The sequence below is a fragment of the Alosa sapidissima genome, chromosome 13, assembly GCF_018492685.1.
Source record: "Alosa sapidissima isolate fAloSap1 chromosome 13, fAloSap1.pri, whole genome shotgun sequence".
NCBI classification, from domain to species: domain Eukaryota; kingdom Metazoa; phylum Chordata; class Actinopteri; order Clupeiformes; family Clupeidae; genus Alosa; species Alosa sapidissima.
In genome coordinates, this window is record NC_055969.1 from 4,414,524 (window position 1) to 4,486,612 (window position 72,089).

The 72,089-nt window shown below is 41.4% G+C and overlaps 3 protein-coding genes and 2 long non-coding RNA genes across 6 annotated transcripts in view; 2 read left to right on the forward strand and 3 right to left on the reverse strand.

Moving 5' to 3' along the window:
• agpat2 (1-acylglycerol-3-phosphate O-acyltransferase 2 (lysophosphatidic acid acyltransferase, beta)) overlaps window positions 1-59 on the reverse strand; it is a 21,886-nt gene extending 21,827 nt beyond the window's left edge. The window contains exon 1 of the mRNA XM_042058337.1: window positions 1-59. This exon is cut by the window's left edge and continues 546 nt beyond it. The gene's annotated coding sequence lies outside the window, so the exon portion shown is untranslated.
• Window positions 60-7,673: 7,614 nt separating this feature from the next.
• On the forward strand, window positions 7,674-27,042 carry dipk1b (divergent protein kinase domain 1B). The gene is made up of 5 exons (XM_042058329.1): window positions 7,674-8,441; window positions 12,208-12,342; window positions 21,269-21,376; window positions 22,268-22,444; window positions 23,787-27,042. The coding sequence occupies exons 1-5, from the start codon at window positions 8,376-8,378 to the stop codon at window positions 24,597-24,599; spliced, it is 1,299 nt and encodes a 432-aa protein (XP_041914263.1). The 5' UTR covers window positions 7,674-8,375; the 3' UTR covers window positions 24,600-27,042.
• A 10,897-nt stretch (window positions 27,043-37,939) lies between these two features.
• Window positions 37,940-40,611, forward strand: LOC121681021. Of its 2 annotated transcripts, none has more exons than XR_006021921.1 (5): window positions 37,940-37,964; window positions 38,350-38,479; window positions 38,885-39,113; window positions 39,251-40,070; window positions 40,171-40,611. It is a non-coding gene; the product is annotated as an uncharacterized LOC121681021 (long non-coding RNA). The 2 variants fall into 2 exon arrangements; XR_006021922.1 differs by lacking the exon at window positions 37,940-37,964 and having other exon boundaries at window positions 38,106-38,479; window positions 39,251-39,524; window positions 39,922-40,070.
• Window positions 40,330-42,047, reverse strand: LOC121681020 (P2X purinoceptor 7-like). Its single transcript, XM_042060632.1, has 4 exons — window positions 41,877-42,047; window positions 40,979-41,048; window positions 40,727-40,881; window positions 40,330-40,492 (listed from the first exon to the last, which is right to left on the reverse strand). The coding sequence occupies exons 1-4, from the start codon at window positions 41,984-41,986 to the stop codon at window positions 40,330-40,332; spliced, it is 498 nt and encodes a 165-aa protein (XP_041916566.1). The 5' UTR covers window positions 41,987-42,047.
• Window positions 42,048-45,160: 3,113 nt separating this feature from the next.
• On the reverse strand, window positions 45,161-47,143 carry LOC121680276. The gene is made up of 2 exons (XR_006021632.1): window positions 46,605-47,143; window positions 45,161-45,212 (listed from the first exon to the last, which is right to left on the reverse strand). It is a non-coding gene; the product is annotated as an uncharacterized LOC121680276 (long non-coding RNA).
• Window positions 47,144-72,089: the final 24,946 nt, after the last annotated feature.

The following is a 72,089-nucleotide window of genomic DNA, read 5'->3' on the forward strand; positions in this document are numbered from 1 at the left end:
CAGATAAGTTTGGATCCTGTGTTTCATGTGGTTTCATTTCTATTCTTCTGAATGTTGCTGCAGTATCCGTGGTAACCAGTGTAACCACAAGAAACACCATTATTATTGTCACAAAGTAACAGCAAGTTGGCCTATGAGTGGCTCTATAGCTACAGTATGGGTGTAAACATTCCGATACACGCGTTCTATCCCTGCAAAGATGCGTTTTTATTAACTTTAAACAAAAAAGAAGCTCTTTCTAAATTGCCTCAAAATCCTCTAGTTAGGCCTAAATGCCATTATGAGTCTATCCACTGGACTCTCTGTTGTCTTTAACCATAGACAATCATCCAAATAAGACATCAGTAGAATTAATTCATAAACAGGATTAGGATGTGCACAGGCAATGTCAATTCACAATACCAGAGTAAATGGTGATCTCATTTGCACAGTATGCAAACATGTGCAAATCAAGATTGATATTTTTTTTGCATAAAACCATTTCCAACATCATGGCAAACTACAGTCCACGCCTGTATAGGGGCATAAGGAATTAGAGGAAGGGGTGTGCTGTCAGTTATAATTTGTGGTTGGGTAGTGACACTTTCGTGACTCATTGACAGGGTGTAAGAGGGGACCACTCAGGAAAATTATAAATGAATTCTAAGGCAGTAGCCTAACCCCACCCCCCCACCCCCCACACACACATTCACATAATATGCATGGACAATGAAAAACAAAAAGGTTTTAACTGATGTAAGGAATTGAAAATTAACACCATAGTCCTCAGATGGCAAGGGAGGCTTGAAGTAGTGTAGATTAGGAAAAGCAGAGGTTAATGAGATTGAGAGAAATAATCCAAGACGTTAATCTGACTGCTTCATCTCATCAAATCTAGCGGTGTAATCCAATTCCTTTCAGTCACTGAAGATCCTCTAGTACTGCTGTTGGTGCTCTGTCTTGTAAAATACCTATTTATAATATCAATATATAAGCAACACAATAATATGCCAATGAGTTAAACATTGCTTTTATTGCACAATGACTAAAGAAGCTTCAAATATATTGCTTCAACACAAACAACTAAGAAGCTGTTTAAACAGCTGTTCTGTAAATTCTTGTAGTCACATGCAGGCTCTCATTGCACCACATGAACTTTGAACCTTAGGAACACATCACTGTCACCCTTTATGCTCAAGAAAGTAATTGACATTTACAGCAATGTTGCCAATGAGGCTGTTATGTCATTCATTATGTCGCATGCGTCAGTATGAATTAAAACTGAAAAAATAGTGTGGGCTTTCAGAAATATTCTAAAATAACAAAACAGCAGGTCTAGCTGGATCTTTTCGTGTACCAAATTCATCTCTGTGGTGCTAAAACATTTAGAAAGGAATTCATGTTTTGGTGTTTCAAGGCAGTGTCCCACACTTCATGGATGGGCTTTTCTTGTTTTTTTTTTCTTTCTTACATATATCTCGCCCTCTGCTGGTGGTATTGTATCACTTCATTCTGGACAAACTTGGAACTGACAGTGCACAGGAAGCCTTTGAACATAAATTAATGAATTAATTGTGATCAATATTGTCTTTGGCTGAAGTAAAAAAAGTTATCTTTTTCATCTGCCTACACTCCCCTTGGTTAAAAACTATTGAAGGACTTTGAAGGAATGCCTTGCCATACACTCAAAAGACTTTGCACCCGACACACACAGGGGTGTTTCATGGGATCATGTCACATACTGTATTTTGTGTGTATTGACTGTGAGAAATATGGCTATAGGGAGGTGAAATGATGCTGATAAAAAGCCCGTTTATCATATTGTATATTCACCCCTCTATGGTTCAACTCAAGGTGTTGATTGGGTTGATTTAGGTAATTGGCTTGCGTTATTAAGGCAGGATCAGTTCAGGCTGGACAGGAGACCAAGGAAGACCACACAGACGAGCCATGCAGGGCGATAGATAGATAGATAGATAGATAGATAGATACTTTATTGATCCCCAAGGGGAAATTCAAGGGTCTCAGTAGCATACAGACATCACACACAACATGCACTTACAGCAGAAATGGTAAACATAAGTATAAACATATAACTAAACTCCACTGTACAATAAAGACAGTAGAAGATAAGAAAGATAAGAAAACTAACAAAACTAAATACTAAATACACTATATAAATTAAATTAAGAAAGTCCAATGTGCTTAAGGGTGATCAAGCATAAGACGCTTGTAGTGACAGGGCCGGGACTGGTAAGGTGCTAAAGGCAGTGAGTACCATGGTGAAGGTGCAAAAAGTAGTCCAACCACATCAGTCACATCAGCATTTCCCTAGTACAACTGGTTATACAGCAGATGTGCTAGGAGAGTAAAGTATAATGTAGACAAGGTAAAAGAAAAAAAACTATTTCAGTGCAAGAACAGGTTGAGGTAATAGGGTTATAGCCATTCATTCATTCAGTATTGTAGCAGAAGCCTGACCGCAGCCATTGATCATGTGTGCTAATATAGCATGAAAAACAGTGTAACAGTAAAACAGTAGTGAAAACATTAGACTGTGTACATTAGTAAAACAGTAGTAAAACAGTAGTAAAGCAGTAGTGGGCAGTCAGTACTCAAACATGGAGAGGGTGGAGAGGCAGACAGACTAAGCAGAGAAGTATATCTCTCCTCTTAGTGAGGCATTGAACAGCTCAATGGCCCTAGGAACAAATGACTTCCTCAGCCTTTCAGTTGTGCATGGCAGTGAGCGAAGTCTCCAGCTGATCAAGCTCTTTTGGTTTTTGATAGTGCTGTAGAGTGGATGACATTCATTGTCCAAGATGTTGATCAGTTTGTTTAGGGTCCAATATTGAAGTGATGCACTCCAGTTCAGCTCTCACTACAGAGCCAGCATTTCTTACCAGCCTGTCAAGTCGCCCAGCATCCTTCTTCTTTGTGCTTCCTCCCCAGCATACCACTGCATAGAAGAGGGCGCTGGCCACAACAGACTGGTAGAACATCCTGAGGAGCTTGCTGCACACATTGAAGGACCGCAGCCTCCTCAGGAAGTACAGCCTGCTCTGTCCTTTCTTGTAGAGTGCATCAGTGTTGGCTGACCAGTCCAGTTTATTGTCCAGGTGGAGACCCAGATACTTGTAGGTGCTTACCACCTCCACATTGACCCCATCAATGGAGACTGGTAGCAGAGTGGGCTTAGACCTGCGGAAATCCACCACCATCTCCTTGGTCTTTGAAGTGTTGAGTTGAAGGTGATTGAGTTTGCACCACTGCACAAAGTCCTCCACCAGGCTCCTGTACTCCTCCTCTTGCTCGTCCCTGATACACCCCACAATTGCAGTAACATCAGAAAACTTCTGCATGTGGCATGACTCGATGTTGTAGCAGAAGTCAGATGTGTACAGGGTGAACAGGACTGGAGAGAGCACAGTTCCCTGTGGCGCTCCGGTGCTGCTGATCACAGTGTCAGAGAGACAGTTCTTCAGTCTGACGAACTGTGGTCGCTCGGTCAGGTAATCTGGAAACCAGGTTACCAGGTGAGCATCCACACCCATCTGCAAGAGCTTGTCTCCCAGTCTGAGGGGTTGGATGGTGTTAAAAGCGCTTGAGAAATCAAAGAACATGATTCTCACAGCACTTTTCCCCTTGTCTAGGTGAGAATGTGTCCTGTGTAAAAGATAAGTGATGGCATCGTCCACGCCCACTTTCTCCTGGTATGCAAACTGTAACGGATCTAGTGCATGGCGTACCTGGGGTCTGAGCATACCTAAGACCAGTCGCTCCATTGTTTTCATCACATGTGATGTTAGAGCGACAGGCCTGAAGTCATTAAGCTCACTGGGGTGTGGTTTCTTGGGGTCGGGGTTGAGACATGATGTCTTCCACAGTATTGGAACTTGTCCGAGACGTAGACTCCAGTTGAAGATGTGCTTCAGTGGCTCCCCCAGTTCAGCAGCACAGGCCTTGAGCAGCCTTGGACACAGTCTGTCAGGCCCGTCTGCCTTACGAGGATGAAGTTTTTTTTAAAAGATAACTTACTTGATCAGCTGTAATGATGGGGGGGATGAGGGGAGTGGAGGGTGAGGAGGAGGAGGGGTGCTTCTGAGAGGGTTGTCGTGTGGCTAGAGACTGATGGCCGTTGGCTGAAGCCATTGTTGCCGCACTACTCGTGGTCACCATGTGGGGGAGAGGTGCGATAGCCTGATCAGCAGTGATGATGAAGGGGGGGAAGGGAGGGGAGGGGGGCAGCATCTGGGGTCTGTGTGTCTGATGGCTGTTGACTGAGGGCCCGTCCACACGGAGACGCTTTTTAGGTTAAACGCAGAGGTTTTGCTTCGTCTTGGCCGAGCGTCCAAACGAATCCTGTAAACGCACTGCCCGAAACCGCACTTTTCTGAAACCTGGTCCCAGAGTGGAGAAATCTGAAACCGTAGCCCGTTTGAATTTGTTTAGACAGCGAAACCGCACATCCTGCTTGCGTATCGATGATGTCACCTCAGCTGCCCTGGACTTGCACTTATAGTATTGCCTAACAATACTAGTTTTCATACATGACATTACCTACGATTACACTCCGTAAGATAAATATCACAACTGGTGCTGCGCAGCGCCGATAGCTTATGACTTGGTGGACTGAACACTGTTTTTCCCGTTTTTTTTTAATGCATTCTAGCTACTGTCAGTGACGCGAGAGAACTTAAGTTATTAGGAAAGTGCGGTGTAAGTTCAGGCTACATTAATTTGTGCGTAGTGCCAGTGTCATTCATTTATTTGACATGTCTTACAACATATATACATGCATTCACAGTCGAGTGAAATCAGATATAAGCATACAAAGACGCTTAGAACTCACGTTAAGCCGATGGTAGAACACTGATTGCAAATGCGCAAGATTTGATTTGATGCAGGCAAACGTATTGTTACTAACGAAGGTTTTATAGCAATATTATAAATGTGGCGACAGAATAGCCTAGAACTTGGGTAAGCCTTGCGTTTAGTGATAGCCAAAACTAATGTGAATCACGGACTACAACCAAAGAAAGTAAAGGTGATTAGTAGGCCTACCTGTGTTAGCCATATAAAGGACGGGACTGCACCATTCACAAACCGTAAAATAAAGTTTATTAGTTTTACAGTTGACTACAGTTGACAGTTCACCATCAGTCCACACAAACAATTCTGGTTTCCTTGCACTAGCCATTTTGTCATAGCTTATTCTGTCTGTTTGTAAAGCACAAACTTTGGTCAATTTCTGTAAAGAAACAGTGCCACCTATAGGCCTGGGGTATGAAGTAACGTGTTGAGTCGTGTTGAGATGGATCCGTTTGGACGCAAATATTCTTGATGCGGTTTCAGGGAAGACGGAGGAAAAAAAGATCGGTTTCGTACGTGTGGACTAGCCCTGAGGTCGTTGTTCGTGGTCGCCATGTGGGGGAGGGGTGCAATATCCAGTGATGGTGGGGGTGAGTGTTGCACTGGTAATGAGGTGGGGTGGGGGCTGGGGGATGGGCAATCGAACCTGTAAAAGTGGTTCAGCTGGTTCGTCCTGTCCAGGTCTCCCTCCACAGAACTGCTGCTCTTCTTAAGGCCAGTGATAGATTTCATACAGTCCCACCACATGTTGTTATCTTGCAGCTTCTGTTCCATCTTCCTTCTGTAGTCCTCCTTAGCCTCTTTCAGCTTATTCTTGAGTTCCCCCTGTACTCGCCTCAGCTCTGCCATGTCCCCCTCCTTAAACGCCATCTTTTTCCTATTGAGAAGGGTCTTGACATTACTGGTTATCCAAGGCTTAGGGAAGATATATAGTGTACGTGTTCTTGACAGCCTTCAACTGCTGGTTTTGCGGATGGAATTATTTTGCAATATGAAGGAGGAAAAATGTTCATTTTTTAATGGTTAATCATGCTTTTTGTGAGGTTAGAGGATATTGTTTGGCCAAAGGTCATGCAGGGTCCCCTTGTTTGTATCTGGTGCCTAGTTCTGTTGTTGACACTGCTTGCCTAGTTAATAGTTATTGTTTACTGAAATTCCTTGGGTTCTGTCCTGATTACATTTTTTGCTTCCTGGATCAATAAATTCATATATTTCTGTACTGGACTGTCGTCTCCTGCCACTTTATTCCATCTGCACCAGATGAGCAAAATCTGGCACATCTCCTAAATGTGGGGTGACTGCCTCGGTCCCTATAGCCGATGAACTTCCAGCTCATTAACCCTTGAATGCATGAAAGAGGGTCCTTCTCTACTTTATATTTTGCATTGCCGTTGTAAATGCTTCTCACGGTTTGAGCCCTGTGTGATAACTCAGCAGGTGGTAATGGCAGGGGCAGCCAATCAAGCCTGTTAAAGAAGTGAGTGTGTGTGTGTGTGTGTGTGTGTGTTTGTGTGTGTGTGTGTGTGTGTGTGTGTGTACAGTATGTATGTGCCTGCATGTGTGTGCATGTATCTTTATGTGTGTGTTTGCGTGTGTTCGTGAGTGCGTGTGTATGTGAATGTGAAGTATACAGTCACTAAATGTACACATATATTCATTTATTGTTTGGTCCCCCATAAACGGAATTGCACAATACTTGGCACGCATTCAGAGGGTCTTATAATGATCCTAAACTTCAAATTGAACCTGTTAGCCAAAGATACCTGTGATTTCAATGCCTTGTTTTTACTTTTACATTTTTAACTGGCGATACACATCAAATGAGTGGATGGGGATGAGTTGACATGGCCCCTGGAGGCCAACGTACAAAAAAATGTGGTCATCCTAGGCCCCACGGTTCACAAAATATTCACAGAAAACTGTGTCCGGCAATCTACAGGCCAGTTGGTGTACAGTCACTAAATACACAACATAATTTATTGTATGACCCCCCCGCCCATGAACGGAATTACACAAAACTTGGCATGCATTCAGAGGGTGTCATAATGATCCTACACCTCCAATGTCATGCAGTTTTAACCTTGTCAGCCAGAGATAGCTGCGATTACAACACCTAATTTTTGCTTTTTCATTTTTAACTAGGTGGCGCTATACATCAAATGAGTGGTTATGCGATGGGTTGACATGGCCCCTTGAGACCAACATACAAAAAATGTGCTCCTCCTAGGCCCTACGGTTCCGTGTCATCCTTGTGGGACTACATGCCCACTAGATTTTGTGCACCCGGTCTTTCAGTGGCCCGGGAAATTACTGAAGAAAAAAAAAAGATCCGTAAGAAGAAATAAATGGGCTAAACCTATATGACCCACCGCTTCGCTGCACGTTGGTCATAAGTCTACTGTCCAGTATGTAGGCCTATGTCTGTCTGTCTGGCTGTCTATTTCATAGGCCTACACACCTTAGATCTACCATTTTAGTTGTTCAAAATTGGTAGGAAGTGATGTGCAAACAAACACCCAATACTGGACCATGTGAAGCCCACTAAAATCAGATATCCAGCTTATTCCAGCTGTTAAACTCCACTTTTCAGACAGGGATAATTTTGGGAGAAAGGACAAGGTGGCATGAGAATATTAGTTGCATGAATGTTTTCTCGCAAATTTACACAGTGTTATTGTTAGAATTCATTCAACACAGTGGACAACGCTATGAAATTGTAGACTAGCAATTTTGACGATAAAAAATGGTATTTCTGTCGGCGCAAGAAAAACCGCTTCAACTGCGACTCCGTTGCTGTACCCCACAACACACTCCCCTTTAAGTCGCCTAGCAGCGCTCCGGCAACGCTGAAGCACACCAGAAGCCTCCACAGAAGGATTGGCCGACAATACGACAACGGCTGACGGGGCTTTTACCCTCTAAAAATCGGTTCTTACAGTAAAACGACCGGTAACATCTGCACTATCCCTCCTGACATCTGTCACGACGAGCCTGATTTAACCTCGCTGAAACCGACGCCATAGCTAGCGGGTGTCTATGACATAGGCTAGCATGAACGCAACGATAGACCGCATTCACTTCCAGCTCGTCTTTCCTGTCTGATTCATGGAATGGGATGCCTTTCTGTCGAGATTTCCTCTCCCTTCTACCAAGGACACTGGATGGAATTGCTAAAACGATGCGAGTGGTGTTAAACTACTAATTATGAAACACATGTTTTCGTCTCGACTCCACACTTGATGCAGGCTTGTTGACACGGCATAGGCTAAAGCCCGGTTCGAATGGTGGACTGATCTGTCATTTTTAAAAAAAAAATTGCTTTATCCATTTTCATGCCATTTCTGCCGCATGCAAGTTTTGGACGATGGATCTGCTTTGTATATTATGTTTGACATCAGCGAACGAGTGGGCGGATGTTCAATGATTTGATACCCTTTCGTGAGAATGTAACCGGGCGGTGAAGTGGGACTATCCGATTTTCGTGTCTCCACCGCGGGCGTCGAGTGTTCGGCGGACCAGCAACGATGCCACGGAGTTTGCGAAGGCTTCTGCACCTGGTGCTATTCTGCCCTTTATCGAAAGGCTTGCAGGTATGGCTACGACACACGCACATAGACGAGAGTCGGAAAGGTTGTGAAGATGTAGGATAATGCTCCTCTTTTTGCAGAAGTATAAAAATAGCTACACCAAGCCACCATCATATCACGTGCGTGTCAGTGAGAAAAGACAAGAGTGGTAGCAATATCGCTGTTGTGGGAGAGGTTCAGCTGAAATGTCTTGTTACTTGGTGACATGCTCTGCTGGTTGGTGGACTGTGCCCTGCTTAGGCCTATGTATTACATATTCTTGTCACATAGACCCCAGCAAAGTAATTCAGCTTTCCATGGTCCTATTTAACTGTGCAGTGGTGGAAGTAGACCTACATTTACTCAAGTAGGCTACTGCACTTCAGTAGTCCAATTTGTAGGTAGGCTACTTGCTTTACTGAAATGCTTTGTTACTTGGTGACCTGCTCTGCTGGTTGGTGGATTGTGCCCTGTGGTAGGTAAGTAGGATTCTTGTCACATAGACCACAATAAAGCAATTCAGCTTTCCATGGTCCTTCATGTTTTCATAATAATAGTTTATGTCCACTCCACTGCACCACAGAGGTACTTCAACAAGGCTACATTTTATTTGATAGCTAGTTACTTGTTAAAATTAATATTTTACAGGGCAGTTCCAGCGTTATGGATGTGACAATTGGACTCATATTGGTAAACAAAATGCCTTAGAGTGGGGGCAAAATTAGTATCAGTGAATTAATTTGCATAACTTTTAATGTAACCTCTGTCCTCTGAATACTGAGAAATCCTCAAATTTCATATAATCAATTTCATCCTAAGAATACAAGGCATTTTATCAGCGTTATGGATGTGACATGAAATGGACACACTTTTGTGAGAGATTACAGGTTTTCTACAAAAACTGTGAATTTTGAAGGAAACTGCCGAAACTATGATGTAGCATGAAGGAGACTTGAATGAACACAAAAAGTGTGTTTTTGAAACTATGCGTCATTTTCGTAATTCATTATGTAGGAAAAACTGGCGTTATGGATGTGACTGTTTCACGTAATGGATGTGACGTGTCTGAACCAGTCCTCGACAAACTACATAAAACACATAATTTTGATATGAAACAATTGAAATAGTAATCATGAATAACTAGCGATGAAATTATTGCTTCCTCAGTGCCCACTAAGATCCACAGGAAGAATCAGGACAACAAGTCATTTAAAATATAAATATATATATATATATATATATATATTTTTTTTTTTTTTTTTTTTTTTTTTTTTTTTTACCGTCATCAATTTTAGTCAGTGATTCCCGGGTTACTGAAACACCAGTGAACATGAAACTTGGTGGCCACTCCCCTAAATAACTAGCCCTACCTGAACCGTTGCACCCAAGATGACAAAATATTTATGGTATGTTAGTCTCAAGAGCCTACATCAACCTAACCCATACCCACTCATTTGTGATTTGCACACATAAAGTACATGCACGCGCACGTGCACACACGCACATGCACACACACGCACACACACACACGCACGCACGCACAGTCGCACACATACAGACAGGCAAGCACACACACACATAAACACATACAGACAGGCAAGCACACACACACACATGCACAAACACCCACCCACATGAATGCAGACACATTGTCTTCACCGTGGGATAGTGAGAAACGTAATTTCGATCTCTTTGTATGTCTGGAACATGTGAAGAAATTGACAATAAAGCTGACTTTGACTTTGACTTTTGACTTTGATAAACACACACATACAGGCACGCATACGCATGTGCGCATGGAAACACACACACGCACACATAAACACACAAACACAGGCATGCATACGCACATGCACACACACAGACACACACACACACACACTCTTATAAACAAAAGCAAACTCACATATGCACACACTCATTTACATGCACATGAGTTGTAGGAGTAGGAGATGGAGACAAATTGACAAGCATGATTTATTTTTGCGAAGAGAATATGCAGGACTGAGAGGCAGTCATATTTTGTACCGCTGTGCGGTACATCTAGTTTATTGCTGCCGTTACTAATGTTACTCTGTGGGTATTGGCTACAGAGGACCTGACACTTCAAATGCTGGCATATCGCGTCACATTTAAAATTAAACTGTGTTAAGCAGACGTGAGCGGCAGGCTGAACAGATCTGCAACAGAAGGAGGTTGCTATGTTAACTCCAGCTGCAAAGTCAGCCATCTTCACCAGCTAACACGATAATCCAGTTACTGTACAACAACAGTATGACGGTTACAGGAAGATAATCGCTCAGATTTTCGTTATTAGGCCACTTGAAAATAGGCTATGGCTAGGCTAATCACTGGAGGTATTTTAATATTAAGTTTGTTTTGCTAATAGTTAGGCAAGGCCTCCTTGTGGTTTTGATCAACCTAATAATCTTTGAAATGTCAAATGTAGGCCTAAACACTAAGGTGAAATGCGTTGAAACTGACATGCCACTAGAACAGACGTTTTCTTGGCTTTGAGGTATAACAAAGTCTCCAGTCTTGTAAATTCACATTATGTAACATCCATAACGTCACATCCATAACGCACCATTAAAGGTTTTAAAAGTAAGAAAGGGGCACAATTTGGTCATCACACTTTACATTGATATAAATCAGCTTTGCACAGACACTATGGACATTGTCGCATCAACACTGTATGTGTAGCATAAACTTTTCCTATAAAACGTTATGGATGTGACATGGCCATGGAACTTGCTGACTTAAAAACAAAAGCCTTACAAATGTAAGGAGTTGTGCTCTTAAAGGCAAGCTGAGCATAGACATTACTCTACCATCATTCCCTTGTCAATCTGGAATTTGTCAAATGACACAATTTGTTTGAACCTTGGGTCCATTTATCCACTTTTTAAATATGTATATTATTACCATGTGAAAAATGTTGTTTCTGTATGGTTGCACACCATATTTATGATGTAAAAAAGAGTGTAATTCTCCATCAAATTCAATCAGATCAGTTACAAACAATAACAATAGACCTAAATGAAGATTTTAACAACAGTTCTATTTGCGTATGCACAACTTTTTTTTTTCCATGGTAAGGATGACCTTTGCATGGAATTGCCCTACACACTGGATGACAAATAGAAATCCAGCACACTCTTAAAGACTAAACCAATGGTTTCCGACCTTGGCTTTGATGTCATACGTTTCGTGTCAGTGCCCAGATGTCCATGATGAGTTGTTAACAGCTCCCCAAATACAAACTTTTTCCCTCTAAACATCTCACATGTTTATATTTCAACAAATGTTCAAATAGCATGTATCACTAAACTCTGTTCCTAGCCCCTCTTCCATTAATCTTCTCATGACCTCAGAGATTTATCTGGTGTCCCTGTATACAAAACAGTTGCCTAGGCTTGTACAACTAGCTCCACCTCCAGCAGCTACCACAGTAACATGATGCTTACAGTAATACTTAAGTATGCTGGCTGTACCTGATATTGATATTTTGTGATATGTCAGCTCCTACACAATGATGGCGTCTGTAGTTGAGAACACTTATGAGGATATATTTGAGAGGTGTGTGTGTGTGTGTGTGCATGCATAATGAGGGGCTGAGTCTTTTTCTACGTTATAGTGTTTGTTTATAGAAGAATGTCAGCAATTAACACCGAGTTCATCCCCTTTGCCCCTTCCTCTTATTTCTCCACCTCTCTCCCTCATTGTGTTTTCCCTGTCCCCTTCACCTCCACCTCTTTGTATCCCCACCCCCTCTGTGACTATGTTATAGTCTCGTATGCCAGCTGTGAAAGTGAAGTATTTGCTGCTGGTGTGGGTGGGTATCCTGCTGGCCAGCTGGGTCCTCTACATGCAGTACTCGTCCTACTCCGAGCTGTGCAGGGGACACGTCTGCCACATGGTCATCGTAAGTAAACTACAAGCACTGGCATACTACACATACATAGTCTGACAATACATGCAAACGTCAGCATGCAAATCTGAAAGTAAAAGCGTAGTTGTCTTTGTGTCATGACAACTAAAAGGAGTTAAAGGGGTTCTTCTATTTTGTCATCATATACTTCTTACACTAGTGCTAGTGGACGTCTGTATTTTATCATTTGTATTCCTTGGACTGGAAAAGGAGTGAGCTTGTAAAATGCCCACTCTACTCATCGCCACACATTAACAAGTAATAGTGCATGTGTCACAGGTTGCCTGTGACCAGGCAAAACATTTCATAATAAACAGGGAATATGGTGGGCAGACGAATGTCTCCAAGACAAGGGATAATAATCTTACTTTAGTTTTATTAAATAAGTTATTTTTTAAATAGCCAGCAGTAATATTAAAATAATGTCATCGGCATTTCATAATTCATCTCAGTTGCAGTCACAGAAGAATTCCAAAACAGTCAATACCGCACCCAGCACAGAGAATCACGAAGCAGCGGGGCGACGGACCCACTTCCAAACCAGCCGGTTAGAAGGTTAATCGCGGTTAGCAGCTACACTGTAGGTAAACTAGCGGCCAAAGCCCAGGCACCCACCGGCAACAAGCGTAGCGGGGCAGTAGCGATCACTGCAACAGAGTCAGGCAGGCAGACGGCAAGCAGAACGGGCAGGGGTGCCGTCCTTCCAGGTGACTCGTCCTCTGTCGGGCAGCCTCAATGACTCCAGCCACGCAGGCACTGTAAGACAGAAAAGAGCTCGGCAGCGGAAGGGTGCAGGCAGCACAGCCAGCGGCTAGCGTGAAGCTGATGCAAATAGAGCCGACAGTCACTTAACTTAAGCCGGGCACAGACCAAGTCTGTGACCCGGAGACGTGGTGAGCGCTCAACCCTCTAGTTCAGCAGCCGGGGACCCTGATCACGGCCTTTCGTCCGTAGCCTCTTTACTAAGTCTCGTGCCCAGACAAATGATCAACGTGTGGACACAGTCACCCGGGGTCCTCGCCACTGCCACTGCCCAGGGTGCCTGATGCTGTGGCATTTCCTGGCGTCCTTGTGCATCTCTGGTCTGGGGATAAAGTAGAAAAACATTCCCCTGCATACACCTGTCCCAAATCTGGTCTAATCAGCCAACTCACCAGGATTGGTGGAAAGTTAATGGGTCCATTATCCCTCATTATCAGACAAACATTGGGAGCACTGGGTGGATCATGACAGCACGCAAAGGAAAAGCACAGCAAGATGAACTAATAAAATAAATAACAATATTCACACATGTGACACATGCATCTGTAACACTAAAATAGCATAAAAGGGCACCATGCAAAAGCTTGACTTTTTGTGAGCGGCACTCTAAACTAGGGTTAGGTATTTACCTGCAAACGTTCTGTTTCGAGTTGTATACTTCCCTTTCCAGGAAGGTTTCCATAATCAACGCCAAAGAAGCTTTTAACGATCATTTCGATGACCATCAGAATCAGTGTTGCTAATACTTTGCCCAAAGGCCTTGTTACCATTCTGCCACCTTATTCCGTTTCCCGTCCAAGAAAAAAAAAAAACACAACACAGGCTTGTATTAGTATGAGGGTGAATAGAAGAACTTTTATGTTCTGAACTGAGAATAGAGTTGATGTGAGTGTCAACAAGGTTTTAGGAAGTGGAGAAGCCATTCTAAGGTCAGATATTTCTTGCTGCAGTTTAGAGACTCTACATCATATGTAGGTCCCTATGAACTAGCCCCCATGTTCAATAAGCTGCCTACCAAAAGGAGGTGAATGACCGGCCTGTAAAGCGCTTTGGGGACTCCACTGAACCGAAAAAGACCTGCATAATGCAGTGCTTAGCATGACCTACACGGACCAGTGCAGAAGTGCTGCATTGTAAACAAATCCAAGAGCTCTGAGGGTCTGTATTCAGAAAAGCCCGTGCTCAGTAAGAGCTGGCTGGGGAATCCGCATTCTGCTGTAATAATCCTGACCTTTTTATAGTGAGTTTCTAAGTAAAATCGACCTTGGTGGTTAATACAAGACCTAAATTAGATGAAAATGTTAGTTCCACTAATGTGGCCAGTGGAGCAGAATAATTGCATGCACTGTTGCTCTACTGTGGAGTAAACTCCTCTCTGTGCTTGGAAGTCGAGGGCGTTTTCTTGCTGAGAAAAAAAGTGACAACCTCTAATATTGTAGGGATCTAGACGTCAGAATGGAGTTATCAAGACGTCATGACAAGCATGGAAAAAGATATTGGTTATGTTGTTTGCAAAAAATAAAGTCTGGTAACTTGACAAGGCTGCATGGCTAAAAGCCTCCGCTTGGTGAGTGCCGTTGCCATGTCAACTAATAGAATAGCAGTGTTGGGAGCAGTGTCATGAGCACGGAACATCCTAGAAAATAACGAAGGGATTGAAAATAAAGCAGAATGAAAGATTTGATGGCCGTCATCATGGCCGTTTTGTCTGTTCAGACTGGTGTTTGTCACAAAACATAAGCCTTGGGCAACAGGAAATCTTTAATTTAATTTGTGTCTTTGGACACATGCCTACACAGACTAAATGACAAGGTCCAATATGTTTCTGTCCAGAGCAGCAAGCCAGAGAGAGAGAGCGAGAGAGAGAATGCATTGGTCTGATCATCCACCTCTTATGCATGGTGTGGTAAAGGATTGAGTTTACAAGTTATGAACTTACAGAGCAGGAGAGAAAGAGAGAAACCGTTAGGTTAGGGTCAAGTGAACATTTGAGTACTACTTTCTGCAGTTTAGATGTCTTTTAATTGGTCAGCTCACTGTGGTGCCATGGCAAAGATGACACTAGTGTTGTAGGACTTTGGGGTCCCACTCTCCTACCAAGACAAAGCAGAGGTCCACTGTCTTGCAGGACGTACAACACACACACACACACACACACACACACACAAAGAGCTAGAAACAGTCCTGGCCAAGTCTCTTTGTCTCTTGTCATGAGCACGCCAAACCACAGTGGCAGTCTAACGATAAGCTCAAGCTCACATTAACCAATCAGAACCCTGAAAAGTCGCACGTGAGAACATGTAAATGTAAACATTGGTCGCACATTTGGTGTACTTCTGTCGCATACTGTGACGTTGGCTGCCCAAAACTCCGTTTACCACAGTTCACAACCAAACGCATAAACAAAGGATAACCGTTTTACGGGGCGAATTCTCCGTTTGCGTCTAAATGAAAGGCTCAAACGTAGGGAAATGTCTTCGTTTATAAAAATACACATGCTCGTGTAAACGGGGTCTGGGTGTGTGAGATGATGAGTTAGACATTCAGTGAGTAAATTCCTGTTTGCACATGAGAGAATTGGGAGAGGTAGAATGTGTATGTGTGTCAATCCAAGTGGTTGCGAGCTGGTGTGAAATATTTGGGCATGTGATCGTGTGCAAGAGTGTGAAAGTGCACTAGACCTCACCAGAAAGAGAGAGAGAGTCATTGCAAGTGAGGAGGGTTAAAAAAATTCCAGGAATTTTCAAAGTTTGCAACTTTCCATGGGAATTAACGGGAATATATGGGAATAAATAGATTCCAGAGATTGGAGATTCCAGACCCTGGTAATCTAGAAAGATTAAGGGTCTGGCCACGAATAATGTAATGGCCCAACTTGAGGGGCGGCACTAAGCGTGCATTTGAAAATCTCACTGCACGCAATTCACCCTTTGCTAAGCCACACCCGAAAACCGCCACAGGCCAATCGTGGCTTAGCAACCCGTCACTAGGCACGGGAGGTCTGACAAGCTTTTCGAGTTTTGCCATGTTAACCTGTGGAGACTGAAGTCCTGTGGGTCATGAAGGGCACTTGGATGTGTGGTGCCCTAACCCACGTAGACACAGTGAAATAACATGTTACACTATAGAAACATGATATAATTGGGAACACATATTGTTCTAACTATAAAAAAATGGCATAATGCATGATATTTCCATAACCGCGAGATACACGCTTCACAATAACGGCAAGAAGTTGTTAACAGACATTCACCAAGATGTATAGCCCATCAGCAATCTATTTAAAATAACACCTATTTGAAGTACCATTCATGATATGTTGTCAAATATTGAAGTTGTGGGAAGTACTAGCTTGGTATGTTTCTTTCGTCCCCCATGCCTGTTCCATTCATTCTGGCCAGGAGAGTCGAATGAAACAAAATGCACATTCAACTTCTGCTTAAATAACTCATGAACGGTTTTGTTCAGAGATGAAATTCCAACAGAGGGCAGATGTAGGTTGCTAGTGACAAAATATTAGCTTTCAGTGTGGTACGATGTCTTTGTAAATTACATTTCATTGAAAAGTCCCGGTTCTCCCCCTATGTAATAGACGTGCAGGGTGCTAAAGCTTGTCAGGCATAGCAACAGTAACTAAGGAGGGCGGGACTTAGCGAAGGGTGAATTGGATACACTATACGACCAACGTTTTCCGGTCTTCGATGCAATTGGAAAACACTACGACTGTCATCTGTTTAGCTCGCCTCTGGCCCGCCTATATCAGATACACTGATGTGACTTGCTCCCCACGCTACAAGTGGCAAAAGTAATGTACATCATTAAAAATATTCTTGTTTGCAGTAACAGCCAAAAAAATAAAAAAATGGGTCAGTAGGTAGGTCAATATTTTTTTTTTTTGAAGATTCAAAGTAAAAAAAAAAGTTACATTTTGGTCATGGTGATTACGTAGGTATGAATTTAAACAAATGTGCATATTGTGACGTGACTGACTGGGTCCTCAACCCGTGCCTTCAGGCGCATCATTGCAAACCTCAATCTGATGCAGGTTATGTAGACCAGCCTTTCTCAAACTTCTTTGACCTGAGGCCCAGTCATGGCAGACTTTGGGGTCATAGGGCTCATCTACACATACCCAACCCCACTCCCCCCCAATCAAATTGTCATTATCATTATCACAATCATTATTATGCCTATATTGTTATACATGCACTTTCACTTAAATGTTTTGTGACATGCACATCAGAGGACTGCTTTACTAATGTAAGATATAATTTCATTGCTTTTGCGTGGTTGCATGATGCTTGCATAAGAAAAGAAATACTTCTCAAAACAGCAACAATTATATGGGTGCTATTGTTTTGGGATGTTTCCCTCCTGCAAGCATCATACATTGGTAGGAAATGGAGAAAAAAAATACATGTTTTTTAATGAAGTTTAATTTGAATGCCTGAATGTAAGGATTCAGGAAACACAATACCAGCGAGCAGATAGGCGTAAAACACTAATCTGTTGATCTTTAACAGATAGAAAGAAGGCTACAATAGGGCAGTTCCAGCGTTATGGATGTGACAATTGGACTCATATTGGTAAACAAAATGCCTTAGAGTGGGGGCAAAATTAGTATCAGTGAATTAATTTGCATAACTTTTAATGTAACCTCTGTCCTCTGAATACTGAGAAATCCTCAAATTTCATATAATCAATTTCATCCTAAGAATACAAGGCATTTTATCAGCGTTATGGATGTGACATGAAATGGACACACTTTTGTGAGAGATTACAGGTTTTCTACAAACTTGAAGGAAACTGCCGAAACTATGATATATGTAGCATGAAGGAGACTTGAATGAAAACAAAAAGTGTGTTTTTGAAACTATGCGTCATTTTCGTAATGCATTATGTAGGAAAAACTGGCGTTATGGATGTGACGGTTTCACGTTATTGATGTGACGTGTCTGAACCAGTCCTCGACAAACTACATAAAACACATAATTAAGTAGTGAATTTTGATATGAAACAATTGAAATAGTAATCATAAAAAAAACTAGCGATGAAATTGTTGCTTCCTCAGTGCCCACTAAGAGACACAGGAAGAATCAGGACAACAAGTCATTTAAAATATAAAAAATACATTTTTTTTTACCGTCATCAATTTTGGTCAGTGATTCCCCGGTTACTGAAACACCAGGGAACATGAAACTTGGTGGCCACTCCCTTAAATAACTAGCCCTACCTGAACCGTTGCACCCAAGATGACAAAATATTTATAGTATGTTAGTCTAAAGAGCCCGCATCAACCTAACCCATACCCACTCATTTGTGATTTGCACACATAAAGTACATGTGCACACACGCACATGCACACACACACACACACACACGCACGCACGCACGCACGCACGCACGCACGCACGCACAGTCGCACACAGACAGGCAAGCACACACACATAAACACATACAGACAGGCAAGCACACACACACACACACGTACACACACGCACGCACGCACGCACAGTCGCACACAGACAGGCAAGCACACACACATAAACACATACAGACAGGCACGCACACACACGCACACACACACACACACACACACACACACATAAACACACAAACACAGGCACGCATACGCACATGCGCACACACACACACACACACTTATAAACAAAAGCAAACTCACATATGCACACACTCATTTACATGTACATGAGTTGCAGGGGTAGCAAATGGAGACAAATTGACAAGCGGGATTTATTAGTCCATAAAAAAGTTTGTTTTGCTAATGGTTAGGCAAGGCCTCCCTGTGGTTTTGATCAACCTAATAATCTTTGAAATGTCAATTGTAAACACTAAGGTGAAATGCGTTGAAACTGACATGCCACCAGAACAGATGTTTTTTAGGCTTTGAGGTATAATAAAGTCTCCAGTCTTGTAAATTCACATTATGTAACATCCATAATGTCACATCCATAACGCACCATTAAAGGTTTTAAAAGCAAGAAAGTGGCACAATTTGGTCATCACACTTTACATTGATATAAATCAGCTTTGCACAGACACTATGGACATTGTTGCATCAACACTGTATGTGTAGCATAAACTTTTCCTATAAAACGTTATGGATGTGACATGGCCATGGAACTTGCTGACTTAAAAACAAAAGCCTTACAAATGTAAGGAGTTGTGCACTTAAAGGCAAGATGAGCATAGACATTGCTCTACCATTCCCTTGTCAATCTGGAATTTGTCAAATGGCACAATTTGTTTGAACCTTGGGTCCATTTATCTACTTTTTAAATATGTATAATATTACCATGTGAAAAATGTTGTTTCTGTATGGTTGCACACCATATTTATGATGTAAAGTTAAGAGTGTAATTCTTCATCAAATTCAATCAGATCAGTTACAAACAATAAAATATAGACCTAAATGAAGATTTTAACAACAGTTCTATTTGCGTATGCACAACTTTTTTTCCCATGGTAAGGATGACCTTTGCATGGAATTGCCCAATAGCTTTTGGCCACGTTATATTCAAATTTGACTATACAATACTCAGTGCTATATTATACAGTCTCTCCTCTGTTTCTATAGAAGTTCCAAAAATCAACGTTGTTCTATTAAGTGTCGTTAAACAATTAAATAGCATTCAACAGGTTGAAGCGGAGCTTTGATACCAACGTTATCGATTAGTTTCCGTTTCTCTCGCGCAGACGCCTGCATTGAATGAACGCTCATACCACCACTTTATTGTATGGCTCCATGTTTAATGACATCGATAGCAGAAACGTTTGTTTTCTTTTTTTTGTCGGTCCGCGGTATCTTGATCAACTGCGCAGCAAATTATCAGACGAAGCACCGGGCCTAATTTCACTCCACGACTTCGCGGACCAGCAGTCTCCACGTTGTGGACCCATATTTTGAGAAATGCTGAATAGACCACAACCAATTTCAATTCTTTAACACAGTCACCGTTAGACTAGAGGGGAGAAAGGATGGGAAAAGATCTGGGCACAGTTCTTCCAGAAGTTCGTGCCAAGTAAAAGAGTTGTCGTTGTGTGAATGAAACGTGTATAGGCCATAGTGTGACATGCGTAAACCAGTGGTGTAGAGATGACGCCACAGGGTTTTATTTAAGAGAGCGTTTGTATGTAGGCAATTTATATTCACAATACTTAGGCCTACTAAAATTAATAGTATTTTATTTGTATTGGTTGTTTAGAGTATAAAAAAAAATCGGTCGGTCTTAACGCAAGTTTACAACCGGCAAGTCGGTCGGACTAAAAGGGGAAAAAAATAAATATTTGGGTCGGTTCTAAATTGACAGGGTCGGTCAGGTTACGCCAAAGAAAATATTTTTAAGGATGGCCTTACTCATTGCCAGAGTGTCTCGCAGAGACAATTCAAATTGTGCTCTTGCGAGAACTCTGGAGTTTCCAGGGTAGGGAATAAAGTAGAAATTTGTAATATTGAAAGTTAGTCTATAACATGGAACTTAAATGTAGTTAAAGAAGCCCTATGCAGGTCTGGTTATTCCTTTGCTGTTTCTGGGTTTTCACCTGATTTGGGCTCGCATTTTTCACGACATAGCTCCCCCTGCAACTTTGGTGTGACTGCTACGCTAAACCCCCACTAGCTAGCGAAACACAAAAAGTGTTGTAGAACCATCAGAACGACTCTCAACCTGCATAATTAAGGTCATTTTTGCTAAAATTGTTGCATAGGGCTTCTTTAAAAAAAAATAAAAAAAACATCTCGCAGCATAATATTAATTAAAACAACCTGATTTAATGCAAATTTAGTTGAATTTCTACCCTGCACATAGGTCAATCACATGCACACAGCAATCAGCCGTGATCATAAGCCGCTAGTAAAAACAAAACAGACTGGAAACAATAGAAAGTGCTGATGGTTAGCTTAGCACGCTAGTAAACTTCCCATGGAAAGTGTCCGGAAATTTTCCGCCACTTTACAACCCTATAAGTGAGTAAGCATCTAAGTAGGCAAAGACATGTCATGTCAATGGTGAGATTGAGATTAAACAGCCAATGAAGTTGTGTTTTCTCTCTCTCTCTCTCTCTCACACACACACACACACACACACACACACACACACACACACACAACCCTCTGACCTGTCTCTCTTGTCTCTAGTGTGACCACTACCGTAGAGGAATTATTGCTGGCTCAGCATGTAAGGCTCTGTGTGAGGAGAGAACCCTCAACCTGCAGAGATGTCTGTCCACGTCATCAACACATCAGGTACAGAAAAACACACACACACACACACACACACACACACTCTCTCTTTGCTTTGCTCTCTGTCATTGAATTATTAAACATTTAACTGATGTACAGTAGATGTCATAGTTGGGGTTGCCATGAAGCATTTGGGAACCACTGGTTTGCAGCAATGCATATCTACTACACACTACCAGAAAAACTCATACAAAAGGCCTTCACCCTTCACCCCATAGCTTCACCCTCATCCTGCAGTGATACTCAGATGTGTCCCTTTAATCGCCCGTACTCCACTTGCAGCACAGCAGGTGCTTGTCCCAACCAATAGTAACAGAGACATACACATACAAAGCACATTTAGCAGTGATTTGAAGGTCACCATGGTGACAGCCATAGGGTTTTGGTTATAGTGTTGTACTACAGATAGATAGCGATGCAGTCATGCAATGATTAAAGAATCAAGATCAGGGTTTCATTTACAACTAGATTTGCATATCCTGAGAGAAATATCAGTTCATGCAAAGCAGACCATTAAAAAGGAGAAAGACCGGCAGTCATAATGTTCATTTCAAAGTCAAGAGATTAAAATATTAAGGAGGAAACTAAAGTGTTTGTGGTTCATGGTAGTTTTGTTCTCATGGACCAAACTCGTCTTATTTAACAAAGCAACGAGGTAAAAAATATTTTCCTTGTCAGCTTTAACCAGGCTCTACAAGGAATGAACTAGGAATAAAAAACAATGCAACTCTCTCAGCTTGAAATAGGGAGTCACTTTTCCCTCTGAACCCTGAATCTATCCCACCTAAAATGTAAAAATAAGCTTAAGACATAAACAAACATGTAACACAAACAAACAAAAACATATTAATTGAAAACTAGTTGAGTGCTTACAGTTTCTGATGATATTTACAGGTATACAATGGGATGTGGAAGGAGAAGGCAGTGGTTATAAAGTGCGGAATTGAGGAGGCAGCCGGTGGTGAGGGCGTCCCGGGCTCTGCCTTGCGGCCGGAGAGCAGCCTCTTTGACAAGCCGGCCCGGGGCACCTCCATGGACGAGTTCAGAGAGATGCTGCACTCTTTCCTCAAGGTCTGTCCGTCCTTCCTCTCCAACATGTCTGGCTTGCTCTTTAACCTGTCCTGCCCTCTTTTTCTTACTGAGAAGCCATGTGTTATATTTGAAAATAACTTTTAACTTTTGAAAATAAACTATATTTATTTAGTCACATGAGAGTCAAAAAAGATTACAGTGGCCTCTGCCTGACTGAGGAGTGCTTCATTTGGACTCAGTTCTATTTTTGTTAAGAAAAATTACAAATATGTAATGGAAAAAATACTAAAAATTTATATACCGTAGAAAGTTGTACAATTAGACTGAACTCTCTTCATGACTGTCTCATTTCTTATCCTCAACTGGGCCTTTTAGAGAAACAGGTTTTTTTTTTTGGAGAAATTAGTCAGACACCATTAGCCTAGCTAAGCATAATTGACTTGAAGTGAGTTACAGCTCACTTTTAGCTATAGGCAGAGAATGTCTAATAAGGGGAGAACCGCCACTCTCGGGAAACGTCCGGTTTCTGAACTGTTTGCAGTTCCTGTTCTGGTTCCACGTGAGGGCCCATACGAATAAGTGCAGAATGAATGGAGGTCTATGGAGCTGTACCCTTCAAAATCCACTTTTCTTGGGATATAATGTTTTGTCTAGAAATTTGAATGTTGCATTCGAAAGAGGGGGCAGAGAAAATACACACCGCAGGAGTATTATATTTTTTGAGTCACTTATTTGTTCTAAAAAGCCTTTGAAATGTGTCAATGACGACATTCATTAGCAGAAAGCTAGTGTGTTGTGGGCAACAACGACCCAACCTGTAAGACATCGTAAGGACGTAAGTACTTAAACTTACTTCAACTTTGGACCTATAATCCATATTGAGCTTGCTTGATTGTGTTTCTCCACAATCAAATCTTCGATTTTTCAACGACAACTAGCTGAAAGAGACAAATGTATCCGTCTAGCTCCATAGACCCCCATTGTTTTTGCACTTATTCATGATCGCCCCTAGCAGAACTGCAACAGATTGCAGGTACAATGGAGTTCATGGGGAGTGAACCGGCTCTCCGTAAACAGGCTCTGCTATAGGCTAACTGGTGTACCACTTCTAGTGAATTATGCTAAGCTAAGCTAAGAGTGTCAGACTGGCTGTCGTATTCCTTCAAGCTATGAATGATATTTGGAAAAACATTTTGACACTTTTGAAATGGCTATTATATGTTATACTTGCACTATTTAACCAGACAGCTTTATCTAATGTATCTATGCTATACATTTGGACATTTATAACTGCAAAAATATGTTGTCTAATGAACTGTTTTAAGCTTCTGTTCTTCGTTTAACCATATCTGTCTTACTTTTTACACATGTTCCACCACAGGATAGTCTGGGAGAGCAAGCATCACTTAGTACACTGGTAGCACGGGTGGTCACACTGGCTGACGTCAACCAGGACGGCAAGGTGTCTCTGGCCGAGGCGAAGTCGGTGTGGGCGCTGCTTCAGGTGCCCGAGCTGCTAGTGCTGCTAGCGCTGGCCGGCCGCGAGCACACGCCGCGCCTGCTCGGCTTCTGTGGCCACCTCTACGTGACGGAGCGCGTGGCCCACGGCGCCCTCTGGCGGCTGGAGGTGCCACCCGCCCTGCATCCCGTGGTCCCGGAGGCGGTCGGCGTGGCGCTCAACCGCTGGCTGGCCCCCGCCTGGCCGCGGCGGGCGCGCATCAGCATCGGCCTGCTGGAGTTCGTGGAGGACGCCTTCCACGGCGCCTACGGCAGCTTCCTCATGTGCGACTCGGGCCCGGCACGCGTGGGCTACAGCCAGCAGTACGACTGCAAGATGGCCGACCTGCGCGGCGTGGCCAGTGAGGCGGCCGTGAGGGGCCACCTCCGCGGCCGCCCGTGCCAGACCAACGCCGACTGCACGTACGGCCGCGACTGCACGGCCACCTGCGACCGCCTGGCGCGCCAGTGCAACACGGAGGTGGTGCAGCCCAACTTGGCCAAGGTGTGCGCGCTGCTCCAGGGCTTCCTGCTCTTCGGCGCCCCCGCTGACCTCCACGCCGACCTGGACAAGCAGCTGCGCACCTGCGTCACCCTCAGCGGCCTGGCCAGCCAGATGGAGGTGCACCACTCACTGGTGCTCAACAACCTCAAGACGCTGCTCTGGAAGAAGATCTCCAACACCAAGTACTCCTGATCTCAGACGAGAGAGAGAGAGAGAGAGAGAGAGAGAGAGAGAGAGAGAGAGAAAGAAAGAGAAAGAGAGTGAGAGAGGAGGAAAGAGGGAGAACGCAGAGATGGAAGGAGGAAAGAAAAGACAGAAGGGAGAGTGGTGCAGAGATGAGAGTTGAAGAGAGATGGGTGTCTCAGAGAGGGACACCCATCTTGGAGATGGAGCATGCAGGAGTGAAAGTAAAAAAATAAATCTGGGAGCGACTGCTGGAAAAGGAGAATGTGCAAAATGAAGGTTAAAATAGCACCACTGTGCGTAGGCTATTACAGGAAAGGGAGCAATGCTGGACTGGACTGGACTTAACTAGACGCTGTTTTGTACCCTTGTACAGACACTGCTCAACTCTCATCCCTGCACTCCCACATTCACCTGCATCTCCCTGCCCGCTACCACTCAACCTAAGAACAGAGAAGCCACCACTACGGGTCTCAACTTGGGACACACAGTGCAGTCCTCATTATGCCACCCGAAGACCATTTGTAAACCCTTGGAGCAATGGGAAATGACTCCTGACTCTTGAATGGAATATGATTGTTTTGAATTTGTGCACTACACCTAGATTCACAATACTGTAGTTTGGTAGACTAGGGGCTAGTGCCCTTCTGAGCCGATATATGATATTGGGAAGAGAATTTCACTAAGTACGTACGAGAGGCATACTGAAGCAGTCAGTCACTCATTACTACACTGTCCAGCACTAAACAAATTCTCCATTATGGAATACTGCACTGTGTGTGTTTGTGTGTGTGCGTGTGTGAGTGACAGAGAGAGAGAGAGCTAGAGAGCGAGAGCAAGAGTGAATGAAACCCTGGGATATGGAAGATAATACCTCTGTTACAGTCCTGTGCAGTGACCCTCAGGCACTTTAGTTTCTAAATGTCGCTCCATCCGCTAACGTCATGAGTGGACCCTCAACCTTGTATTATGCATCTCACATGTGTATCCACAAGACGGATAGGCTATTTATTGAGACTCAAAGACTCTTGCAACCCTTTCAGGGAACGCTGCTTGATTCTGCCAGGGAGACTACCATTTCAACAACTGTGTGCTTGTTGAACCAGTGATGGCTATGTTTTTTTTCTTTTAATGATTCACTGGGAAAGAAGCTTGGGATGTGTGTGAGTGGGTGTATGATAGAGAGAGAGGGAGAGACCTGATCAGATGTTTGTGGATGAAAGGTAGATTGTCATTTAAAGTTGTGTTTGCCGCTGGAGTTTTGTTTTTATGAGCAATGAACAAATGATTTGGTGAATTGTGTACATACAGTGCCCTCCACATGTATTGTAATCTCTACTAAAGTTGAGTAAAAGGAGGTAACAGAAAAATCCTCTTTTGGTCATTTGTCTTGGTCTCACAATGAAATCCAATCTTGAAGGGAAGCAAATTTATCCTGAGAAACAATAACATCTCATTAAGAAATAAATATTTTTAACAAAAACACATGCATTTTATACTTTGTATAGCCTCCCTTTTCCAATTAAACAGCACGTAACCTTCTGTGACAGTCCATAAAGTTGGAGAATTTGAGAATCTTCTCTTTACAAATCCTTTCAGATCGGCCAGATTCCTAGCTCCTCACTTGTGTGTTCTCCTGTCAAGCCCTGGGGTTCAGAGATGGCTCTTAATTTTTGTGTTCAATAAGCAATTTTTGTGTTTAAATCTGGATATACGTATTGCTGGATGACCCGATCATAACCAGCGTTTAATGTCTTGGCAGAGACTGACAGATTTTTGTTGAAAATATTCAGGTCCTTGGAGTTCATGATTCCATGTGCCCTGATGAGGTTTTTAGGGCCTTTGGAACAAAAACAGCCCCACAAAATCAGAGACCCTCCAAAATATTTAGCATGGGGCTCTTTTCAGCATGATCATTCTTTTATGTACACCAAGCCCCCTGGCTGTTTGTTGCCAAAGAGCTTGGTTTTCTCTAGAATTCAATAACTCCAGCACTTATATTTGTAAATAAATGGCAGGAAATGCTTTTTCCTGACATGCCCTCTAAATAACCTATTAGAAATAACTTTTGAAGATTTTCTCTTTAGATTTGGTGACCCCAAGATGCTCCTTTTTTTCTTTAACTCTCCAATGGTGATCCTTATGGAATTGTTTCCCTCTATTTCCATCATCACTGTGTGTGATTTTGTTTTTACATTTCCAGTTGGGACTTGTTGATTGTTGTTGTAACTGTAAATGCAAGCTTTTTTGTCAGTAGCCACTTTTTAGGGTCATTTCCTGACAACAAAATACTCATTTGTCCTCTGTCACTTTATTTGATGAAATAGTGAAATAGGAAGTTGCTCCTCTTCTATGTTGGATTATTCCTTATTGTTTCCACTGTGAGATTAAGATAAATCACCAAATTATGTTATACCTGTTTTTATTAAACTTTACCAGGGGTGTCAATTAATGTGGAGGGGGTTGTATTTGATGTAGCTGTCACTATTTGCTGTCTGTGTGACTGTGTGTGTGTGTGTGTGAGTGTGAGAGAGATGCTGTGAGGTTCATGCTGTAGTGTGCTAGTGCCATACTGCGTTGAGCATTGTGCTGTATGGTGTATTCCACAGACCCAGACATTCAGACTTAAAGGTACATTAAGCAGATGGTTTATTGATATTCTTTTCATAACTAAAAGATTGATTAAAAGTAATCTGAACTACCACTGCATATTACTCATTTTCCTTATAATAAAATGTTTTTGGGTTAAACACTCTTTGTATGTATTCGTTATTGATCAAAGATATGAGGGGTTACCTGACCTGTGATCCTTATTAATAATGACGTAGCTGTTCAGCACATTAATTGAGGCCGTAAGATTTGGAGATAAAGCAAGTGAAGCCATGGACTGGCTGGCATCAGACCAGAATAATCAATTATTTACTGTGGAAACCTTGAATGGAAAATCACGGTTGCTTTCCACTTAAACTTCTCTCCTTTCTTCCCCACTATCTCTTTCTGTAAGCATGTCTACATGTGTGTATGAACAGTATGTCACACAAGTCCACTTATAGGGTTCCAAGGGGATGTTTACTTATCATAGCACTCTTCAAGAATACAAGTGTTCCACCATCCACAACTTCAAATATTTATTGAAGATTTGGGTGTGTAATAAAAATCTTGTCACAAGAAACATAAACAGGTGATAGGCCTGTGATTCTTGTGAGCCAGTAGAAGATGGTGCCAAATCTTGTGAACATAACTTTCCCATTCAACAGAGCCCCATTCACACACAATGTGAAAAACAGGTTTCTGGTGGTAATTATAGGCTCCAATGTGTGAATGAAGTTGACCTACTAGAGTTGAATCGACAATCACTACACGCTTCCCTTCTTGTATGACTGTAGGCCAAAAACAAACCAATTCATTTACAGGTTTGAGAAGGACAAGGTGGAAGGGGGACTTATCCCTTTACATGCCTAACACACATTACTTTTGACTTTGCGAGGGGGACGCAAAAATTATTGCAAGGGAACTTAATGCACATTGCGAGAGAATGCAGGGGCTCTAAAAATAAATTTCCACCTCCAAAAAGATAATTCCCACCATGGTTCTTAAACACCCAGTGTTGTGTGTATATCTCAGCATACATCCCTAAGACAATTGATCTGTTCACAGACAAAGGGCTGCAGTATTGCTACAGAGGTGATTATACAATACTAAGTTGCACTGCAAGTTAATCAAATCAAAGTTTGCCGTCTTAAGGTATCGCCGGTCATAAAACCCACTCAACTTCAGATGGCAAAAGTGTGTAGGGCAAAACATCACACTTCAACATCAAACAAGCATTTCAGACTTCATCATCGCGAGAGTTTGACAGGCGCAATTATTCAAAATCCCCATGTTATTCTCATAGGGGGGAAAAAGCATTGACCCAGGTCTTATATGGGCAAAGATGGGAGCTTTTTTGTAGGCAAACTTAACACTAGAAAGGCAGTGACGGGTCATTTTGACTGCTAATTTTTTTTCTTCAATTTTGAGTTTAAATTCCAATGGTCAAAATGACCACCTTGGTAGTTCTAGTATGCCTAGTTAGTTTTTATATTCTTGGCAGTTCTAGTGTTAACAAGTCTATTGCATTTCTTTTTCTTACCATACAGCTATTGCGATTCAATTCTACAATACATTGAGAGATTTATTTCTACCATATATCACATTTTGTATACTGGGAGTCTCAGCAGCTATCTTGGCATGGTAAAATTGTACTTGACTTGGACTTCCATTCCAATTTCCTCTGTGACACAAGGTCTTGCACCATAATATGCACTTCAAAATCAATATAAACAGAGCAGAAGTATGTAACAAAATTAAATCATAAACAAATATTGCAATACTTTGTGCCACATCAATGATACAGGCCTACTGTTGCAACAATCTGTAAAATAGGTTAGATTCCAATTACAGATTGAAGACATGACACACAAAGAAGGGAGGGGGAGAGAATGGGAAGAATTATTGGCACCTCCGCTAAAGTTGACTAAAAAGAGGTATATATATATATATATATATATATATATATATATATATATATAAGATCATCTTTTGGAAATTGATCTTAATGCCTTAAGAAAAAAAATGAGGAAATATCCAACCTTTTAAAGACACCAATTTTCTTTGTGAATGAATAATGTATCATAAATAAATATTCTTCCTTAAAATACATAAGTATTGGCACCCCTTTGTTAAATTCCCATAGAGGCAGGCAGATTTGTATTTTTAAAGGCCAGTTATTTCATGGATCCAGGATACTATGCATGCTGATAAAGTTCCCTTGGCCTTTGAAATTAAAATAGCCCCACATCATCACATACCCTTCACCATACCTAGAGACTGGCATGGTTTTATTTCAGTTAGCCTATTAGCTGGTTTGATGCTCATTGAGCTCAATGCAAATCAAACCAGCTAATAGCTGTAACAAAAATACTACTGACTCCGTGACCCCAAACAACAGAGTTACGTGTTGAAATTGACTGGAGTTCTCCTTTAATGCTGCTAATGAAAATATAGTGGATTAAAAGTATACATTTAATTAAAAAAATGTAGTGAAGTAAAAGTAAAAGTACGAAGACAAATAAAAACTCAGGTAAATACTCTCCATTCATACTAAAGTACTGTATACACGAATCCGGCGAGCGTTTTGTGTAGGCTGCCATCTTGTGGCGACGCCATTACTGAGCTGTAAACAAACCTCCGTGATAACGCACCTTCAATGACAGCTACAGCCAGGCAGTATGGCTTGTTGGGTTGATGATGTTAGACAGTGGCCTCCGGTCACAGATGAAGGTACAAGCGATCTTACAGATTATTTATGAAAATAGTTTAGAGTAGAGAATGAGGAAATAAAGACACAATTGGGACTAGGTTGATATTATATCTACTTAACTACTGTAGCTAGCTAACGTTAGCAATAACTATGCTAGCTAGGCTACCTAACGAGGAAACTATACAAATATCTGTCAAGTTGGCATGTTTTCCCACTCGACATTATAAAATAAGTAGTGAGACAGTCGTAAATCGCGGGCTGTTATCCCAGTGGACACAACCAATCCAATATGGTATGTAAACAAACCTCCGTGATAACGCACCCTCATTGACAGCTACAGCCAGGCAGTAGCACTATGGCTTGTTGGGTTGATGATGTTAGACAGTGGCCTCCGGTCACAGATGAAGATACAAGCGATCTTACAGATTATTTATGAAAATAGCTTAGAGTAGAGAATGAGGATATAAAGACATAATTGGGACTAGGTTGATATTATATCTACTTAACTACTGTATCGATAGCTCTAACGTCAGCAATAACTATGCTAGCTAGGCTAGCCAACGAGGAAACTATAACAAATATCTGTCCATTTGGCAACAATAAATAAATAAATGGATATCAAATAAACGAATTCATGTTTTTCATTTGTGACCATTGTTTATCTAATTTTCACATTTCAAAAGGAAAGGGTAAGGTACAACTAACTGCTATCTGTGCAAACCGTATGGTAACGTTATCTACCAGACAGGGGCAGTCGACCCAGGGTATTTTGTGTCTCACGTTTTTCTTTTGTTCCAACTGGTAATTTTATTGCTGCTATTGGAACAATTGAAAACGGAACATGTTTTCCCACTCGACATTATAAAAGAAGTAGTGAGACAGTCGTAAATCGCCGGCTGTTATCCCAGTGGACGTAACAAATCCAATAGGAGGCACGGGCGTAATGCTACCCAGCGACAGCTCAGTAATGGCGCCGGCTTACTTCTGGTAGTTTCGCCGGATTCGTGTATACAGTGGTGTAACAACGGTGGAGTCGATGTGGTTCACCGGGGCCCAGGTGCGGAGGGGGGCCCACACCACCACACCCCCAACCGGGGCCCAGCACAGATAAGGTACGCCACCGACTGTACTTAAGTATTTCTACTTAGGCACTTTACATATCTGCTTAAATTCAACCCAAAATACTCCAGACAGAGAATGTCTGCTCTCATTCCAATGGAGAAACCTGTAAGCAGTACAATTTTAGCCTACTGAAATTTCTAGTGTTCCAAACTCCAAAAGTAACTTTCTTTACATCACTAATACAATAAAAGCATACATATTGTTTTCTATATATGATGGGCTACACACTAAATATGAAATATCATTGAAAGCTTTATAGTAATAGAGAAAGTCATTGAAACATATGGCACTCGGTGGTGTCATACAAAAATACACTTCTACATGACATTCACAAACTCTTTTACATAACATGTCTTTTCAATTCCACATTGAGTGAAATGTTCCTTGTAATATCAGGTGTACCTCTGAGAGTACTGGTCTTCGTGGATAGGGCTTACAGAGCACATAGATAGTTGTTTGGTAGGCCTACCCGATATTAAACATCCAGTCCACAAGAACCTATAAAACATTATGGGTAGCTTTTAATACAGAAATGGGTAAAAAAATGCTGGCTAATGTCTAAACTGCTTTCTTCTAATTCTAGCTTAGGTCTGTAATAGAAAATTGACAATTTAATGAGGGGTGATAGTGCATTTGTAAACAGCCATCAAGCTGGCTTTGCAATGACCAAAGACAACACAGTTAGTACTGTGAATCGTAAAGCATATCAGAATCAGAAATATATTTTGTGGATAAACAGTGATGTGACAAAGTTAGCACACACATGCTAAAGTTGACTAAAATGAGGAATAAAAAAATCACCTTTTGGAAATTGATCTTAAAGGAACACGCCACCCAATGTCCGTATTAATATATGTTCTTACCTTAACTTTCACAAGTTGAGTGAAGGGTTGTGATAACAAGCAGAAGTATTATAGTGATTTCATGTTTCATAGAATTCAGGTTCGCTGCAAATGGTGGATAGTATCAGAGAATGTTTAATAAATGTTCCGTAAACGGGCTCTGATAGTATCTACAATTAGGTGTTAATTAATATTACTACGCTAGGTCGAAGTACTCCCAAGTGCTATTGCGCCACACATTGTAGTTATCCTGTTTACTCGCTTGGAAAATCACCACGTTTCATGTTGTGTGACCTTACACATTTTTATCAACTACTCGTGCAACTGGGAAAACTTGGATGTTTTTGTTATTTGAGTAATTTATAAACAAAGTACTTTTTTACTTTTACTTGAGTAGATTTCTCAGTTGGGAATATTTACTTTTACTGAAGTAATTTTTGTACTTTTACTTGAGTATAGATTTTCAGAACTCTACCCACCCCTGGCCTAGTGTCACATCAGCATTTCCCTAGTACAACTGGTTATACATCAGATGTGCAGTCTGCTTAAACAGGTTATTTCAGGTACTGTATGCTAAAATTAAACTGCAGTGCACGTAACTGCGCTTTGTCCTTCCACATTAGAGTGGAATCTTGGTTTCAGGAAGACAAAATGGACTGGCTTGTAATTCTGTGTGCATGGTAAGGTAAGAGTGAGTGTCATGGTGAAGGTGCAAAAAGTAGTCCAACAGTAGTCCAACAGTGCAACAATGCAAGAATAAGGTCTAGAGACCAGCATAAATAATATGGACAAATAAGAGAGTAATGTATAATGTAGACAAGGTAATATAAAAACTATGTCAGTGCAGGAATAGGTTGAGGTAATAGGGTTACAGCCCTTCAGTATTGTATCAGAAGCCATTGGTCATGTGTGCTAACATAGCATGAAAAACAGTGTAGCAGTAAAACAGTAGTAAAAACATTAGGCTGTGGACAGTAGTAAAACAGTTGTAAAACAGTAGTAATACAGTAGTGGGCAGTCAGTACTCAAACATGGAGAGGGTGGAGAGGCAGACAGACTATGTAGAGAAGTCTATCTCTCCTCTTCCCTTTAGTGAAGCATTGAACAGTTCAATGGCCCTGGGCAGGGTCGGACTGGGAACAAAATTCGGCCCTGGCAATTTTCTCCTGGACAGGCCCACTACTGGACCGACAACCCCCCCCCCACACACACACACACACACAAGCCCACCGATACCAAAATCCCCCCCTGATTCCCCCCCATAAATAACAAACACACAGTATCATGCTGTAGCAACACTTCATAAACTGAACCCAAACATTTAGATTTGGAAGCAGTGACATGTGGTTTAATCAGTGTTGGGCAAGTTACTTCAAAATCGTAATATATTATGTATTACTTATTACTGTCATTTCAAAGTAATTCATTACATTATAATATTACTGTCTCTGAATTGTAAGGCATTACACTACTATTGTATTACTTTTAAGTTACTTTTACCAAAATATCTTATATGGATTTGGAATTCTAAATGCAGTTTATCATGCTCAATGCAGCTCATTGCACTTCTAATGGAGGGTGATGTGGTAAAACATAATGACTGAGCTAGGCTTAAGGCTAACAACAGTAGAATGCAATAGGTGCAGTGATGGCTCATGATGCAATACAAGGAACAATCATAGCCAGAATTTTGTTTAAAGAAGACAAAAGGTCAAAGTCTGGTCAATTGTGATAGAAATGCTGTAACTTTAGGCTTAGGCCTACTCATTAAAATCAACAGAGAGCCCACTACCTGTATATTGTAACCCAAAACTTAAAGACATGTCAAGATAGGCTACACAGTGCAGCTACTGGCCATTTTGGTGCCCTAACTGGTGAAATACAGTATTAACCTAAGTATGTCATCATATGGCCAACTATAAAGATGTAATCTGCTTGTTCCCAGGGATGGGTAGTATTTCTGAAACATGTAATATGTGTTTCAAATGCAAAATAGTAATTTTGTAATTTTAACTATGTGAAAAACACAAAAAAAGTAGATACTACAGACAGGTGTAATGAATAATTGGTAATTAGGCAACAATGGTTTATGTTTATCGCAATCAGCTAATGATAGATAGATAGATAGATACTTTATTGATCCCCAGGGGAAATTCAAGGTCTCAGCAGCAGCATACATACAACACAAACACATTCTTTAACAGCAGAAAGAGTAATTAAAGTATATAATATAAAAACACAGCTAAGCAGTAAGGACAGTAGAAGATAACGAATATGCTAAATATACTAAAATACAAATTATACTAACACTTAATACAATATATAAAAATATACTATAATACAAATTACAAAAATACAAATTATACTAACACTTAATCTAAATCAATTCTAAAAACAGTATCCACATAGTGGTGATTAATAAATCAGAGGCGCTTGCAATGACTGAGGCAGGGACTGAGCCTTTGATTCTCTGTGCATAGTAAGGTATGGTAAGGTGCTCTAAGGTGCTCTAAGGTGCTCTGTGTGAATGGAGTGAGAACAGCTGTGTTCAACAACACTTACAGCTTTTCAGTGACAGCTATTGCTGAAGCATCAGCTCTGGTCTGAAGCACTGGTGTGAAGTGGTACGCAAGTAAAGATGAGCAAATTGACCTGTGCAAGTTCACATAAGGACCATATGGACACTGACAAAGGCAACCATGTCCCATTGTCTCCATGCTAATCTTTAACAGAAAAATGTCAGATATCTCAACCACAATGACATCAATAGATGGTAAGGTGTTGAGTGTGTTTGAATTCCCTTCCTTGTAGCATCCTTTTCTGCATTCCAGTGGGGAGAAGTTCACCTTGTTTAATTAAATAACAATTCTATTTCCTTATTAGCTGCATACTTGAGGTTGGAGATATTAAGGTACGTCAAGTCTCTCACATACTGGAACTTCAAGATACATAGCCGTAAGATTTTCTTATTCAGTTCTGCACTGGACTTGAATTACGAATTTTGGCACAGATACACAATTATGATTTTGGCCTATTGATTATAATGTGGTTAATTGAAAGCTCTGTCAGTCATTTGGATAAGCATCAGCTAGATGACTAAATGTAAATGTAAATTCTTGAATTATTCTTAAGTTTGATCACACTACATGAACTTGCATATGGTATACGACAGGGGCCAAATTGTATTGTTTTTTACTATATAGTTTTAATAGGCTAAATGTTTGGGATAAAAAAAAAGCTTTTTTGCAGTGCTTCCATACTTCCTTGAAAAAAGTATTTTGAGTATTTTCTAAATACAAAAATACAGTATTTTATTTTGATACATACGTAATATGGTTAGGCCTACTGTATTTTGTAGTTTATTTTGATACATTAAAAATGAGGGTATTAGGTATTTTATTTAGAAATACATTCTGATGTATTTTTGCCCATCCCTGCCTGTTCCCAGCATTAGCACAACACTTTGCAATGATTAGCTTGTCACCTGTGCACACATTTCACATCACATTTTGCAAAATTAGGCTACCTTCGTTACTAACCTACCAGTTGATACTTTTTACGTGCATCGACTCGCGATTGATTGTGCATCTAATGTAACACTCGGTGGAGAGACTTCCACTTTCCAAGTTCCACTTTCACTGTCGTTGTGAGCTAAAAGGCTACTATATGGGAAATACTTTGAAGTTCCATTTGAGTCCAAACATGAATAGGTTTTCTTTAACCTGTGCTACACTTTTCCACCAAGTTGTGCGAAAATTGTAGGTACCCGGAGTTTCTTTTTATTGTTGACAGACAAACCGCACTTACAGTAGCCTACATGGTGCAGTAAATGGAAGCTCTTCGTAGCCCGTGCAACTTACGTCTATAAAAACAATATATTTATGGAATAAAATGAAATACCTCTGATTGCTGTTTATGGTTAAACTGCGATGATGTGAACACCAGCCAGCGGAGGGCACTTATATAGCCTAGGCTACCATGCATGGACTCGTAGGCTATATTTCCCCACAAACCAAGCGGCTGCTTGGACAAATCCACTTGAGGGGTGGGGCAGGGGGGGCGATCGTAACACACCGTAACACATCGTAACACACACTGAACCTGTCATGAAGAGGCCAAAATGATTGACCTGTCCCCCCCCAATCCAAATGGATGCAACTGCATTTATAGGCTAAGCCTAGGTCTGACATGACAGGCCGCAAATAGGCTAAATAACTTTTAAAAAAAAAATCCCGGGAGGTCATCAACATCAACATCTTGGACAATGAATGTCATCCACTCCACAGCACTATTATAAAGCAAATGGACTAAGTCAATCAAACGAACTACAACGTGATGACAAAAGTGATGACGAGCCCCTAACTGGGCAACTCTGTTAGCAAAATCTAGCCCCAGTTTCCAACCTCTGACTCACACATTACGTGACGTGAATGACGTGGAATGATGATGTTTTCACTGGGAAAAAGGTTTTTCCGAAGCCCATGAACGCTAGGTTAGCCTGCAGACAGATCTTGCAGTTGCCTTCCACGATCTGCACGAGCTGAAACACGCCCTCATGACATCAGTTCAAAGACGTGATAGGGCCAGAGCAAATTCAAATTTACAATCAATCAATCACACAATCAAAACTCAGACTGTAATGCCATCATGCTTTATTCCAAGTATTTTCTCAGAACATAAAATGATTTGTAACCATTAGCGATACATTAAACTTCAGGGTTTGTTATTATTGTTTTCTTTTATTTTATTTTTAACATTATTGGCACTCCACACCAATTTATCCTCAATTTGAGCTTCAGTCCATTTCTTCCAGTTTTTACATTTCGAAGTGAGCCACGTCACATGAAGGTAGGAATAGGCCTGCACACAGACGGACAGACAGAATTAGGAAAGGTCATGGCTGTGTTTGTGCAAGTAGAACCTGATGTTGCTGAGACCATGCATTATGACAGTCATTCAGTAATTGTGTCCAAACTTCCGACTGGTAGTGTATGTATTAACTGTTTTAGAAAAACAATAAGCCCCTCGAGTCCGTAGATAACGCCTGCCCCATTGTCCGTCCGGCTGATCTAACTAGCATTAGCCCTCCCTCATGCCCGCAAATTAGATCAAATCTCCCAGAATCTAGAGTGAGTGAGTGAGCGAGCGAGCAAGAATAGGCTATAAGTAGCTTAAATAAACAGTGAAAGTCATCTACATATTTTATTGTCACAATTTCTATCTATAGGCCTTTCTTATTTGATGTACTGACTAGAAAATTAATTAACAAACATATTCATCTGTATTACATATTGAGGTGACCCGAGTTGGATCTGCTTCAAAATGTTAGAGGTCCTTGGCCCATGCTAGCCTACACCTTTCCACCAAGTTTCATGAAAATGGGGTAGGGCCTACACTAAGTGTTTTCACATTTTACCCATACGTTTTGCAGTAGGTTATAGTAAGAGTTGACATTAAAGGGGTCATAGAATGCAAAACCGAGTTTACCTTGTCATAGATGAATAACGATAGTTCAGTGGGTGAAATGGAGATACAGAGAAGTTCAAAACCCCATCCACGCCTCCTTTCTGTGCAAATCTCACAATTCGAAACTCCCGCCATAAAACGGGCGAATCCAAAAGAAGCTCAGAGTTTACGCAAACTCTGAAGTGGTGCCGTATTTGGCTCTGGCCTGTACATTTGTCACGCCCCAAAATTTACATACAGACCAGCCCACTGGTTCGCTGGGCCAAGAACATGAATGGAGGTCGTGAAGATGTCAGACACTAGTTTAGCCAGCCTACTGATGGGTTTACTTCTACAAGAATTACAAAGCAGGCAGTTTCTCTATCGAAAATGAGCCAGAGAGGTAAATGCAGTGTTCCAGGCTGCACGGAGAAAGGGGAAGTTTGTCACAGTCTTCCCAAGGATCCGAAGACTCGGCAGGCATGGATAATGTTTGTCTATCAGAAGATCCCTGCAAAGTTTGACGCTCAGCTGTTCATTTGCTCTAAACATTTTACCGAAGACAGCTTTCAAAATCTTGGACAGTTTAAAGCAGGATTTGCCAAACTTCTTTTACTGAAACGAGGGGCTGTTCCAACCGTAAGGTCATCACAACCGCAAGCTGTAAGTATTATTTTGTCGCTAAGCAGTTGATAGCAATGCTAGCATATCGTGTATAGCAACATACATGTACACATAGAATGTGTTACGATTCAGTTTGTTAGCAATGGGGGTAACATTATTTAATTTCCCTGACTGTATTTCATTCGAATAAATAACATGTTGACATGTAAATCTACACTTTACGATGCACGTTTGTCCAGGTCTTCGTCAGGTTATTTTGTTATTCTATTCCAGCAAGATAGCTAAAGCTGAGTAGAATCACGATAGTTTGGTTGCTAGAAGCTAGCACTAAGCTGTAATGTTACCCACCTAAGTCGATCCTGTTACCACTTTTAGAAGTGGAAACTAGGAGTAACGTTAACATTATCGTGTAAAATGATTTCAGAGCACATCACAAGAACAACAAGAACAACCACGAACAAAAGTTGCAGCATGCCAAACAGATCCTCCTTGTGTGGCATCTCGCGGGACGCAGCTTTCTTTTACTACATTGAGACCTCACCAACGAAGCAAAGGTAAACGTTCTAATTATTCTTATGTTATCATGAATATTATCAGACGTGTTATGGTGTTTGTGTGTTCCAAACATGTGTAGCATTATTACTGGGTAGCATTTAGTAGAGCAGTGTTGCCCAATTACTTACCTTGATGACTGAGTACATTAGTGAGCCATTCACAACAAATTAAAGAAGTATTCATAGTATGACCTATTCATACTATTCATCTCACTGAATGACCTGCATTTACTTTTGTGGGGAAGGCTGGTGAAAGTTATTTGTTCAACCAGTATGAATGGGTCTATATACAAAAGATATGACTGATTAGTAAATTGTATGTTGTATCACAGCAGTACATTGTCCTTCGGCACCGAGCAATCCATATGACACCCCACTAAATAGTCTCCCCCTCCCCCTTTGAAGGCATACAGGCAACGCCGCAATGCCAAAGTGTGGCAGTAGGCACAACGGCTCCTTCAGTCTCTGGGCCATTCTCTTCAACTCCTTTGAAGGGTCAGAGGCCAGCAAAGAGACCTCGCCTTGAATTTGAGGAGGAGGTGGAAGATGTTTCCTCTGCATGTGCTGATCCTCAAGATTCCACATACGATCCTGCACAGTCTGCTACAATGGAGACAGAATCATCTCAGCTTTTGTAAGTAAAGTTACAACTCTCACAATGCAGCAGTGCTATTTATATGCATTGTGACTGTTGTCAGACAGTACAATTGTTTTTTGACAGATTTTTGACTGAGATGGACAATGTTGTTTTTTCTTTATTATCTTTTGTAGTACATCACCAGTGACTTCATATGGCGATGCAAAATACATTGTTTTTGAGCAATGCCTCTTCAGCCTGTTCGAGATCTGCCCTGTGTGCACAAGAACCTGTACATTCCTGCCACGCAGAAGAGGGTCCTTCCTAGCGATCGACCAACTATGCCCTCACTGCAAGTTCTTCCGACAGTGGAAGAGTCAGCCAGTTATTGGGAGCACCCCTGTGGGCAACCTTCAGCTGTCTGCTGCCATTTACTTTTGTGGAGCTTCATTTTCAAAGATGAAAAAGGTATCATTGTGCTCATTGTCCCCTGCAGGAAGTGTTTGTCTTTCACTGATGACTTCACAACTGATCTACTTTTAATTATTTTATAGATATTTGATGCAATGCAGCTGAGAACACACACGTATGATGCCTTCAGAAGATATTGTGTACAGAAATGGGTTTTGTTTAGTGAAAGTGTGAGATCAGGCCTAATTGCCAGCCATCAAAATGCAAATCATTACAGTTTTAGGCTGCTCTAACTGAAAGGCACTTGTAACAACACCGGTTAGAGTACAGCTTTGGCACAGCCTACAGGTTTAGCCAATGCTTTTGCTGTGAGTTAATAGTAGTATTTTGCTTGGTGTGTGCTTACAAAAGTGACAAGTGACAATTGTTACAACATTTCTGCTGTTTCATTTAGGTTGTACCTTGCAGCTATGCATTTCAATGAGAATGCTCAGCGCCCACAACGGAAGACAGCCAAGGGGAAACTAATGTACAGGCTTGTGTTTCCAAAGGCCAAAAGGGGAGGTTACACGGTCAAAAAAGTGAAGACAGAGCCAACGATTTGTAAGTTTAAAATGTATATATTTTTTTTATACAAACGATTGTGCAACAAATGTGCAACGGTATAGACACTAACAATAACTTATTAATTCACACACAACAGGCTATGTCTTTAACCTGATAAGACTGGTGTTCGAAGAGATCGTCCATGACTCCCTTCGTTATGTGGATGCCGTCCAGCAGATTCCTGTGCCCCAAGACTTGTGTGCTCAGCTTCCCAGACCTTCCAGGGAGGATGCTGTCGCTGAGCATGTGTCACGGTTCAGTCGAGGGGGGGTCTGAACCCGACATACTGCCCTGATGTTTCCGGAAACTCCCTCCGTATGCGCAGCACCACACAAGAGGGGATCACAACACGGACACTTCGCCCAAGGAAACCCCAGCACCAGCTCACGAAAGATCTGTAGGCCAAGTGTCTGCATTGCCTTCAGAGAAATCAGAGTGGAAAGGCACACTTTTTTACTATTTATTTTTTGAATATTTTATATTTTTGAGTATAGCACTGTATGATTGTGTTGAAACAAAATAAAGTTTGTCATTTTACTGTTTGCATCAAACTGTGTTTTCGTGACCTGCTGAACTAATAATGAATGCATATTGGCTAAAAACATTTGATTTATATTATATAGCTGGTAACACTTGTATCAGATTGTCCTCACCTTTCCATCCCTCTTATTCTCAACTGCCCATGGTCAGCTCTGTAGATGTTCATTGCATTTTGTAAAGAATATATGTTGAGGCACACCGGTTCAAGGCCAGGATGGTCAATCATACAGGTTATCTCCTCCGGAACCTGGGTCATTCTTCTCATGACCTGTAAAAACAAATATAAAGACCATGCTGTTATTTTGTCATTTTGAATGAGCAGAAAGCACAAATTAGCTTGAGTAAATATCTCCAGTTTTAGTTACCTGGGGTACTTCCCGGCAACATATATTTTCTCTCTCCTGGGGCATGCGGTCACAGTTTCCACACGTACACCTGGCAAGGGGAGATGGATGTAATTGTAAGTTCACATATCACTACATGGAACGAGGGTAATAATCTTATAATCAGATGATATAATCAGCAGGATAGAAGTTAGCCTACTGCTGATTAGGTCATCTGGTTATGAGATTATTATCTTCGTTACATGTAATAATATATACAACAGGACTATGTCCAGTTAGTTAGGCAAGAGCCTACTATTTCTGTAGTGGCAGTTCGTAGGTTATGGTGTTTGTGAAATGAGTAGCCTACTGCTCGCGTCAACAAAAATATTACCTCTCGTGACATGACCGTGGTAATATTTTTGTTGAAGCGAGTGAGCAGTAGGCTACTCATTTCATTACGGCCATAACATACTGAACTGGTACTATGGAAATAGTCTCTTGCCCAGCTAACTGGACGTCCTGTTGTAAGATCACATATTACTACTAACGTTACGTGGCAAATAATGTAGGTAACTCCTAATCAGATAACCCATTCAGCAGGAGAGAACGGTAACAATATACTGACTAAAACGAGAGTATAGGCTATTTTCCTTGCGAGCAGCACTCATTTCATTATAGCTATCTGCACGCTACATATTGGCTATACGGACTTTCTCGCTAACTGGAGGTCTTGACAGAAAATGCACGAGGGTAACGTTACATGTTGTAAAACATTTGTTTGTGTGCAAATGAATAACTGTTATGCTGCTTACAAAGTTAACATAAGACTAATACAACGTTATGCTTAGGCTAGGACACTGAAGTGTGAGTAGGCTATTACATTAGTATTACAGCTAACGTGTAGTGCTACATGTAAATGATAAATGAAAAAACTTACCATTCTGAAGTAGTCATTTGTAATCTATGGGCGACTGGTTGCTCCTCTACATCAGATTCTTCCTCTGATTCTGGCTCATACATATATGGTTCAACACCTAATGTGTCCATATCAACAATTTCGATGTTTCAGTGAGTGAGTGCTTGTGGCCATGACGCGTTTGCTCCGCAGCTTCGCTCGTTGTAAACCAACCAATCAGCGCACAGCTCATTTAAATATTCATGAGCATACCATAAAAGGGAGAAAACCTCTCGTTTCATTCTAGGGCTTTTAACCAGGCTTGCATTAGGGCGCATAGAACAGCACATATGCCATTTTCAGCCCAACCAATGTTACACACCCTATTCAGAGACCTTAAGGACCAGCACCAAATACCCTATATAATCATTCTATCACCCCTTTAAGTCCATACCAGGCAGGAGGTTCTTCCATCCTTTCCATAACGGATATAGGTAGCTGTGTGTTCGCAGTTGTTGCTTTTTGCGATGTATTTTCCACAACAGTTTTCAAAGCTCTCATCCTTTTTATCTAGAAGCTTTTTGCATTCTTCAGCTCTTTTTTTAATGTCTATACTTTTTGGCTCTTTCCCAGCGACATCTTGGTAATTATCTAGGCGGTGTTCTCCGAGGTCCATACCCTCCAACTCATTCAAACTGTGGATTTTACATCCAACTGTATAGAAAAATCAGAAGGGAAAACCAATTTGAATATGCAATAGTAAAAAACATTTTATTCTACTACAGTGTCTACATAACAAAGTTTTAAACCAGACAATATACACGGACCTACTACCCCTTAGAAAATAATTCTGATTCCAAAATGGATAAATGTTTCATAAATGTGCTATAATGGAGACACACCTGTTTGTTTTTTATTTAATATTATTTTAGGGTTTTTCCAACTTTATTTGAGGTGCTCCATTATAAAGGCAAAGAACTCCACAATGCAATGCGGAATCATAAAATTAAACAATGGCCTGTTCAGTCTTGACTACTGTAGGCCTACCATAGGTTTGGTGGATAAACTGTCCTTGTCCAAGGGCCACAGCATAGTGCCCCACACCAAATCTAACAAGGTCACCATACTCGTACTGTGGAGAACACATACACAAACAAATTTTACAAAAGAAGATTATGTTCTGGTTCCCCATGTATGGATTAAGCCTAGTCCAAGACTAAAAGCCCTTTTTCAGCGGAAATCTCCATTGAAGTTCTCTTTTAGTCCTGCTAGACTTAATCTATATATGGGAAAACCAGCCCTTAATTCTGTTATATTACAAAACCTTATAAAAAATGTATAGAGAGATTCTGAGCTATATGTTGCCTAATCATTTTCAGACAATTTATTCTCAGACAGAGGAGATCCTTCCACAGTGATGCAAATTAAATGTGATTAAAAGTTGGATGTAAATTAAATTGTTGTTAACAAATGGAAAATCTACTATGAAAGAAACATGTATTTCAGTATGTATAGCAAAAATGTCCCATCTCTGATTCGTCCTTTACCCCATCACTTCCAGTTATGCATCCAGCCAGAAGGAACAGAGAAACGACAGACAGAATATTCCTCATGGCAACAAGGATTGTAAACTGAAAAATATAGTAGTACATGATAACAAATACATTTATGATAGTCTTTATAAAAAGTTAAAAGTTAAATAAAAGTAAATTCAATAATTTACATATTTTCCCCCCATTTTCAGTGAACCCTAACAGTGAACTTAATCCTTAAAAAAATAAGCCATACATTACCATTAATTTAGTCTTAATTTAGCCTAGTCTGAGTTAACTTAATTAAAAAATAAGTTAACACAGATAAATTTAAATCAATTCCGATGATTGTATCCCCTTTAAAAAAAAATAGGATCCAAACCCCAAAAACTTTACCTTTAACTTTACTATATCAGCAAGTCTCCAACATTCTTTTGTCTACATGAGCAGATATAAAGGATGCTAGAGGTGTCTCTCTTACCTGTGCTCCAGACAACAGATGGATGTATGCATACCATCGAGTACCAGTATATTTAAGAGCACAACTTATCACACATCAGCCAATCACCACACTCCACCTGTGCATCCAGAGAGGGACAGGGCAGCTGAAATCGGTGTGTAGACACAGGCCTACATGTAGGCCCAATATCAATGTCCACAATCACTGACACAGACTTTGAGGCGCATTCCCACTAAGTTTGTGAGGGATTAGCGCTGTTCCACTGTCAAATTGTAATGAAGGTGCATGAGGACAAGCTCAACTTTCTGAGACTTTTCCATAAATCACCATTTCTGCAGACTTTATAAATAAGGAAATTACTAACAACAACTCATAATATTGAGGTGAGAGATAATCTGTGTTTTGGATGTACAGTTAGGCTCATAAGTTTTTGAACCCATGCTAAAGTCGACTAAAAAAATATATAAAATCATCTTTTGGAAATTGATCTTAATGCCTTAAGTAAACAAATGAGGAAATATCCAACCTTTAAGGACACCAATTTTCTTTGTGAATGAATAATGTATCGTCAATAAATAAATGTGCTTCCTTAAAATACAGGGGTCAAGTATTCACACCCTTACAGTATGTTAAATTCCCATAGAATCAGGCGGATTTTTTCTTTTAAAGGCCAGTTATTTAATGGATCCAAGATATGCATCCTGATAAAGTTTCCTTGGCCTTTGGAATTAAAATAGCCCCACATCATCACAAACCATTCACCATACCTATAGATTGGCATGGTTTTATTTCAGTTAGCCTAATAGCTGGTTTGATTTGCATTGAGAGATGATCTTATGGAAAGTACCCCATGCCAATCGTGAGACACCGTGGGGCCCTTCTGGCCAGGGCGGGACGCTGAGATCCGTGGGGCAAACAAGGCTAGAGGGGGAAAAAGGACACAATGCAACTCAATTCACTTTTATTTTTTTAGTGTTATAATGTAATTGTACTACAGTGTTCTACTTTCAAGTGTCTCAATGTACTTAACAGAGGCCAGCTTGAACAAGAACCTTGATCTCTTCCTACAAACATACATTTACATTTTTACATCTATTCATTTAGCAGATGAAGCGACTTACATTACAAGGGCCATTGTACTCTGGAGCAACTCAGGGTTAAGAGCCTTGCTCAAGGGCACAATGGTGGACGCCGAATTGAACCCACTGTATGCTAGCCCAACTCAACCACTACGCTACGGCTGTAGATGGGGTAGCAGGAATGACATCAGTTGATAGTATTTCCACTCTCTTTGGGATCCTCCTGCTGATCCACTTTTAGGTGTTTTTTTTTTCTCTCTTACGAATCGGTCTCTTAAGTATTTCCAGCGTTCTTGGCAATCCTCAGCTGTTGAGACAAGTTGTTTTTATTACTTTAAATAATTAATAGTTGTATGTATGTATACACCAGTAAAATATTTATCACTTTTCCTACAGATTCCTAGCTACTGGAGAGTCCTTCAATAGCCTAGCTTTTGCCTTCCGGCTTGGACGAAAAACTGTGGCAGACTCAATCTACATGACGTGCAGAGCAATCATCAGCGTAATGATGGAGACCTACATTCCAAAGCCAACGGAGGAAGCATGGAGAAAAATAGCAGCAGGTTTTTGGGAAAAATGGCATTTTCCAAACTGTATTGGGGCTATAGATGGCAAACACATCACTATTCAAGCTCCAATTAATTCGGGTAGCCAGTTTTTTAATTATAAAAAAACTTTTCAATTGTCTTATTAGCACTTGTTGATGCAGATTCACGCTTTAGGGTGATTCAGGTTGGGGATTTTGGCCGAACCAGTGATGGTGGTGTTTTTGCAAATTCGGCACTGGGGAGGGGAATGGAGGCCCAAACATTGCAAGTGCCAAAGGACGGTCCCCTGCCTGGTACTGATCATTATGGCAATGTGCCATTTATGATGGTGGGGGATGCTGCCTTTCCTCTAAAACGATACATGATGAGACCCTATCCTGGACACAATCTGTCCAAGCCCAAGGGAAAATTCAATTACAGACTTTCAAGTGCAAGAATGACTGTTGAGTGCGCTTTTGGGATTCGTTCTGCACGATGGAGGGTGTTCTACTCCAGGATTTGCATGTTACCCTGTCATGTAGACATTGTGGTGATGGCAGCATGTATTCTCCACAATTACCTCCTAAAACCAACTGACCGGCGGTGGTACGCAAAAGAAAGACAGCAGACAGAGAGACAGAGAGAGTTTAGAAAGTGTGAGGAACATGGGAGGAAATAGAGGATCCAGGGAAGCAGGTCATATAAGGGAGCTGCTCTGTCAATTCATCAACTCCCCTGAGGGAAATACGGTGTAAGCCTATATAGTTAATTAATACAATGTAAAGTTTCACATTGTCTCCAGATAGTGAATATCTCCAAATAGATAGTTTTCTTGCGTCACATAAGTTTGCATGGAATAAAAACACCCTGTTAACCAAAAACGTTGTGTCTCGTGTATGACATTTCAGGTATTAGTTTGTAATGTTTTACTTTGCTGTTGTAAACAGCCTAGCCTATATCTCATGGCTGGTTCCCCTGTACACAAAGAAATTGCTTTTGTTGTGGAGGACTAACAACAAGCAAAAACTATCTCCAAAGAGCTATATCTACTGACGAGGTAGCATCTAGGCTAACTTAATGTTTATCCTGGCTTAGATAACTGACAGCTAGCTTCTATGCTAACATTAGCCTACATAACGTTAATTAAAGCCGTTTTTGAAATTGTCACTCACCTGAAGCTCCGACTGCCAGTGAAATCTTCCTCCATACTGCATCTTTTTTGAAGTTGTCCTTGTAGTTAGAGTCACGTGGGTCATACAGTAATGGGTTTAGTTCCACTTCACAAATTAATGCATCATCCATCCTTATAATGTAGGCTAGCTTCTAACGTTACCTCAATAACTGAATAACCGAAACATGTATCTCCATGGTAACGTTAACAAGTCTTGAGGGCGTTCAAACCAAATATTACAGATCTTTGGTTTAAACTAATCTGGTTCTTGCTAATATATATATATTTATGTAGTAGCCTAGTCTGTAAAAGGGCCGCGCATACCTCGCGTAAAAAAAAAAAAAAATAGAAGACTAGTCTATTTTTGCGTTTTCAGCACGTATATACTCAGCGCTTACGCCCCACTGTCACGTCTGGTGTAGCTACCTCCATTGATTACAATGTATTCTAATTGTTGCAGCAGACGCAACACGAACGGAACGCTTCAGTTACGCGCCTGGTGTAGCTTAGCCCTTAGTCTACACTGTGCCTGTTTAGAGACAGGAGCATATGCCTAAACTTGCCGCGACAATAGCAGTCACTATCAGGCGCGCCAGCAGGAATGAATGGTAAGCGCAGTAGCGCACCATACACCTCCGCGCGCAACAAAACATTGAAAGGCTTAATAATATTTGTCCGTTTCCCGGTTTCGTTCGTACGGAGCCCTAGAGGGGTCATCGCAAAATGTTTTGCATGTTGAGAGAATGTGCGCTCGTTTTGCTACATTGTGCGCTCGTTTTACTAAATTGTGCTCTTGTTTAACTAAATTGTGCCCTCGTTTAACTATATTGTGCACTCGTTTTACTAAATCGTACGCTCGTTTTACTAAATTGTGCGCTCGGTTTACTAAATCGTGTGCACAATTTACTATATTGTGCTCTCGTTTTACTATAGTGTGAGCTCATTTTACTAAATTGAGCTCTCATTTTAAGCATAGTAAAACGAGGGCACAATTTATTAAACGAGTGCACTATTTACTAAAACGAGCGCACAATTTACTAAAACGAGGGCACGATTTATTAAAACGAGAGCACAATTTGTGAACATGGTTATAGAACATTGTGTGCACGATCTACTTAAACGTGGCCACAATTTGTAAAACGTGCACTCAATATTGTCTTGACACATGTAAACATGAGCACGTTATAGTATATTCGAGATCTCGATCTACTAAAACGCACCCACGAATAATTAAAACGTGGGCTCGAAGAAATTCAATTGTGTGCACAAAAACATAGTGTGGTGTCAAGGGGTATCCCCGGGAATGACGTCGGGAGGTGTGTCGCTTGTAGTGACGTAGAGGGAATCTCATTGATTGCAGTGCACCTGGTTATAGCCCCGTTAGGTAGGCTGTAGGTGGGAGAGCAGATGATTGTGTGTGTTTGTACAGGCCCCTTGCCAACATCGTCCAGCTGAATGTTTGGCGAAGTTTTGAGTGTTTGTTGAGGTCCAAGTGTATGCAGAGCTGTGGTGTTTATCGCGAACGGTGTGAGCTGGGCTACATAGCCCGAGAAGCTGAGCATCGTGAACGACACTGTTTATGTCTCCCGTTTCATAGTCCGTATCAAAGCTTACCTCGTTGTGTGCATCATTGGTGTGCGCGTGGGTTATATGGTGAGGCCCATCGGGCGCTAGAGGGAACCTTATTGTATTGGGTGGGTATTAGGCGATACTACTAATACGCAATAGCCTATTTGTACCAACAGTAGGTCTACGTGTTGTAATAGTTTGGGAGCTTGTCGCTGTGATGTGCTTCGATTGACTTCTAGACCTCACAGTTAAGTTAACAATCCAGGAGATAGTGAAAACCGGTCATTAGGCTACAACAGAGCCCGCGAGTAGCCTTTGTATAGAATTTCCCCATTATGGGTCTCCATAGCTGGCGGTTGACACCACAGTGCCCCTGCTACAAAGAGTAGAAGTCCGCTATAAAACATGACCACCTAAAGTCTTTAATTAGCTGCTTACGGTTATCATCACATTACCAATATGAACTGTTACAGACAGCTGTAGGCCTAGTCCATGTCAAGGTAACATGAAGTTGCCACCACAGCACAGCGAGCAGTGAGAAAATGTCGGGAATTACTAAATGTGAGCACGAAATACATATTTCGAGAGCTCAATTTAGGCCTACAACGGGGTCACGTTGTATTAATTCGAGGGCTCAATTAAAGGAAAACGTGCTCACGTTTTATTAATTCGAGGGCTTAATTAAAGGAAAACGTGCTCACAAATTATCACGACCAGAAAAAATATCACTTAAAGTGAGCTCTCCCGGGCTCCGTACGTTCGTGCATGCATTGGTCACCTAAAAAGTAGCCTAGTACAAAATCCATATGCAATACACAACAACAACTCCTAATAACGACCTATTCATTTGGACAACTTTATACGGCCCTATAAAGGGTAAAGTTACCTTTAGTTTTGTTCTAGTTTACCGTTGTGTATGGCTTTAAACAGCGTTCGCGCTTTAACATCAGTAAACATTATTCAGTATAATCCAGATGTAATGCTAACGTTAACGTGACAAGCATTTTGCCTACCTTGTTCATCTGAAATAACTCATAGTTTTGCTGCCTCCATCCTTTGCTACCTCCACCCTTTCATTGTTTCCAAAAATCGTTCCATGATAGCCTTGAAGTCTTGAGTTAGTGAATTAGCTTAACATTGTGTGTTGATAACAGGCAACCATAGTAAAAGAAAGAAACAAGTAGCCTAGTCCACAACTTCAGTAATTGCTGCGTGCGTTTGTTAGGCTATTATTCTCTATCCTGCTCAAACAAAAGGTGCGTAGGCCTACATTAAAGTTGATTTTGACAACGTGTTTACCAATTTTGAAGAAAATTGTAATAGCCTATTGTCGAGCAGTTAATGGGATACTGCACAGTTGTGAAGCAGTTGGGAAGTTATGGTGGGCTAACTTTGTGTGAAGTGAACACACACAGGGAAATTCTCTCTCGTTGAGTTGCCTGATGGTACGCACAGTGCGTACGGCCGTAGGCCTACACCTGCAGACGCGCCTGATCACAGTTCGCATCGTCGCAGGCCTAAGCTGCCCCGATGCACAGCCTAAACCGAAGGCTAGGTCATCAGGACATAAACAAAATGCCTCAGCCTCTAATAAGCACAATATGAAGTGGACTAAATAAAAACATAGCAGACAGCAAGATGCAACCGTTAACTAGCATAACAGCTCTTATCGTTTCATTACGTTGGTGACGTACATCGTTCCAGACGAGAGATGTAGTCCACTGAGTGGATTCGCACAAAACCAACATAACTTTTGAAGTCTCTCGAACAACAGTACTTTCTTGACGTGAAAAATTATCTTTTAAATTCACACACATCATATGTGAAATTCGTGGCACAATTCAAACTGGACCAAAAAATAATTGTTATCTCTCCATTAACTCCCGTTCATAATTTTTTAAAAGATAGGTCCCATGGACCAGAAGTAGAAGGGGCGGGACTTCATTACAGCCTCAGTAGACACGAGAGGAGCAGAAAGACACCAACATAACATGAGAAATAGATATATTTCTTCACAAAAAAATAAATAATAGATTGAAAAGAGGTACTAATAAACCAGACTAGAATAGAGACCAGAAAATGGATATCCACAGTCCCTTTCTATCAACACAGTGATTTTCATAGATAGATAAGCTTTTAAAACAGATTGTCAATTATGTTGTTTGGTCGGTTTTTGGTTGCATACATGAAGGCCAACGTGAGCAATGTTTTCTGGTTTGAGGTAGTAGCCTAGGCCTACTCAAGACATTTCTTCAAGGATGGCAGGTCTGAAAATATCTTCTCAATCATCAAGTTATTCAATTAGATTAAACATGGCATAAACATACAATTAGGTAGGCTAAATCATATATTTTTGGAAAGCTCATGATAGATGTAATTTCATTTATCATAATTGAAACAGATTGTCAATTATATTGGTTTCCCTCGAACTCTCCCACGAACTAAACCATGTCTGTGACCACTGCAGTCTACTTCCACAACTAGGCTAGTGTGTTTGCAGGTAAACGAAATTCATTTATTCATATTTACGCAATTTCTGTTAACTAAAAAACTGACGGTTGTATGTGTTCACTGAACGAAGATTATGAAAATAAAACACAACTTTTCAATCTAAAACTTAATTTCAACAGATATTAGTGCCGAAACCTTTCAGAATTCTTCACGTAGGCCTATGCTTCAACAGTTCCAAACAGCTCTCTGCGTGTCGCGTTATTTCAATAGACAGCAGTGAGTGCGTTATTGAACGGGAAACATTAGAACAAACCAAAAACGAGTGTTATTACGTGTAAGCATGCTACAGGAAAATGTAGGAATCCAATAACAGATCATGTCCAGCAAGGAAACAAACGTTCAATGTTAGAACTACCAAAGAACATATTTTAGATCGATGTTGCAGACCAATTATACTTGCAATATGTAATTGACACTATAGTCATGTATACTGTAACGTCGGCGTAGCCTACAAGACATTGCCGTAGCGTTCTCCCACGCAGGGCATGCTGAGATACGGGAGCGAACATCTGGGGTTTATGTCTGTATTTCTCCTTAGTTTTGAGTGTAATGTTAGCGTCTTTGTTGTAACATGTTTCCCTTTTAGTTCTCCCTCGTGTGTGATCCTTTTTGTGTGGGGGGCTGCTTCCACCCCTGTATGTGTAGCGTGTGTGTGTACTTGACCTGCCCCGTGTGTTTTGTATTCTATGTCTGTGTCCCTGCTCTCGTTCTCAGCTAATGAATCTTTTGATTGGACAACTGTGTGTGTCGTTATCAAATCGTTACAATACTTTACTTACATTGTCAAAACGTAGGCTATTAGCCTGGCGGGGCCATCCTATATCATTGGCTGAGCAAATTAATTTGCCGCCGCTAGGGTGCGTCTAGATTTCTAGGCTAGTAGGCTATGCAATTTGTAGGCTATCCTTTTCGTGTGTGAACATTAGATCCAGTGTCCTTTTTAGTTCGTTTGGGAAGATGAAGGTGCACCCCCCCCCCCCCCCCTCCCCCAAATCTACCACACAACTTTGATCATTGTACTAGCAATAAGCATCTATCAAATATATAAATATATGAATACCAATCAGTAGCAGTTTCAATTTTAAACGTTTGATCAATGCAGTTCTTTTGGAGAAATAGCATAAAGGTGGCCACCACACAGCCTTGGTAACATTTTAAGACTAAACCATAAACATGTCAAAAACACATAGGCTAAATAAGAATCAATAACAACTTAAATGTGAAATGTTTGATCAATACTGCAAGATTTAAGACACTCACTGTTTCAATAACACACTTGTAACTCAATAAGCAATCAACTGTTTCAATAAAATACTTATAACTTATATTTCAGCCGGCTGGTGAGACTACAGCATGAAAATGTTGACGGATACATGTTTAGGTTTTTTTAATAGATTTTTTATTAAGTTTTCAATGTGTGTTTAAAACAAGAACAGGAACAAACACAAAAAAGACTGGGAGGAAGGTATGGTGACACTGCAACATAAAAATTAGGTGTAACACTTATTTAGGTTTCCAAAAAATAAAAGGATTTCAGTTTCCAAAGTCTGAACAACAATTGTGTGTGAACTACACAAAAGACACAATGTGGAAGGGATGGGTAGCTCTCCATATACTCTGTACACCTATAAGAGGGACATGGTAAGGAGGATGCAACACATTTGGCTGGAGTCAGGAGGAAGATCCTGGATCAACACACCTCCCTTTGTGTAAGGGCCCCATCGTGTGGACCTCAAACATATGACCATTCCAGTCATATATTACACACCCTTCTTGTTCTCTGCATCCTTGGTCCTAGATAAGCAGAACAGGCACAGTGGAGAATGGAGGGAGAGAACAAAGCAGGTAACACTCATTGTATACTTGGGACAACATTCACACATGTCACATTAAGTCATTAGCAGAAACCTAAGCAAGAGGCCAGCAAGAGTTTTACATACCCATACACAGCCAACCATTCAAGGCTGGTTGGGGGTGCCACACGTCCACACAAAAACTATAACAATAACAACATGAAGAATGATTTTGTTGGGGATCACTTTCAGAGTGATCTATGCCCTTTTAACCTGACTACACTTTTCAGTTATCCAAAAAAAGACATTTGTCCTACTTACAAAGATCAAGATTCAAGATCAAGATTTCTTTTATTACATCTCATTATAGGTTTATAATAGAGTAAAATTTGTTGTGTTTTTTCTCCTCAAAAAATAAATAAATGAAAGGGTGTGTGTGTGTGTGTTTGTAGAAAAAAAAGGGGGGGAGAAAAAAAGTGCCTTGTTGTCTTCAGCATGAGTTCAGCAATCTAACTGCTTGGTGAAAGAAACTACTTCGGAGTCTGGTGGTACGAGCTTTCAAGCTTCTATATCGTTTGCCAGATGGTAATAGCTCAAATAGTAATTGTCCTAAAGGCAATAATGCCCTGTCCTCTTGTCACGTCAGTCTCTTCCATGCAAACTTCGCTATGTATTTGACAAATGACTTGGCAGACAAAGCAATAAAAATGTATTACATCAAGAACACCAACACAAAATGTAAAATTACTGAAAACTAAATGAACTGAAACCTGAAATCGATCATCAGTTGGAGCAAAAACTCCTACTGTAGGCTATACACACGCCACTGTCCCACGACCACACTCGTGCCACATTCGCCTACCGCTTGTGCCACTGTCCCGTTTGAAACAGTGATAGTGGCACAGGACTGAGCTCGCAAGGGACACAAGAGCCACACACCAATTAACAACAACAATAATTTATAGTCTGGGGGTTTGCTCCTACTGCTTCCCCTGAAATAACTGAAATCCCCTCGTTCACGAGTTGTGGACACTAGCCTACTTCATGTCATGTTCAGCCCACGGTTCACTTCATAACAAAACTTGCCCTCTAGCAAGTTAATCTATATCAGGTTTAAAGACAATAATCACATTCATTTGCTCAATTTATAAGTATAAGTATACTCTTTTGATCCCGTGAGGGAAATTTGGTCTCTGCATTTATTTGGTCTCTGCACAGTGAACACACGAGGTGAAGCACACACTAATCCCGGCGCAGTGAGCTGCCTGCTACAACAGCGGCGCTTGGGGAACAGTGAGGGGTTAGGTGCCTTGCTCAAGGGCTCTTCAGCCGCTTCCTACTGGTCGGGGTTCGAACCGGCAACCCTCCAGTTACAATTTTTCACCTGAAGAGCATTAATTAACCCATTGATTACCAGCACATCTGAATAGAGTTACCATGCTGAATGAAATGTATTTTATCAAGATAAAGTTTGTGTTCCCCCTCATAGCATGTGTAACGTTAACACTATGTATGTGAATGAGCTGACTAGCTAAAGTAAGCTAACGCAATCAGGTTTGAAAAATATATTATAAACATTCCTAAGGAAGTCTATGGGAGTTTTGCCACTCTGTTTTATCAGAGAATGTCTAATAAGGTTTTATTTACTGCTCTGGAAATCATATATTTGGATGCGGGTTGATTAATGGCTACATCTGACTGATTAGCCAATCAAATCGACCTGTTATGGCAAAGTAGGCAGGTCTGACTGCAGTTGGGCTTGCAATGTTCGAAAAGAATACCCGGAACCGTTCATCACAAATTTTGACGCTATCTGTTTGACATGAAGAACTTTGTGAGCATCTTCTGTCAGAGTCAGACTGACATTCACTGGAAAAGTACATGTCACACGGACAAACGAAAACTGTCTAAAAGAGAAAAAAAGAACAACTATGCGGTTCATTTTGGTTAAGTCTTCCTTACTGCCGGTGTTATGGATCTTACTTGCTTGTTGACTGAATTGCGACTGTATGGCTTCATTCTTTGAAACAAACATTCAGGCATTTGGGGAAAACAAATAGTGTTTTGCCATTGAGATCACATACATAAGAGTTAGAGGAATAGTTCGGACAATGAATAGTTCGGTTTATTTTGGGATGACAACACAGCAAACAATTTTCGGATTCGGGAGTGTAAAGGTTTCATTTTGTGTTTGAGGTAGGCCTAAGTTCCGCGAACGTTCCCAGAACATCCTCTAAAGAATTAATTTTGTGTAACCTTCAGAAAACATTCAGGGAACGTTCCCTGAACGTTACATGTTTGTTGTGAATGAGTGTAAACTTTCATTTGGGGACCAAAATGACATTAATTTGAGTAGTTTTGAGTAGACTGGAAATGTACTGTATCTCAAAAGAGAAGCGTATCTTAAGATTTAACGAGGACTTTGGAGTGGTCATTGTTCTGACTTAGCCAACATACCGCCAGAAGCATGTGATTTTCGTCCATATCCTGAGTTTTAGCATTATGCCTGTATTATGGCGACATCAGGATTGACCAGAAGTCTTATTGTCGTGTAGCCTACAGTGCCCAACCGGAAAGTTCAAATTAACTATGGTCGCAGCCAGTTAATAGGGAAGTCAGAAATTAGAAGATCCACCAACCTGCACTGCTGACAAGTGCAGATTAGTGATCAGAGCTAGTGAGCGTAGTGGAGCGCGAGCGAGCGAGGAGCGGAGCGGATGGAATTTTGTTGGAGCGCGGAGCGCTTTTTTATTTAGAGGCCAGAGCGGCCGTTCTGTCCTGCTCCATTTTCGCTCTGATACCGCTCACGCCACGAGTCTGAGGCATACCCAAATCTACCCTGCACTCACGTCTTCATAGTGAAACTAAGACCGTATCATTTCAAAGCAAACATGTTGGCCATAGTATTGTAAGATTAAGTTTGGTCAGAGCATTGTTCGAGAGAAACCGTTATTGGCTGGTAGGCTATTCAGAATCAGGGGCAAGGATAGCCTACATATCACGTAAACAGCGCACACTAGGCAAGTCAAACACACACACACACTAAACATACAGGGGTGGACGCAGCCCCCCACACAAAAAGGATCAGGCACGAGGAATACCTAAAAGGGTAGCACGCTACACTAAAACACGGACATTAAAACAGTAAATAAAGGCATTAACACACACAGACAACCCCCAGAGTCCGTAGCACTAGGACTAGTCCAGCGTGTCGACGTTACAGTAAGTTTGTTGGGGATGAAGTCGCTAAATATTTTAGAGAGGAAACTGAAAGTCATAGGGCTTACAAGCGTACTATTCCTACAAAACAACTAGATACTTTCAATGTAGAGCAAGAACAACTATGTGGTGACACTGTTCCAGTGAGATTTATTTTGGAATTTAAGAAGACACATTTTCGCGGAAACATGAGTGTGCTACGGAGAGCAAAGAAAAACATGAGCAATTTGAATAGCATATGCTTTAAGTATAGGGTTGCCACCTGTGTCTGACAAAAATCCTGGACATTTTGACCATCCAATCGACCTTTTTGTTTGTAGGCTAAGCAACGGTGCCTTTCCCACATCTAACCCAAGATAAAAACCGTCATTCTAAGCGACACTTTTATAGCTAAAATTAGTAAGAATGACAATTTCTAGTTATATGTTTAGTTAATTGCTTTATTTAATAGCAGACCTTTATTGTAAGGGATAATGGACGACACGGTGGTCTGTTCACAGAAGTTAATGCACGGTCGAGGCCCCGACGCGAAGCGGAGAACAGACCACCGTGGAGTCCATTATCCCGCTTATTCCACTGTTGCCACTTGCGTTGTTCATTTCCTGTTACAATTTAAACGTTTTAATCGCTAAAACTGTCTTGTTTGTAGAACTAATTTCTTCCGACACATATCAACTAATTTCTCAAGTCACAGGACAAACTGCCGTTACTAGTTCTAAATGGATGGTTGCTACGGCCAAAGGCCAGTCGTTAGTTCTATCTCTCCCGTTGTCAAGCGGGCGTATCCCAAGATTCTGATGAACTTTAGCTTTGAAACATCGCTTTTACTTAGACTTAGTGTGAAGGGTTAGTGAGATACTACAACCGAGAGTAATGGGTGTGCACTGTGTGCAAAATGCAAATATGATTAGCCTAAATTGCACGTCGGTTCAATGATAATTTTCTCGCGAACCATTTATCACAGCAACTTGGCGCTAATATCATTGGAAAGCTTAGATTCCGCTCGTTCACATGATGTGTGATATCATGTATAGGTTTAGTTTAGTTGAACCTAATCTACCAGGCATCGCTTTTACTTATGCTGTCATCCATCTAGCAAAAAGCCACCTCCGTCATATGCTACAATGTTGCAATGTTCTGAACGTCTGCATTTTACAGCTCGGATGCAACGTGAGGGTTCATTTAAACTTCACAACGAGTTCGGCGAATTAATATACAAGTGTGATACGGCCAAAAAAATGGATCTACTTCATAGGTGTGCAGATAACATACGGTTAATGGTCGTTCTAAATTACGTAGGGACAATGGGAAATTCAACCAAGCAGTGGAATAATTTGTTATATTTTCAACAGTTTTTAGTTGTGGACACCTGGGGGCAGTATTGAGAAAAAAGGGGGAATACATAATTAGGTTCTGCTTTTTTGCTTATGTGGAATAGCCTAAACTTTCCTTTCTCTGTCTCTCCTTGTCCCACACACTCTCCGTCTCCACCTTACCATTTCTAATGAACCTCCACGGTGCGTGCCCCCACCACCACCACCCATGTTATGCTACGTCATTTTTGTAGAGCCAATAAGGCTGTGCATACGTTTATGGACGTACTGTAGGCACGCTTCAATTAAACTGAAATACACATTTTGCGCATCATGTACAAAAATCCGGGACATACAGTGTCCAGGATTTTTATTTTTATTTTCCTGGACAGACCATGAAAATCCTGGACAATCAGGAAAATCCTGGACAGGTGGCAACCCTTTTTAAGTAAGGCTGAAGTAAAACTTGGATGCTAAACCTGTATTATTTAGGCAATTAATCCCACTGATCCCTTTAGTTTTAGGCTTATGTGTATTGACGTTGCCAAGCTTGTTCGTTGTTGCACTGTCGGTGTTGCATTAGGCTATCTTTTACAATACATGTTCTATGAGTGACATTGCCGTTGCTCTTAGTTCTTTAGGATTTAAGTTTTCTAAGGTGACAATTCGGCTTGTAGATTATTTCTCCCTCTTTTAAATTGGATCGAGCGTGGAGCGATTTCACTGGAGCGGGAGGATTTTGAATTGGAGCGGGGAGCGAAATTGAGCGGAGCGGCCTGACGTGAATTTGAGCGGAGGAGCGGCCAAGTGGACAGCCACCTGAGCGAGGAGCGGGATATACGCACCGCTCAGCTCCGCTCACTAGCTCTGTTAGTGATGAGAGAGCCCAAGTAGGCCCTACAGTGTTTCCTTTAGATTTTTTAGCAGTGGGGGCTAGGAAAAAAAAAATACTGTCAGGCTATCAGAAGGCATTACATATTAGGCCTACAATATGAATAGATGTACATTTAATTGACTAGAAGTATCTTTCTTAACCACACAACACAATGTTCTTTGATTAATTGCTTACACCTGAGACATTTTTTAACTAAGGCTTAGACTCATAGGACATATAGCTTAATTTGGACCGACAGCAGGAGTGTTAGTCCTTGAGACAGATCCTGTAGTGTTTTGAACAGGATCTACTGTTCAACAGGACTGTTGCCATGGCGCCGCCGCGTTCGGACGCCTTTTTGGTTGCTCCGCCTAATTTGTGCTTATATTTACTCTTTTACCTTTTATTAACCCCTAATTTTTTGCACTTTTCCACTGCACTGATTACGTATGATGGCGTTACACTCAGAAACATCGGAAATGAATTGCCTTTTTTGTTTCGGGATGTTTTAATTGACTCATTCTACCTGGTCGACTGAGATTCTGAGAATTCTGAGAACCATGAAGACGCATCTCGGCGCAGAAGGAAAAAACACTGAGGAATACCAGCCGGGGCCCGTAACAGATTGAGGAATAGAGCTCATAGGCCTCCACTGCCTAGCATTCTCCTAGCCAATGTCCAGTCTCTTGTGAACAAGATGGATAAACTAAGAGCGAGGATACAGTTTCAAAGAGACATCAGGGACTGTAACATTCTATGCTTTACTGAGACATGGCTAACTGAACTTGTACCGGACTGTGCCATCACTCCGGTGGAGTTTTTCTCTGCTGCTCGCTCTGACAGGACTGAGGAATCTGGAAAATTGAAAGGTGGCGGTGTTTGCATCATGACGAACAGCAAGTGGTGTGATCCTAGAAATGTCACCGTTCTCTCAAAGTCCTGCTCGCCTCATCTAGAACATCTAGCGATCGTCTGTCGACCCTTCTACCAGCCCCGTGAGTTTACTTCGGTAATATTCAACGCTGTCTACATTTCTCCACAAGCCAACACAGGTGCTGCGGTTTCAAAATTGCAAGAAGTGTTAAATAGACAACAACACACGCACCCTGAAGCTGTGCTTATTGTGGCCGGTGATTTCAATCAAGTACATCTGAACCGGTCCATGCCTGAATTTATTCAACACATTCACTTCCCTACACGTGGTGACAACACATTGGATCACTGCTACACACAGTTCAAGAACAGAAAAGCTAGTTACAAAGTCTCTACCAGCTTTCGGAAAATCAGATCATGCATCAGATCAGATTTAGAGGCAGCCGTGGCCTACTGGTTAGCACTTCGGACCTGTAACCGGAGGGTTGCCGGTTCGAACCCCGACCAGTAGGCACGGCTGAAGTGCCCTTGAGCAAGGTACCTAACCCCTCACTGCTCCCCGAGCGCTGCTGTTGATGCAGGCAGCTCACTGCGTCGGCATCAACAGCAGCTTCACCTCACTATGTGCTGTGTGTTTCACTAATTCACGGATTGGGATAAATGCAGAGACCAAATTTCCCTCACGGGATCAAAAGAGTATATATATACTATATACTTATATATATGCCGCTGTTTTCCTACTGCCTATGTACAAACAGAGAAGTCAGAGGGACCCCCCAGTGACGAAGGAGGTCAAGCACTGGACTGACCAATCAGAAGCCAGGCTACAGGACGCCCTTAGCAACGTTGACTGGGAGATGTTCAAGACGAACTCTGCTGACATCAATGAGTTTACGGAAGTATCATTGAGTTACATCAATATGCTAACTGATTCCATCATCCCAACTGTAAAAATCCGAAGCTTCCCTAACCAGAAGCCATGGGTGGATAGAGAAGTGAGAACGACATTAAAGACACGCACCGTGACTTATAATGCTGGGCTTATTTCAGGGGATATGACGGATTACAAAGCAGCATCTTATAGTTTACGTAGAGCAATTAAAGATGCTAGCGGCGCTATAGAGACAAAGTTGAAGCTGATTTCTTGGAGGGTGATCCAGCACGAGTGTGGAAAGGACTCCGAACCATCACTGGCTTTGAAAGAAAGTCCCCTCCTATGATGAATGTGAGTAAAGCCCTCCCTGATGAACTTAATGCTTTTTATGCTCGCTTTGACATGAAAAACACAGACTATCTTGCACTAGCTGCAGCATGTGAAGCAAATGAGGATGCACCTTTCTGTGTCTCTGAGGTCGATGTGAGCAATGCCTTTAGGAGGGTAAATTGTAGAAAAGCTGCTGGACCGGATCGAATTTCACACAGGGTTTTGAAATCCTGCGCTGCTCAGTTAGCTCCTGTGTTCACTTATATCTTTAACACATCATTGGCTCAAGAGACAGTTCCTACTTGCCTCAAGCAGTCTGTTATTGTTCCAGTACCGAAAAACAAAAGTCCATCATGTCTGAATGACTACCGCCCAGTAGCCCTGACGTCTACAGTGATGAAGTGTTTTGAGAAGCTTGTGAAAAACATTATCTGCTCATCCCTCCCTGCCTCCTTCGACCCCCTCCAACAGGTCTACAGAGGATGCCATCTCAAACCTCATGCACACCACCTTAACTCACCTGGAGGAGGGGAATGGGAATTATGTGAGGATGCTGTTCATTGACTTTAGTTCAGCATTTAACACGATAGTACCTCTCACCTTGGTCACAAAGATGAAGGCCTTAGGACTGAACACATCCCTGTGTCACTGGATATTTGACTTTCTCACCAACCGTTCACAAGTGGTTAGAGTGGGGGGTCTGACATCTGACACATTAACCATCAGCACTGGTGCTCCCCAAGGCTGTGTTTTGAGTCCACTGCTGTACAACATCTACACACATGACTGCAAAGCCAACAGTAGTCATACCTCCATCATCAAGTTTGCAGATGACACAGTGATCTTGGGCCTGATTAGTAACAACAATGAACAGCTCTACTTGGAGCAGGTTGATGAGGTGGCACAGTGGTGTCAATCTAACAGCTTGACACTGAATGTCAATAAAACCAAGGAAATGGTAGTGGATTACAGAAGGCAGCAGCAGAACTACAGTTACACCCCACTAATGATTAGCGGGCAACCTGTAGAGAGTCACAAGTTTTAAAAAACTTGGTGTCCACATTACTGAAGACTTAACATGGACTGTTAACACTCAATATGTTCTAAAGAAGTCCAGACAACGACTCTACTTCCTTCGTCAGCTAAGGAAATTCAAAGTTTCTGCATCCATCATGAAGGCCTTCTACACTTCAGCGGTTGAGAGTGTTCTAACTGGTAGCATCATCACCTGGTATGGGAACTCCACAGTTAGAGATCGTAGTACTCTGCAGAGAGTAGTGCGCTCAGCTGAACGTACTATAAGAACTCAACTCCCTGCTCTACAAGATATCTATTCCAGAAGAGTACTCCTAAGAGCCCAAAAGATCCTGAAGGACTCTTCTCATCCTAACAATGGATTATTCCTACCGCTGAAATCAAGAAGACGCCTATGTAGTCACAAAGCCAGAACTGAGAGACTCAGGAGAAGTTTTTATCCCCAGGCCATCCGAACTCTGAACTCACACACATCACAGGTGAATAGGCTTAACATTTTAAGTAATTGATATCCGCACAAAACTTTCACAGCTGAATATTTAAATGAAGTCAATATTTTCTTGTATTGCAACTTCTCTGAAATTTTATGAATTATTTTGAGTTTAATGTCAACACGTCGAGATTAAAGTCAACATGATATCCCAACTTTATTCTCGAAATTTTAGGCTTTATCTTGGCGATCTAGAACATATGATAAGAACAAAGCATATTCTTATCATGACGCAAAGCTTATTCCTAGGGTTGGGTATTGTTTGGGTTTTATCCGATACCGGTGCTAAATCGATACTTTTAAAACGGTTCCGGTGCCGAAACGGTGCCTGAACCGGTACTTTGTTTTTAAATTAAAATGGTCTAAAGCATGAATTGCTTTTTTGTATTGATAAGACAAATTTGAACATGAAATTGAACTGTTATATTCAATTTACTATCAATATCTCATTGCTCCTACGCATAATACATTTAAATGTTAAAACAGCTTGCCATGGATGCACACAATGGTAAGCTCTGCTTTGAAGTTTACCCAGTGTAGGCGGTTTGCCATAAGGTATGTTAAAACCGCTTGCCATAGAACTGACAGGTCATGGACAATGGCATTTGCAAGCAAGCTAATCTAACAAAGACTGCTTTCCAGTTAATTCATTTCAGTGTGTTCCCAAATGCTTAAAGAAATTTCATGTCTTCCCCCATAACACACAATAGTTTTGAACATGTAAGGCTACATTATGTCGGTGTTGAAGTGTTTAGATTCCCAGCGCTAGTAGGCCTAGGCATTTCAACAGCAACTATGGCTATGCGCTAACACCAGCTGAGTTAATTAGCGATAACATACGGAGAATCTCGGAGATGGTTCCAGTAGCCTCTTTGACAGCTCAGTGACATCAGGTATGTAACCTACATATTTATGTTTTTGCCAGCTAACTTTTAACATGATCTTCATATTCATTGTGATGCTATATGCACAAGAAAGATCAATATCATGCCATTATGTTGTTTAGAACACAATGTGAAAACTCCAACTATTTCACCTTACAACTTTGCCGAACATTTCAAATAAATGCCAGTTAGCGCATTAGCAAGGATATTGTGTAAGGTATACTGTTGATGTTGTTTCATAGCCTTTTGCTTGTGTGTAGTTAGGCCCAATATGCTAGATTTTGACAGAAGCTCGTGATATGGGCTCATGCAAGCTGTCAAATACTGTCCACTCGCCTATGTGATGCACCCCTCTGGTTTATACATCCAGTGTTTGTTAGCTAACTGTAGCCTATCTGGGTGTGTTGCTATCAGAGCAAGACGTTAGAGATGGCGCATGGCATGCAGTGGTGCCTCCTATAAAAAAATTAATAAAAAAAAACAACGCGATTTAAGCACCGAAATGGGGCACCGAAATCCACGTTGTTATTCGATGCAGTTACTACCGTTTGCGTCGGCACCTGTGCCATATTAGAACCGTGTTTCGGTGCCCAACCCTACTTATTCCTATCTTGCAATGTTCGCCATGCGTTTCACTTCGCCATGCACTTTATAAAACGATGTGCCCAGGGGTGTGGCAATTAACGACATAAGGTGTGGTCTGGCGCATGATCTAAAAATCGCTATCTTACACCATCTAAAAAGCATTAGCCACTGACCAAGAAAAACCTGGTCCATAGCAAAAGGCGCATATGAAGCACAGCTGAAGACGCACTGTCACAAGATGTACTGTAAGTAGCAGCTCCTCTGCAGGATGAATGTCTTTAGGTTTTTTATTCAGTCATTTGAACATTATTGGGGTAAGTGTTGCTTTTTTCAGACTATGTTTTCGATGGTAACCCATTGTCAGTCAATAGTGAAAGTAATTAACTGTGTATAACTGTTGTGGTTGACTATGAGACCACGGTAAAGTTAGTTTCACTTTCCCAATGAGTGCAAATAATAGACGAGTGCAAATGTGTGTAGGCTATTCTCTGCTAGGTTTTAGTAAAGCATGTGTGGCAAGTGGTATGGTTGTTAGGGGCTTTGAGCCCGGATACATTTGCTGACTACGCCACGATGGGACTTGCACCCAAAGATATAACTCACACATCAGTAACCTTAACCCAAAAAGGCACTCAGGTTCGTGAACTGAATTGGAGACGTGGTTCCATAAAGGAAATCAAGCTTTTATTGACAATGAACAAACATGTTGCACCAACACACATGGATGCGCATACACTGGAAGGGGAGAAGGATAGGCAGGGCTGACGCTTACCAGTGGGAGGCCAGCGAGCCTCCAGGGGGTCAACCACTCACACGTGCGCAATCACTCACACACACGGGAAAAATATGGTCACAACAAGTGAAAAAGAAGGCACGGCACACAAAGACACGGGGTATCCCGCCACCAAAAGGGACGCTACACCTCCACCTTGGGCCTCAGCTCCTGGGAAACAGAGAGGAACACAACACAGGGTTAAGGGGATCACACACATGCGCACACACACACAACTGAACAGGTTAACAAAATACAGTACAGGCCAGGGACCTTGATGGCCCTGGCACTAGAGATCCACAGCTATAAAAGGCCTCCGGCTAGTGGTGGGTCATATGAACACAGAACAAACACAAAATACAAATACTCTCAAAACGAGGCTGCAGACACTGAGGATCAGCAGCACTATGGAGGGCCTCTGTCAGTGGTACCATGAGATGAGATGTAAAATAAAAGGAATGACACAGTAACACAATCAAGTAAAAGGAGCCAAACGCTGTCACACTGGGTATCGGCAGTGCTACACAAATGGCCTCCTTCCAGTAGCAAAGAGAGATAACTGACAAATTCATAAACAAAATTAACAAAAATGCTCAGTTGCGTCAATCAGGATACTTAGACACTCAATGCACACACACAATCACAACATATTCAGTCATTCATTCATTCATTCATTCATTTAGACGCTGCACACACAAAGACGAAAGACACAGAACAGAACACAGTTCAATCCAGCTGGCAAGCGAATCACGCTAGCCGCAGACGTTGTTGTGGAAGGTTGGTGAACCAGCAGTCGACAAAGCAGCAGTATGTTCAGGTGTTAGTAGGACCAGCGTGATGGTTGCCGCGCCCTTGTGCTAACTGGCCATCCCTGTTACACAAAATACTTGATTAAAACACCATAACTTCAGGGAGAAATAAAACCAGTGCCAGTGAAGGCAACATACCGTTCAAGCGAGGTCTTACTTCACGGAGCCCAGCGTGACTGGCGTAAATTCCTAAAACCCCAAAACATCTGTTTACAAAGCTAACATTTGATAACAAAACCACCCCGAATGTGGACTGGACAAACCCCTAAATGTATTTAAGCTGTTCGCCAGTGACCATGCGTTTTAGATCGCCAAGATAGAGCCCTTTGCTTCTGCTTTCTGCAGTGTGTTTACTGGCTGCAGACCTGACCCTGGTGGTGTCATCAGAAGAATGTTACACAATACCATGCAATGCACATTTGGAGCTGGCAGAAGGTTTGTATTGTAAATGCAGTGACATTACACACATTATTCTATGGTCCTGACGTTTTTTAAAATGTTTGGGACAATTTTGTTCTGTAGCCTAACCTATGGGAATTTAAGTTTGAGGAAGGTAGGAAAGATATCCTCATTTGTGGATACGGAAGGCATTCTGGATTCATCTCATCTGTGGGTAGCAGGGACATTGTGCATTGTGGGTGGGCATAATCATCTGAAATTATTTTTAAAATCATTACACATCCATGCTATGCGACTTTTTCATACCCTTTATTACTTCTTGGGCAAACATGATTTCTACAGTTTCTGTACAATTACAAACTTAAAGCAACACCAAAGAATTTTCTGTACCTTAACATAATGTTTTCAAAATCATTTTAGTGGTTCATCAACTTGTAACAGGGTGAACGGTATTCGGCCCTCTATCGGCTATAACCAGGCTATGTAAGTTTGCCAGATCGGGTAGCGGATATGTAGTTTGATAGAAGGAGACATAAGAAACTACATATTTGACTTGCATCTGATGTTGCAATACATCGTTAAACAATCTGCCTATCAACATCCATTCAACTTTCTGTCTATCACATCCATTACACTATCTACATTTAACTTTTAAAGAATATTTTTGGCCTTTTATGCCTTTAATTGACAGGACAGTAGAGAATGACAGGAAGTGAGTGGGAGAGAAAGTCAGGGTGGGATCTGGAAAGGACCACGGGGCGGGAATCAAACCCGGGTCGCTGGCGTACGGTGCAGGTGCCCCAGCCAGTTGCGCCATGGCTGGGGCCTACATTTAACTTTTAAACTATATACTCTGTCTCAGGCTTTAAGCATACAATCTGGCTCTCTTAAGACTACAGATACTGTTCAACTATTTCCTCTGCCAAAAACTTTCAAAACTAGATGTACCGCATAGCGGTACAAAATAAGACCGCCGCTCAGTCCTGTACATCCGTTCCGCGAAAATAAATCACACTTCAATTTGTGTCCATATTTTACTCCATCCCCCACTCTTGAAACTTTTGTGTATGCTTGTTTGGCATGCCTGAGTGTGTGTGTGCGGCTGCACAGAAAGTAGCCTACTGGTGCTGAAAAGGTGAACAGATTGTAGAATAGCCAAAGAAGATGTAGCATTGTTATAAAACCTTTAAAATCTCTAAACAATCACAAGTAGGGCAGTTCATCACAGTTCATCCATTGCAACTGGATTGATGAAAGGTCACTTACACCTGTAGGCTACATTGTATTTGGGAAAAGCAAAAGGTATCAGCATAATGTTATTTATTTATTTATTTATTTTTTATGTATTTATAAACAAAAACATCTCTGTCAGTTCCATGCCGTTTTCAACAGCTATCAAAAACAAAGGTCATTTTTGGATGGATGGATTTTTTGTGAATGTTTCTTCTTCTACATAAGATTTTAGTCATCTTTAGTTCATGTAATACTTTATTGTCAATGCACAAATTAGGTAACAGTAGTCTGAAACGTTATTGTTAATGCACAAATTAAGTAACAGTAGTCTGAAACGAAATGCTGTTTTACATCTAACCAGTGGTGCAAATAACTGACATGTCCAAATGGGCCTTGATGAAATGCGTCGCTAGACTGTTCATACACATTTTAACGGGCCAAAGTTGAAGAGCTTTTGTCCGTTATTGTTCGTGCAAATATAGGCTGATTCATGTTCCCTTGCATTGTGTAACTGAGGTCCATGGCTAGTCTGGCTTTCATCAGACCAAGCTCAATCTTTTAAGAAATCAAAAAATAAATAGCGGGCAGATCAGGCTGGGTTCACCCAGCCTAGTCCATAGGCACCCGATATTGTTTAATTTTCCGATTGAGATATACACGCTCTGGCTATTCTAAATGCAAAAATGCATCAGGGAGTTATGACAAAACGGTAACTAACAAACTAGATCCTAATAGAAAGCTGTTAGCTTCCCTAAGCTACAGGTAGGATTATAAGGTAGGCCTATTTACAACATAAATTGTCAATAGGCTATGCTGGCGACACAAATAAAATCTCCTTTGGAAACCAATGGCTTACGCCTTACAGTATCAAGCGGACTTAAACTGTCATATCGTGGCGAAAAGTTGTAATAACATTCACGCAGCTCCATGAGTGAAGGAAAGCGCGAATGAACTAGCCACTTCTAAATGGGACCCACTACACAGTAACTTAAGGTGTGTTGCTAAAGCAGCCATAATGAAATGAAGGTGTCATTGTTTGGATACTTCACACACACTGCTTTTTAATTTCACAGACTACAACTACCAAGCTGGAATCAAAGCACATCGATTCTCCTCTCACACCCTGCACGCTTAAAACAAAATAAACAGGCGTCTCAGTCTCACGCATGTATAGGCAAAACTGTATCAGACCGGTGTAACGTTGGTAAATCTTCCATTGCACAGAATGATTTTGTAGCACGTGCAATAAATGACAGTCGAAAGATACAAACAGTGCTGCTATCAATTTGCTTGGTATAACCGCATTTTTAGTTTTCTACAAATGCAATCAATCAAATGGGCCTCCATCACTCAACCAACGCTAACGGTAACATTACCTAGGTCCTTATTGATATTACAAGATTAAAGTACCTGCAGTAAAAACCAAGCATGTCCGATAAACATCCTCAGATTTATTTCGTCTTCAAGAAGAAATGGGAATTACACTTCATGTGAACATCGTCCTATCCTTATTAGATGTTCGCTGCGGTAAATTACAGTCCTTGTAGGAAGCGTTGTAGGAAATGTTTTTCCAACCCACTTTTAACTTCCATCAAAATTACGTCTCACTGCACTTGCACTTACGTGTCACGATGCGCCATCTAGTGGACAAACGACTACTTATCGCCAATACTGAAAATGCAGCCATGATGATGATGATGATGAATATTTATTTTGGCTTTCTTTTAATCCTACTGAATTTGTAATTATGTATCGGCCGTTCTAATACCGATAGTATGTGGGTGGTCCCCGGGGACGAAATGAAATTTTTCCGTAAAAGTCTAGTGGGGCTACATACCCACCAAATTTTATGTACCCCGGTGGTTCGGTGTCCCGGGTATCAATGACCAAAAATTCAGGAAGTAGATGACGGGAAAAATTATTGAATTGTGTGCATGTGTGCGTGTACAAGTTTATGTTTATGTGTGTGGGTGTGTGTGTGTGTGTGTGTATGTGCGTGCTTGTGTGTTTGCCTGCGTATGTGTGTTTGTGCATGTGCATGCATGCGTACATACAGTATGTCTACTGTGTGAGTATGTGTCATACGTATGATTACTGTAAATGTATGTGTGTGCGTGTGTATCTGTTTATGCACATGTGTGCACATGGAATGGGTTAACATGACCCCTGGAGGCAAACATACGGAAAAAATTGGTCATCCTAGGCCTTACAGTTCTCAAGATATTCACAGAGAACTGTGTCTGCCCTACCCTCCTTTCGGGGGGTCCAGTCCAGCGGGGGGCTACAGATCAAAACGAAAAATGACGGCTCCATGCTATCCATGTGGGGGTACATGCCCACCAAGTTTTGTGTACCCCGGTCTTTCAGTGTACCGGGAATCCTTGTTGGTGTACGTCACTAAATGTACACATAAATTATTTTATTGTAAGGCCCCCCATGAACGAAAGTACACAAAACTTGGCATGCATTCGGAGGGTGTCATAATGATCCTACACTTTTAATTTCGTGCAGTTTTGACCTTGTCAGCCAAAGATATTGTGATGAAAACACCTAATTTTTTGCTTTTTAATTTTTAACTAGGTGGCGCTATACATGAAATAAGTGGTAATGGGATGGGTTGACATGCCCCCTTAAGACCAACATACATAAAAAAGATGGACCTCCTAGGCCCTACGGTTCTCGAGATATTCACAGAAAACTGTCTCCGGCCACCTACAGGCCAGTTGGTGTATAGTAACATAAATGAATTTATTGTGTGGCCCCCCATGAACGGAATTCCACAAAACTTGGCGTGCATACAGAGGGTGTCATAATGATCCTACACTTCCAATTTCGTGCAGTTTTGACTATGTTAGGTCACAGATACCTTCAATTACAACACCTCATTTTTACTTTTTTGTGTTTAACTAGGTGGCGCTATACATGAAATGAGTGGTTATGGAATGGGTTGACATGGCCCCTTGAGATCAACATACAAAAAAAAATGGTCCTCCTAAACCCTACGGTTTTCAAGATATTCACAGAAAACTGTGTCTGCCCTACCCTCCTTTCGGGGGGTCCAGTCCAGCGGGGGGGGCTACAGATCAAAACGAAAAACGATGGTTCCATGCTATCCATGTGGGGTTACATGCCCACCAAGTTTCGTGTACCCCGGTCTTTCAGTGTCCCGGGAATCATTGACGGAAATTTGGGCGAAATTATGCGAAAAAGAAAAAAAAAAAAAAGAAGAAAAAAAAATCTGACTAAACCTATATGACCGCCGCGCAGCGAAGCGGCGGTCATAATAAGTGTCCTCACTACAATAATTCACTATTAAATAATTTAACTATTTAAACTACTCAACTATTTAACTGTTCAGCCATTTCAACTGTCAGTTGTTATCAACTATGACTCCTGCCAACTGTTTCCTCTGCCCACAACTGTTTCCAAATAAAAGGTTTTTTTGCATTTTATGTTCATATACTGTACAGTATGTTTTGCATTTTCATGCACTGGTAATTTCCTCGAAATTACATTTTCTAGTTGTTATTACTCGTCTCAAGTAAAGTATGTAAGAAAGTGATTATATCGATAGCAAATGTCATTATAGTGTTATGATTTATCACCCAGAAGAAATAATCTTTTCTAATTGGCTGGTAGGGTTCCATTCCATATCAATGCTGTTTTGAATGGTAACTATATATCAGCCACAGCAAACAAAGGTTTAAGCTGGAAGCAGGCTTCACAACAATGGAATTAACCCTAAACAAGCTACCCACAGTGTACACAGTGCCAACTGGAGAATAAGTTTGAAGGCGGCCTTCAAGGTGTCCCAATATACAGAATTAATGGACTGGGTGGAGGAACCTCCACTCCGCTGGGCGTCGTGGAGCTCTGCCTCTGCCTTGTCCATTACTTCTTTAAATTGGTACACCTCGATTTATTAACAAAACATAAGTCAGAAGAGTAGAAACACTGCAGCTTTACTGCTTGGCCCCCAGTAAGAGAAGGCAGTAACACAATAGCCGGCTTCACACCGTCGAGCCAAAGCGAGCTAGGCCAGGCCGTGCCGGGGCTAATTGCTTTCACACCTTCAGGTGCGGGTGCTAACTGGGGCCACTTGGGGGTTATATTGGTGCTACTGGCCCCTGATTTCTGGCCCAAACGTGGTGCAAGAGCGGGTCTAGGGGTGGGGTCAAGGTGAAGGCGGGGTCAACCCGTTGTTGTGTGTGAAGTCGAGAAACATGATAGAATGGAATGGAAGCACAGCAGTATTTGCTAGTATACCGAGTTTAGAGATAGCGGTTACGTCCTTATTAAAGATGTTTGCCTGTCAGTAAGCTAACTCTGTCCAGAGGTCGCCATGTAGCACAGTAGGCTAAAATTAAAAGTGAACTTATGAGTTAATTAACATAGACAAGCGTCCCACTAAATTATTCCTGCCAGTGTGTTTTATGCTATCGATAGTGTGGAATAGGCTACTTAAAGAACTATCGTAAAAGCTCCAATTTCAGTTTCAGCCCCTTTTGTTAAGAAATTCTAAAATAAAGATGTGTTTTAATACTTCAAAATAACATTTGATAAATGAACCTTACATTTTCCAGTAGCCATAGATGTGTAGATTTGAACAAAGTCTGGTTTGGTTCTTAGCAGGAGCATCTACTGCCTTCAAAATCCTATTTTCATTACTATGTGCTCGGAGTTTGGTGCTGGGCTGGTGGGTGGCCACTGACGCGGCACATCTTTGTGAAATTAAAATTCCACCGGAGCTCCAAGCGGATTTGTACACACAGCCTTACAACACTGTTTACAGCTCTTCGAGTCACGGTAAAATGTAATTTATGGTACATAGCTCATTTAGATACACGTATGTTGTGTGTGCTTGCATTTTTAGGAATCCGCCATCTTGGTTTGTATAGAAATGAAATGACTGACTTTGATAGCGTAGGCTACAGTATAGGAAAGAGATCTGCGACCTTCTGCTTATCCTGTTTGAAAATGGGTGGTATTGGTGACGTTTTCACAAGCGAGGGCGTGTCGAGGTATAATGCGGAGAGGCTAATGGCCTGACAGTCTAGACAAAAACGTGTCAGGGACATGAGGCTTGTAGCCTGGACTACTATAACCAGGTGGCCCCTCAAATTAACCTAGCCTGGCCTGGCTCGACAGTCTGAAGCCGGCTATTGGGTGCATTCACAGCTGCTTGGCCCCCAGAAAAAAGGTGACGAAAATAACTAAAGGTAGAAAGACAATGATATTCTGTGCAGTAATCTGCCTGGCCCACACTAAAGGTGTTGAACTATGTAAGGCAAAAACACAATGGATGCCTAAAGAGTCTGGGACCTGTCCCTTTAAACAGTCCCTGTCCCTATACTACATTTAAAAATTGTTTACTATATGGTTCTAGGGCTGCTACAAACTGTAATTATGGCATTTATTTATCTAAGTGAAATAATAACAATATATAACCACAAGCGGTGATTGTCGGGGTCCAAACAAAATGGCAAGTAGTGCGCTTTAGTAGAATAAAGGTGGGGGCTGTAGCGCCCCCTATTGACCGAATTGTCCAGAATTGTTTGGTGTCCATCCAGAAGATGTAGTATTTATTATGCGTACCAAGTTTGAAATGTATTGGACCTTTACAAGATACGATATAGGTAATATAATCATTATAGGCCATGTCCCAAAACTGGATTGATGTGCAACTTTCAGACGGAGTGACAAATCAAAAATTGAAAAACGCCAACCTATTCAGCTTGGTCTGAAGATGATGTGTACTGGATTTCATAGGAATTGGATCAAGGGTCAATTCTATTCTAGGCCTTCCAGCCAGATATGTTTTGTTAACAAATCAGAGACTGTATTGTATTCTTACATATGCAGCTAGGAAGAATATTGTATTGCAGTGGATAAATGATAGAGATTCAACTGAAAAAGGCTGGTA

Bases quoted from the DNA above. Each gene is read 5' to 3' on its own strand.
- LOC121681020 (XM_042060632.1), bottom strand. From the start codon at position 41,986: ATGGACACATTAGGTGTTGAACCATATATGTATGAGCCAGAATCAGAG. The intron at 41,049-41,876 runs GTAAGTTTTTTC...TCCCCTTGCCAG, and splicing joins CAAATGACTACTTCAGAATG to GTGTACGTGTGGAAACTGTG. The intron at 40,493-40,726 runs GTGAGGACAATC...ATTTCTCTGAAG, and splicing joins AGAATAAGAGGGATGGAAAG to GCAATGCAGACACTTGGCCT.
- dipk1b (XM_042058329.1), top strand. From the start codon at position 8,376: ATGCCACGGAGTTTGCGAAGGCTTCTGCACCTGGTGCTATTCTGCCCT. The intron at 8,442-12,207 runs GTATGGCTACGA...ACTATGTTATAG, and splicing joins CTTTATCGAAAGGCTTGCAG to TCTCGTATGCCAGCTGTGAA. The intron at 12,343-21,268 runs GTAAGTAAACTA...TCTTGTCTCTAG, and splicing joins ACGTCTGCCACATGGTCATC to TGTGACCACTACCGTAGAGG.